This window comes from Magnolia sinica, chromosome 13, assembly GCF_029962835.1.
Source record: "Magnolia sinica isolate HGM2019 chromosome 13, MsV1, whole genome shotgun sequence".
In the NCBI taxonomy this organism is placed as follows: Eukaryota; Viridiplantae; Streptophyta; class Magnoliopsida; order Magnoliales; family Magnoliaceae; genus Magnolia; species Magnolia sinica.
This window is the reverse complement of record NC_080585.1, coordinates 3,730,226-3,801,937: the sequence shown is the minus strand read 5'-3', so window position 1 is coordinate 3,801,937 and position 71,712 is coordinate 3,730,226. Positions and strand designations below refer to the sequence as shown.

Here is a 71,712-nt window from a genome sequence, read left to right as displayed (position 1 = left end):
TATGCATGGTCATCTAGAGTGGGGCCAACAATCCAACGATTTGGATCACTGAACCATGGCTCCACTTGTACAAAATTAAAACCCCAGCATACGACAGAAACTAGAAAGTTTCGAATTGAGCATTTAATGCCATCTAAAGTCACGGTCCCAAGTACCCATCGTAAAAACAGAAGAAAAAAAAACAAAACAAAAAAAAAAAGGTTTTAAGGCTAAGCAAGTAAAGTTCCCTTAAATAAGTAGTAGATTTTTTATAATTATAGTAGGGAATAAACTCTTTGATTGTAAACAGATGTAATATACTATTCGAAAGTGCTTGATTGTAATTAACCTATGCAATAGTCTATTACATTGTGCTTATTGGAGTTTTGTGCTCTCATTGCTCCCTGGCCTGGATAAATGACGGTTGCGTCAGGTTGGCAGTCGGTGTCATATGCCAAAACTTTCAACTTGAATCCGAACAATATGACATTCAAACTCATGCTAGGGTTTTCCATGTAAGTAACACACTGCATCAGAACCCGGGTGCAAGGAGAAATGGGGAACAGTTGGCAAGCGCATCCCCCCAAAGCGACACACCGCAACAACACCAAGTGTCGTGAGAAGTGGGCAAGAATTCCCACGTGAGCAAATAAAGAAGCTAGTCCAAGAGAATAGGATTTGTCTTGCCATATGGAATATAGGAATGCTGACAAATAAGAGTATATAGTAGATACGATGAAACAGATGAGAGTTAACATAGCCTGTGTTCAAGAGACCAAGTGGAAATGGGCCAAAACTAGAGAAATTGATGGACATAAGATTTGGTATACATGAAAGGACACTAACAGAAATGAGGTAGGGATAGTGGTAGATAAAGATTTAAAGGATAAAGTTGTTGATATTAAGAGAGTGAGTGATAAGATTTTATTAATAAAAACTATATTACAAGAGGAAATAATCAATGTTATTACCACATATGCACCGCAATAAGGGTTAGAGGATAGAATCAAGAGAATTCTAGGAAGATATGGATGGACAAATGCAAGAAATTCTGAACATAGGAGAATTCTACGAGGATAGAATCAATGTTATTAGTACATATTTGTAAGAGGAGACTTAAATGGTCATGTAGGAAAAGAAAGTAGAGGATATGAGAGGGTACATAGAGGATATGATTTTGGGAGAAGAAATGAGATGGGGGAAGCTATCCTTAATTTCACTATGGCATACAATATAGCTCAAACACATACTTTAAGAAGAGATATGAACATTTAATAACTTTCAAAAGTGAATCATAAACAAGCCAAATAGATTTCCTTCTACTTAGGAAGACAACAACAATCAATATGTATGGACTGCAACGTGATACCTAGATTTAGTTTAACCACGCAACATAGTTTGATGGTTATGGACATTTACATTAAGAGATGGAACAAAATAAATGAAATTAATAGGTATCCCAAAAATATGTGGTGGAATTTAAAAGAAGAGAAAACAACATTATTTAGAAAATAAATTGATAGAAGAAGGAAAGTAGAATGTCAAGGAAGAGGTAAACGTTATATGGAATAAGATGGTTGGGTGCATTACAAAAGTGGCAAAACATGTTTAGAAGTATCTAGAGGGAAAAGTCAATCATATAAGGAAACTTGGTGGTGGAATAACAATGTACAAAAAAGTTATTAACGAGAAACGTGCATGTTTCAAGGCCTGGTAAAAGAAATAATGAAAGTCTTGAATAATATGGAACATAGTATCCCAAATCAGTTACATAATGGTCATTACGTAACAGTAATGGCCATAATCGTTATGCATTATAGGGCCGAAACGGCCGTTAAAAAAATTAATAAATAAATAAATTGAGTCGAAACGGCTCCATAATGGACCGTAACAGTCCAGAAACAGTTTTTTCAAAAAAAAAAAAAAAAAAAAAAGCCATAATGGCCGATACGGGGGCTATAACGGGCCCGTATTGTAACAGTAACAGCAATGGCTGTTACAAACACCGTTACCCTTATGGAACATCTTGACATAGAAATGCCAAAATGATTGCTATGAAAGTAGTAAATACCTTCAAACTTACAAAAATTGTGAGAGAGGAAGAGTAGGAACCTAGATCATATTTAGATGTATTAAAAGATATGACCAGAAGGTACCAGTCAAGGACAATGAGATCAATGAAAAGTGAAAAAGCTATTTTCAAAACTTGTTAAATGACTATCACTCTTAGAGCATAGAAATGGAAGGAACCATAATCAAATAATGCCGGAGTCCATAGATACTTTCGTAGGATTGGGACATTTGAAGTTAAAAGAGGCTTTGAGAAAAATGAACACAAGAAAGGCCCTTGGACCAGATTGTATACCAAAGAGGTTTGGCAGCACATGGAAGATACTGGGTTATTTTGATTGACAAAGTTGTTGAACAAAATTATACGATCGAAGCAAATTACAAAAGAATGGAAGAAAATATCGTGGTACCTATTTACAAGAATAAATGAGACAGATAGAACCGCACTAACTATCATGGTATTAAATTTATGAGCCATACAATGAAACTTTGGGAAAGAATGTTGAGAAAAGACAAAGGCATAAGACGAATGTATCAAAAAATCAGTTTATTTCATGCCGGGGAGGTCTACCATTGAAGTTATTTTCCCACTTGGATAATTGAAGGATAAATACAAGAAGAGAAACGATCTTCACATTGCTTTTTCTTTTTCTTTTTTTTGCTTAGAGAAAGCTTACGATAGGATCCTTACAAAGCTAATCTAGTACGTGTTGGGAGAGGAGTTTCAAGAGGATATATTGACATGATTAGGGATATGTATAAGGAAGCAATAACAAATGAGAGAACCACTAGTGGAGAGATAATTAAGTTCCCAATCACTATAGGCTTGCACCAGGGGTCGGCATTGAACTCATACATTTTCGCATTGGCTATGGACAAGTGAACAAGGCATTTGCAAGAAGAGATCCCATGATGTATGTTGTTTGCAAATGAAATAGTTTTAATTGACAAGACAAGGAATGGCATAACACAGAGCTAGATTTATGAAGGGGTGCTTTAGAATGTAAAGGATTTAAAATTCGTTACACTAAAACAGAGTGGTGCAATTTTAGTAACAATAGGAGTGGGAACAAGGAATTAGTAAAGATTACTGATCAAGAAGTTTCCCAAATAACCACTCTCAATATCTTGGGTTGATCATTCATGAATAAGGAGACTTAAGAAGGATGTTGCCCATAAAATTCAAACTGGGTGGAAGAAATGGAGATGTGCCTCTAGACTTTTATGTGATTTTCGTGTACCACTCAAACTAAAAGGGAAATTTTATAAGATGGCTATAAGACCAATCATGCTTTATGGAACAGAATGTTGGGCAGTTAAGGAACAACATGTCCTTAGGATGAGTGTGGGTAAAATAAGAATGCTAAGATGGATGAGTTGCAACATAAAGATAGAATTAGAAATGAATGCATTTAAGGGAATTTAAGAGTAGCACCAATTGGTAACAAAATGAGGGAAAGTAGACTTAGATGGTTTAGTCATGTGCAACAAAAACCAAGGATTGAGTTGGTGAGGAGTGAGTTTGTACAAGTTGAAGGCTCTAAATGGGCAAATACAAGGCCTAAAAGGACGTGGGTGGAGGTAGTAAGAAAATACTCGATGACCTATGGTCTAACTAAACTTATGGCCTTCAATAGAGTTGAATGGCAGAAAAGGATTCATGTAGCCAACCCAATTAGTTGGGATTGGGGTTAGATGATGATGATGACGACGATGATGATGATGATGATGAAATTAGTGGGGAATAATCCTTAGAAAACTTGATTTGGTAAGCTGAAGTAGCATAGTGGTAGTCCCGATAAGAGACCAAATGACAGGGAGGAGATTGAGATGGTTCGGTCATGTGCAATGAATACCGAAGTCAGTGGCTCAGGGGAGTTGGGCACATTGATTAGCATTGAAGGGCCTGAAAAGAGGATGAGAGGGGGGGGAAAAAAAGTACGACTAGGCTTGGGGTGGTGAGAAGGGAGATAAAGACTTGTTCATTTGCTGAGGGTAGGTCCTTAGATGGGATTGATTGAGGAAACAGGATTCATAAAGCTGACAGAATAGCTAAGGCAAGGCTATAATGATGACAATGCGAGGGAATGATTATTGTAAAAATTGTGCTTCGCATGATGGGTGTTTCCTAAATGCTTACAAGCCCATAAAATTGTCCATGATTCCCTGCAAAATTTTTTTTATAAAGTTTCAGCATCATGAGAAATTGAAGACTTATGTAGGATTCATTTCACCCAACAGATGGAGCAAAGTTGATGGCCCATCATTGCCCATAGGTTAAGGCACCTTCAAAGTCCTATGTTGAGAATCACAAATAGTGCCTGGTGCTCATTTTTTCCTTCAACTTGTTTCAAGGGTTTACTCCCAATAGACATTGTGAACTGATTGGGTGCCTTGAGCTATTTCTATATACAAACACCTTGATCATACATACAATATAGACAACAGTACTCATGTTGAGTTACCCGTGAAGCAACACCGAGCTGCATAGTATTTTCTCATGCACCTTCATGGCATGTGGTTATCCATTACACTGTGCATGGTATTGAATCTAGCATGCAAGTCTAGAGTTTCATCTATTCACATACAGGTTACTAAGTGATCCTCTTAACTTTTTTTTTTAAGGATGAGGGCATCCAATCAAAAAACTCATGTGTTTGTATGAGAAGAGATATTATTGCAGTCAGACGTTCATCTTAAATTGAGTTCAGCAAATACAAAACGTACCCAGACTTGCTAAGGGGGTGTTTGAATTTTCAATTCATGGCATGAATACTCGAAAATAGATAATGATAATTTACCTTTGTAATTAGAGGCAGCATTCCCAACGTGACATTGACAGGCATGTATTTTGTCTCTAAACCTGAGGCGGAAAACGAAAAAACTGTGGGGGCCACCATGATGTATGTGACTTATCCACACCGTCCACCCTTCCGCAAGCTCATTTTTGGGCATGAGCCGAAAAATGAGACAGATCCAAAGCTCAAGTGAACCACACCAGTGGAAACAGTGGGATTTGAACGCCTACCATTGAAACTTCTTGGGGGCCCTAGAAACTTTGGATCAAGCTGATATTTGTGTTTTCCCTTTATCCATGTCTCTGTGACCTAATGAACAAGTTAGATGATAAATAAACATCAATGTGGGCCCTAAGAAGGAAACAACTTGCAACGGTGGAAGTCTTTAGGACCACTGTTTCCTGTGGTGTGGCCCACTTGAGCTTCGTATCTGCCTCATTTTTTTGGCACATGCCCTAAAATGTTCTTGTAAAATGGATGGACAGCATGGATAAGTCACATGCAACATGGTAGGGCCCACAAATTTAAGTCAGCCCTTTCCAGACTGATTTTCGAGGCGGAAATCCTCACTAATATCCAAATCTTGGCAAACACTTAAAAAGTAATGATGATTTATTTCCTTGTATTTACATGGGAATTTTAAAAAGCAAAGTGGAAGTACGAGAGTGACAAAGTCATTTCAGGGAAAACTTAAAGACGATAAGCAGGGAGGCATGGCAAGAATTGATAAGGTTGGTCGGTAAACAGAACTGTTATAATGGATAACAAGCGACTGCACACTCCAGTGAGATATTGCTCTGAAATGAGTTCCTTCCACAGTAGGGAAGCTTTAGGTTCATTGAACAACAAAACAAATTCACCTTACCTATGGCAGCTTGATCTTCTTGACCTCTTCATCACAATCAAGTGAAGCTTATATTCTGTTGCACATAACTCGTTTGGCTACATGTAAACTCAGTTCCTTGTACAAATTCTCCCACATTCACCTGATGTTACAACTGAGCTAAAGATTGAACAAGTTTCTGTTACCCACATCTCATATCCAAACACGCATGTTATCTATGATTGATTGATCAAAATATACAATGCCCACCTTATTTGTTTTCTACTAGATCTCATGCTGCATCACGTTGCACATAACTCGTTTGGCTACATGTAAACTCAGTTCCTTGTACAAATTCTCCCACATTCACCTGATGTTACAACTGAGCTAAAGATTGAACAAGTTTCTGTTACCCACATCTCATATCCAAACACACATGTTATCTATGATTGATTGATCAAAACATACAATGCCCACCTTATTTGTTTTCTACTAGATCTCATGCTGCATCACGTTAGCTACTCGCTGTACAAGAAAGAGACCCAAATTTGGCCATAACATGGTTGCTTTCGACCAAGATGTTTGCCAAAAGTATATCTATTTATTGTAAGTTTCCTAAAGAAAAGCGACTGTTAAGATGAATACGTAAGGATTTCAGCTTGCTCCAAGGCTTTCAACTCATTCTAAAGTTTAAAAGCCTCTTGTATATTCATTGTCATGGCTTTAGAAGTTCAACTCCATCATTCTTTTCAATCAGTTAAGACTTCTGACAAGCTCATAGACCTTCAATAAATTAAAAATTCAAAACAAAAAAAAAAACCTCGTCACCTTCATTATTCATTGTGCAGACAAGAGAACATTTCTTTGAAGCATTGACACTATTCAGTTGGATATCAGATGCCAATACCTGATTCTGCTTTTGTTGGCCTGTACAGTAATCTCTATATACAATGCATCCTCTTTGGACCCAATTGGCTTATTGACTGATGATCAGTTGATTATGGAAGAAATTTTGCATTACTTCAACTCGTTAGATTGCAAATTTGCATCCTATATCAAGCTGCACTAGATTGTAAAACTACACAATTTACTCAAATGGATAAAAAGATAACAGTTAAAGATTCAAATCAATACCTAAGGCTGTGAATGTTCAGTTTAATCAAAGATGAGATGACACAAAATTAGTGAAGTTTCCTGACATTCATGACAACAGCATGTCCCTTGAACTGCAGTTACACTTCCTCATTGTCTGATGTGAAAGTAAGGAAACTTCAATATGATACCAAACCCTCAATATCTTTTTTCTTCTATGATTCTTTAGTAGTTCTCAAATCCTCAAATATACAAGGAGCAAAACTACAATCTAGTTCTTCGACTATATTACACCAATATCTGCAATTTAATTCGATAGTGCATCCAAATGCACCCTAAAAAATAGAATCTTTTTTTTCTAAATGTAATTGGTCAGTTTCTTTCACTCAAGGCACACTGATCTAGCAACCCTAACCATTCAATTGGAGGACCAAAAGAAAGTAGTTGGTTATAAAAATTCGAGGATGGTTCCTTCAACCATCCTTTTTTTTTTCCTTTTAATCTGTCAAATCCTGGGGCTAAAACACCCCAATGTGTGTGAACTTTGGGATATGGCACATCCAAGGTAGGGGCTACATGATGATCCGGTTCGGATTCTTGTTCATCTTCGCCACGAGTATGAAAAGTAGCTTAAGCCCATTTTGTGTAGAAAATTCTGGCCGAGCAAAATGTTGGTTGGTCACACCATAAAAATCACATGGTGCAAAAACCAGGGTGGTAAACTATTTAGGCAGGCTACATCATTGAAATAAATGGACAAGAAACGGCCTGAATAAATGCCCATTTGTGGACTATCGAAGGGGCGGATTGGTATGATTTTTTCCCCAAATGGCCTTTTCAGCCTGATTAAGGTGAGGGGCCGCCCGGCACATTGCCACCCCTACATTACTGAGCAAGGCATTCACTCAGGCAGAGCAGACAAAAAATCATCCGGCGGATCCAAACATAAAATACGGTTTTTTTTTTTATGTTTTTTTCTTTTTTTGGAGATACGGATATAAAGTGTATATCATCGACCAATTGATGAATTCAAGAATCCGATATCTGAATAGAAAATCGTACGTACCGATGAATGCAAGAATCCCAAGAGGGAAAACAGAAACCCTAGCTGATTCTGTCAATCCAAATACATTGCCATCTGGACGCTCTTTTCCTTGAATCCGCACTTCTCGTAGAATCCCTTGTTCTCGACGTCGCAATCCAGAATCACCTTATAGCATCCCATCGACCGGGCATGGTCCAACAGGAACCGCACGATCTTCTGCCCTAGATGCTTCCCCCGGGCCCCGGAATCGACAACGACGTCTTCGATGTGGCCCACCTTGCCACAATTCCTTATGAATTTCTTCTCCACGAAAACGCTTCCGGTAGCGATGATTCTTCCAGAATGGTCATCCTCGATGACACAGATCACGTGATCGTCGCCGTTGGATTTGAGATCTTGAAACCTGGCGAGGAACTGCTCGTCGGAGATGGGATCGCAGACGGTCAGTTGCCCTAGAAGATCGATGAAGCCCTTGCTTTTGTCTGTGATCTGTAACCTACGGACAGGAAAGCACTCCCCAGCTTCTTCTGCTGCTGGTGCGAGCTTGGTCTCCATGACCGAGATCAGTCCGCTCTCTCTCTCTCCCTCTGTGCTATTACGGAGGGGATTAGTTACTGACAGGTTGAGTAGACTCGCTACTGACGTGACGTCACCAAGTTATGGGGAAACTATATGAGAAGTCCGGAGACTCGGGTACATAATGTACCAACTCTACTGAAACTAACCGAAAGATTCGAACCAATAGTTCAGATTCTGCAAGATAAAGTTAAAGGAGAGACTTGTTCGGATTTGTGGGAAATGAATCCCGATTGAAGTTGAGCGTTGAGAGCCTTAAGTAGATATAGGACACATCAAGTTGACTCGATTAATGAGGCAGCAACGTCTAAAAAAGACCTATGATAGGTCATAAAATAAAAGGTCGCCTAACCGACTATAAAAACAACTCATGTATGGTTGGTTGTAGTATCGGCTATCGGATAAAAGGAAAACATCAACCCTGAACCGACCTAGTTTCGTCCGATAGTTGGTGAAAAGTCTCCTATGTGAGCCAGACGAGATTATGGATCTATTGAGGCTGAATTAAGCAAAGGAGAGATGGTGTAATCTTAAACGTCATCCCAAAAATTTTGTAGAAGGATCCCTAATCCCGAAAATCTCGGAATCGAGAAGTATCCATAAACAAAATATCATCTAAATCAAATTTTCAAGATATTAGGAAAGAATCTCCATATGGTAGAATCCTCCTCCTCTTATAAATAGGAGAGACTTCAAGGATGGAAGGTACGCAAAAAACTCTCTCCCAAACTCCATCAATGCAATAAGACCCAGATTCCTAACCTGACTTTAGCATCGGAGGGTCCCCTGCTCTAGCCAGGGTCTCCTTTGTCTTCTTTCTGTGCAGATACTCAAAGGTATACCAAGAGACGACCAAATATTTGCATCAACATATTGTATCCACACCATCCATCAATTTGGAGATATCATTTTAGGGCATGAGCCAAAGAATAAAGCATATCCAAACCTGTATTGGACCCACCATAGAAAATAGTGGGGTGATTAATGCCAACCGTTGAAGCCTTCCTAATGCCCACTATGATGTTTTTTTTAATCCAACTTGTTCACAAGTTAAAAAAGACATGAAATAAGTAGAAACACAAATATCAGCTTGATCTACAACTTCCATGTCCTTTGGTAGAAGTTTTTAATGGTGGTCGTCAATCTCCCACTGTTTTCTCTCGTGGAGTCTAGTGGAGCTTTGAATTTGACTCGTTCTTTGGTTCTTGCCGTAAAATGATCTATCCAAATGGATGGACGGCGTGGATATAATACACACATCATGCTAGGCCATAGAACTTGGTGACGTCACTTCAATAGCTAGTCTTGCTAGTCAACCTGTAAGTAGCTAATCCGCGTCCGTTACACCAGCGATGTGGCTGGTGTGTTGATGTCACCAAGTTCTGTGGGTCCCATCACAAGTTATGTGTTATATCCCAACCGTCCTTTCATTTGGCGAGCTAGTCTTAATGCTTGAAATGAAAACCAAGACAGATCCAAAGATCAAGTGGACCACACTGCAGACAGATCCAAAGATCAAGTGGACCACACTGCAAAAAGCTATGGGGATTGAACGTCTACCGTTGAAATTCTTTTGGGTTCACAGAAGTTTTGAATCGATATGATATTTATTTTTCCTTCATTCGGGAGATCTTATGAACATGTTGGATGATAAATAAACATCAGTGTGGACCCTAGGAAGGTTTCAAAGGTAGAAAACATTATTCCCACTGTTTCCTGTGGTGTGATCCACCTGAGTTTTATATATGCTTCAATATTAGTATTAACCCCTAAAATAAGCTGGAAAAACAGATGGATGGTGTGGATAAATCACATACATTCAGGGTGGGCCCAAACAGAGTTTACTCAGAGTTATAAAGTATGCAATTCGATTTCATGTCAAAATTTATTTTTATTCACCTCAGCATGGATTTCTCCTAATCTACTTGGAGCCTATTTGTTTAACAAGAAATGCTCCTAGGCTTTCAAAGCACTCTAAGTTTTAATGCTCTTAATTGCATTCGGACAGATAATCCAATCACTTTATCTAGACTAAACCTTGATCCATAGCTCAAGTGGCAGATTGAGTGAAAGATACCTCGTTTCAACACCGAGGATAGTGGGGGTGGCAAATGGTGAAGTGTGAACTGACAGTGGGTGTACTAACAAGCTATTAAAATAAATTTTAAAAAATAAAAAATAAAAAGACTATACATTAGGTATACAAATATCACACTAATCCGACCGTCGTAATTTTCTAATTATTAGCCTCTAATTTTCACAAACATAGGTCTAGAAAACAATTTTTGGATCCCATGATAGGTAGCTTATGATTCTAAAGTATCACTTTTATTAGTAAATCCTAACCATCCCATCCATAGCTAGGAAAAAAGAACGGCTACAAAAATGATAAACAGGGATGGATTGGATCATGCCATCAACCAACGTGATTCTTGCATAGTAACTGTAAATTGTGTTCTAGTTTTAATAGACAGTTCAAACCGATCGATTAGACTAAGTGACAGTTGCAACTAGGATCAATATAACTTATCTCGCATTTCTCTTTATTTAATCATAATTATGAGTTAGAGATTATTTTTTTTGGTAGGAATTAAAAAACATAACTAACAATTTATATAAGCTATAGTCTCTAATACTGATGATGTTTACTAAAATGAGATGAACTTTTTTTTTAAAGTTGCACCCAATTAATGTCATTTGCCATTTTTATACCATTCCAAGATGATCAAGGCATCTGTGACATTTTGGGTTTTCCGTGAGCTGCAACACTCTCCAGTGAAATTAACCAGGAATAAATATGAAATGCAGCTCACATCTTTAGCCTGGTTTGCTTTCTCACAAGTGGGGCCCATGGATCAGCAATCCAGATCATTAGTCTATTGGGTCCCACCATGGGTGGAGATCCCAGTGGTATTTATCTTCTTAATTGTCTATTTGTAGGCCATGAATCAAAATGTTAACGTTGTCCTATCAAGGAAATTTTTTAAGCCTATTCCATCAACAGTGGGACACAATGACCAATGGTCTGGATTACCAGACCATGGACCACACTTCACAAGATTGAAAACCTATGTATACTGCACAAAATGTATGCTCCATATCATATGATTCCTTGGAGTTAATATGACACACACAACTGATGGAGAAGATGGATGATGTGGTTATTCATCTACAACAGATGGATTAGCAATGCATTGCTCTTCTTTATGTCTGAAAATGATTCAGCCTCATGTTCTTACAGTACACTATTACAGACAGAATTGTCTACCACACCTGGTTTACACAACATCAAAAACACCTAAGCCCTTTAGGTCCACTATGTTGCATATGTGAAATGCACTCCATCAATCATGTCTCAGCTATTATGTTCACTGTACATACAAAAGATCAGTCTGATTTTTAAAAAATAGTAAAAATAAAATAAAATAAAATAACTCAGATCGACTATGCTATGGGAAGAGTATCAAAACCTCTAATATCACATGTTGTGGCAAGCCTGAATCTTGAATCAAGCTTATTTCTGTATCTTTTCTTCATCTAGTTATTCATGCATGATGAATGGTTTTGATAAAAGATGAAAACCACATTGGCCCCTCACACAAACATACGAATGGCATCAATCCCCTTGTTCCCTTTGGTGTGGCCTACCTGAATTGGGGATGTGGCTAATTTTTAGCCCCATGATATCAAGGATTGCACCAGGATGGACAGAATGTATTAGACATATGCAAAATGGTAGGCCCCAAAGAGCTTGGGTATTCATGCCGCTCTGTTATAAATTGCAGTGACTAGGTTGATAGTTGCAAATAATTTTACTTTCTGTTCAATACCCTAGTGCAGCATTGGGCAATGAAAGCAGTTACTACAGAGCGGTGATTGGGGCGATGCTGGTGTAGGACATGACCAAGCCTCAGTCATTCGAGACCACGTTGCAATGTGGCTAGAGGAGTTATGTGGCCATACTGATATGGACATTGCCATCATGCTTGCAGGCAGGAATTTGAACCCTATGAGCAGTGCCCACAAGCCTCCCAAGGACACAGATGGAGAATTTCTTAATGTAGACATCCGCCCTCAAGTTCACAAATGTTAGAACTGCCTTCCTCGCACTCTTGACAGATAACTACCAGAATATTAGTAGGAATGCCTCGACTCTGCGAATGAAGAACATTACTCTTGATTCTTGAGGGAACTCGCAGATCCTCATCGAAACCAAGATCACCTTCCCTTTTTAGGGGCCAATTATTGGAGGGATGACAATCTGCTGCTGCTCATTTGCATAGCATGTGTTCGAACGTCATATGTCATTCTAGAATCCTTTGTGATCAGGAATCTCTGTTTATTGGATTTTGTTGATGAGAAGATGAGAATCATCTCACTGCCATATGTAATATGTCCAAAAAATTTCAATGAATTTTGAATCAGAAATGAAGAAGTGAAAAACCAATGTGAGTATGAACTATTGAGGAGTATATCTGATACAGTACAGAGTATGAGAGCCATATGCATTTTACACCCAACATGGATGTAACTGAAATTGAACTGTGTAAGTGGGTCATGCTACAGATAGGCCACAGCCTCAAAATCAATTTTATTGGATGATCCTAACCTCTGACTAATAAGCATTTCCTTTTGAAATTGGACATTTCAATTTTTCACTCTAACCATCTAATGGATGTCTCTAACCAGCTGGTAAGGATCATTACAGTTATGATCTATCCGAAGTGGGGCCTGAAATTTTAACAGTTTAACCTGAAATAATGCCAGGTGCAGATTGGTTACATGCGTGCCTAAGAATCATCAAATTCTTCAGCATCAAAGTCTTCATCATTTCCTATATTGTTGTTTTTCTCGAGAAAATAATGCAAAAGACTTGGAGAAAATAAAAAAGCATACCTAGAACTATCCTTGAATTCAATAGACTCATCTTGGAATTTCAGCATGTGCACTCAATGAAGGAAATTTGCAAGTCTACAAGAAAGGTGATAATTCTGGTATGAGCATAACTGTCTATTACTTCCTTTGGAGAAAAACTGGTATTTAGGTGCCTGAATAAGCCAATGTGAGCTCAAATTTCCAATGAGGTGTTGCTTATTTCACACCTCAAACATGCCACGGAGGAATCGTGGCATGTTTTCATGCAAGAGGTGTTGCTCATTTCACACCTAGAATTGAAATGAGATAATTTCATGCTAAAAGAAATCAATTATGCAATGAATACAATTTCCTTTTCAACCATGTGAGAAATGTCCTGGATTCCCTTTTCTCAGAATCCAGTGGATCAGCTTGCAATCCAAACAGAGCAGAATTCAAATCATATCACTTGTGATTTGATTCACCACAGATATTGTTTTACCCGAGATGGTTACCCATTTGGATAAGAGAAGTCTATGGTAAAAGAAATCAATTCTGCAATGATAACTATTTCCTTTTCCACCATGTAGGTGATCATGGGCACAAGGAGTTCAACAGCTGATCGGATCCTCTTGTCAACATCACCATTGCACAAAATCATCTTTATATGGAAAGATGGGTGTGGGTGCAGCATTACCCTCAATTGGCAGGCTTTGGAAGACTTGTGAGGTGACAAAGGGGGTAACAAACGACATTCAAATGTTTTTAAACTTATATAAGGCTCTAAAAAGGCAAGGGAAAGGCCCAAAAGGACATGGATGGAGAGTTAGAAAGAAAAGACTTGATGACCTGTGGTCTAACTGAAGCTATGGCCATTGATAGAGTGCCATGGCAAAAAATGATTCATGCAGCAAACCCCAATTAGTTGGGATAAGGCGTAGATGATGTCGACGATGATGTTGGTGGTGAAGGATAGGACCATATATAGATATGATTAGTGAAACAAGATCCATAAAACCAACCCCAACTAGATGGGACAAGGTCACAATGATGATGACAACGACGAGGGGCAACGATGAAGAACTCAAAGTGAGACCCTTTAATGGCATTGTTGGGCCTAGTTAGAGTAACCAGCTTATAACCTACAGAATCTAAGGCTGAAATGAACAGACATGATCTGCTACATCAACAATGGTTCAATGATGCTATCCACTTGCAATACAGTACATCAGAAGAGGATATATTGTTCAATGGAAATCCACTGGAAAGGAAAACTTGCAACTCAGAAGAGCGAGGCTACCGGACGTAGAAATAAGGCTTGAATAGACAATGAGGGCTGATGGGCCAATGAGTTCCCAATTGGTACATCAGATGGTCACTAGCCTTTCATAAATGAACCAGTAACCTCGTGAGTTTGACTTAACACTTGCAGTGACTGATTATCTTCCTTATACTGATCTCTTCATGAAGTAGTCCTAAACCTGACTACTTGCAGAACTGAAGATAATAGACACTTCCATTACAGCTTTGCACAATGAGTTGAAGGATCTGCCAAATACTAGGAATGAACATGTTGCAAAATCAACATAGCTTGATTTACATTTCTAGGAGGCCATCAGATGGACAGATTACTGCATTGACAGTTCAGCTCTTGGATCCAATTTACAGTCAACTTCCAGCACAAAAACCTCTATTTCTGGTTCCATTTTTGGAACGAAGATGTCCAACTCATTCAACTTCCAATAAGAAAAGACCACCATCATGAAAACCATAAAAATGAAGAACTCACACTGTCATAAACCAAGATAAGGCAACACCAGAAAAAAAAAAAGCATGAAATCATCTCCATATAATAGGAACTGCTATATGCTCTACTTAAGAAAGATGAAAATTGTGGCTTCCTCATTGCAATAGGGCAGAAGTGTTTACAAAAATGGAGGTCCTTCTCAAGTAACAACCCAGGAATGGCCTATATGTACAAGGTTACCCACAAACCTAATCCTACCCCAAATCGAAAGAAATTGAAAAGAAAACATCAGCAATGTCTCCGACAAAAAATATCTGTCCTTATCAGCAACTTCAGTTAAAAGAAAAATATATCATCAGAAGATGAATCTCATCCATCAACCCCTTGTCCTTGTTCCAACAATCGTCTTATTTTCTTTCTGAAACGAATTGTTTCAATCATCGCATTGACATCAACGTACTCCTCTCTGGCTTCTTCTTTGTGGGCGTCTTTAAAATCCTCTGCAAGTTCTCCCTCACGACCTTTTCGAATTCCTCGATCAAATCCATACATTTCTTCTCAACATCAGTCACTTCCGTGTTATGGACAACCAAGCTCTTGATGGAAGGGGAGATTTCAGGTGGATTTTCGACTGGCTGCGAGGAACTTTTTATGATTGTGGAAGGGCTTGTAGGGAAATCAGAGATGTTGATCAGAAGGTCTTGATCTTGAATGGGTAGTGGCATCTGTTCAGAAATGCTCCGTTCCTGTCTTGAAGGGGTACTGACGAAAGGCACCGGAGAGTAATTTGGGCTTTCTTGGTTTCTCCGGCGAAGCTCCGCAGCTGCTCTGAGGCGAGTCCTTCTCCTTTCCAATGCCTGAAAAATTAAAAGAAATCCAAAATCATTTCCTCCATTGAATGAAATAAATATCAATGGCAACGCCGTTACAATTACAAACACATGTATGTTGGGAGCTAATCAATATTCCAGATAGATCAAAATGGAATCAAAACACATGTATTAAAGGTGTGTTTTAAATACAAACATGTCTTAAAAACACACCTTTAAAAATACAAGGTGTGTTTTTAATACAACCCAAATAGCAAGTGCAATGGATATTCCAGTAGAACAGATGGTTATCGATTTACTCTACATTTTGTCAGGGATGAGGATTCGGCATTCCACCTAATACATTGGGTCTTATCAGCTGTGGATTTGGAGGGGACCCACGGAAATGCAGTGGACCGCAATTTTTCTGCCTTTTCTACCATAAATCGACGTCCAGAATTTTGGGTCTTATCTGAAATGGACAGCAGTTTGAGTCGAAAGGTATCCTCTCCGCCTCATCTGTTCTGTTTTTTTTTTTCGCTTAAACGATTGATGAAAACGAAACCGGAACTAAAAAACAGAAGAAGAAAAAAACGGAAAGAGCAATGAAAAGAGAACTCGATTCAAACATCAAAGAAGACTCGTTATAAGAAATTACAGAAATAGTATTGCAGTTCACATTCAAATGCACCAAAGATGGAGAGAATCGGAAACAAAGAGAGGGGAGAAGACATACATTGACGACGGCCGTGATGTCGCGGAGGGGCGTGCGTGGGTACCAAGACGGCAACGGACTTTTCCTTGGGCGGGTCCGCCGGCGGGCCGATCTTGAACTCTCCGGTGGGATGTTCTCCTTGTCATCTGACAGAGATCGGTGCTGATTCTGGCCACGGACGTTCCTTGATCGCAAGACGACGCCCCGTCGGATCCCAAAACCCACCGCTAAATCTCCTGTTCCCACGGGGCCCGCCCACCGATCTCTCACTTCTGGCATGATCTCCGCCTGAAAATGCAACTGTCATTCGCCGGAAAACATGGTGTTCTTGGATTTTGACCGGAAACGCGACAATTCTGACATGACCCACATTATATAAAAAACACAGACACATGAGAAGGATAGAATGGTCATTTTCTCACCTTGGATTGATCGAAGAGAGCCTATGTCGATCTTCCTTCTTCTTCTTGTAGAATGGCGGAAGAAATGGATTTTCTTCAATGCAGATGCATCTACATTTTATTTTTTTGGGGCAGGTTCAAAATTCGAATTTGAGAGAAGGCGGGCTTACTCACAAGGGTATATTTGGAAGAGAAATAATCACGTACAGCGGCTCTGTATGTGAACTTTTACTTACATCCACTTTTTTCCCGAGAACTTGTCATTTGAGTAGAATATCCGGTACGTTGATAAAGTGGGCCACGACATAAAAGATCACTTGGGATGGAAATCACGGTGGTCTGTTGTTATGATTTATAAAATTCATAATTTCAATCGAAAGCCGATAGTATGTCAATGTACTGGTGTGGCCCATTTATTGATTGAACCAGCCTGAATTTTGTACCAATTGATTTGCAATCAGGACCCATCCTTTTTCACGGATCAGATTTTTTACAAACATGATATTTTGGTGGGGAAGATACGGATGCATTGCAGCCGACATATCTGACAACCTCTCCTGTTGAAAATTGGGCCCAGCTACCTAAAGCCCGTGTTTGACGTGAATAGGGCTGTCAACGGGTTGGGGCGGGGTTGGGTCCTACTCATCTCTGACCCAGGCTGGTAAGGGTTCGGTCCTGCCCATCTTGGTCTCATTTTTTAGGACTTACCCGCACCCAATAGGGTTTGAGAATACATTGGGTCTGTGGACCTTAGTTGAAAGTTAGGTTTGGGCCTGGTCCTGGTCTTATTCACGTCAAACACGGGCTTTAGGTAGCTGGGCCCACTCAAAACGCTGGATTAGGTCACACACATGCAACTTTGACGCATGCATTGTACTAGTGAGCCCTCTTACATGCATGTGAGCCGGCAAACCTCATTCGGTTGGTAAAATAATAATAATTGTTATGAGTACAAATGGATTGATTAGATGCATGAGACAAATGAGTCGAGACTCTTTCGCAATAAGCATTCATAATAGAGAGGCATTGCTATATACACCACTATCCTCAAAAGCCTATAAACACACCCACTATCACGAGTAAAGGTAGTAAAGGTACACAACAAATATCATAATTATCTTAATCCTCAAGTGAAACTAGGTGGTTTCCTGGCCTTAACTGGCGCTGGCAATGTCTTCTCTTACTTTCCGTTAAATTACAAATACTCCATCAAATAGAAGGTGAGCTAGAATTGAACAGAAAACAGCATTAACAACAAAATCAACTAGATTAGATTTTAAACTGGGTTCAAGATGACAGACCCTAACCTGAATCATTTCTCGACAGGTTGGGGAAATTGGACCCCTGCTAAAAGTGGGCTGGATGCACGCCCTACATACAAATAAGGGTGCATACGGGTCAATCTGCCGGTGTGTCAGGTCAAGCTAAATGGGTAGCTGGTCAGGCCAAGGATAGAAACTCTGGCCCGTTTAAATAAATGGGATGGGTTCATATTATAATGGGGCTTTTCCAAAAGACACTACGAAACCTGACCCAGATCTATAACAAACAACTGAAGATACACCTATAGAAATTTACAATTGGCCTATGACGACCATACATGTGGCATATATGTATCGAATCTAAACCTATGGTCCAACGGGCCCAACCCGCTCGTGTGGCAATGATTGGACCAAGATAAGTTAATAGCATCAGCTTGATCTGCCCAACCTGACCCAAGACACATGATGTATGCATGTATATATCTTTTCACTTATTGGGTTGGTTAAGCATACATTTAGTATGATATTCATATTAATAAATATGAGTTGATCGTGCTACCTAAGTTGTTAGTGTTGAGTGTCTATAAAGATAATGTTTTAATCTTAACTATTGATTTAATGATTTTGTTTCTAAATCATAATAACTATGGTCTTATGTAAATATGTCATTGCTATAATAATTAATATGTGGGTATATATTAATTACATATGTATTTAAATTAAAAGGGAGAGATTTTTCCGGTTGCTCTAAGGAACTTAGAGGATAGGCACAATGGCCACCAATTAACGAAGATTTATGTTTCATGAATCTTAATACCCTGTTGTTTCATAATCACCTAATAAATTATAAGACAAACCTATGATTGAAATTCTTATGTGGTTATGACAAACCCATTATTAGAACAACGCAATCAATTTAGGTGCATGCTTATGCAGGATTGTAGACTTTAACTACAATGGAGTATACCAAAGTTTGTATGATGGCATTGGCATTTGAACAATTTTTAACAATGACAATTAAAAGGTAATTCTAAATTATAAATATCTAATTTTAGTTTTCTGTAAAAACCTAATGACATTTAAACAGTGATTATTAGAGCTTAATTAATGAATCTGAACTTTGATTTTTTTTCTTTAAAAAAATATTCCACAATGTTTCTAAAATTCTAATATGAAATCCTGAGTGGCTCTCATTTACAAAGGCAAGTCAAGCTTGGGCTTGATGAAGCTTAAGTGGGTTGGGTAAAGCTATTAGGTAAGTAATCACAGATTCTGTTTAGTCACATAACTATTATAGATTGATATCAGTTTATCCATTTTAGTAAATAAGTTGAGTTTGGGCTGACATTGACTTGACCTTAAACAAGACCCATTGTAACCGAATAATTGGAGGGGTGCATGGCAGGGAGGGTATTTTTAAGTAAATGACTCAGTCAAGCTGTCAGAGCAGGACTTCTTTGGAAAAAAAGAACTTAAATAATTTTATCTTTCTAAAGGAGTCATTTTCTATTTGGAACGCCCTGTCATTTACAACCCCAACTTATTTCGGAAGCTTGAATGTCTCACTAAGCTGAAGTGATTTAGAAAGATTCTTCTTTTTTGATGATGATCGGTCTTTTCACTATACCCAGCCACACCCCGCGTGCAACCCAACTTCATATTCACCCGCCACCCGAGCAGAGAGTCAACTAACCATGCAGTCCTTTCATCTCTTTGCCTGCTCCATGTTGTATAGCCTATCCTAAGTATCATGAGCTGGTTGAATATTAGAATACATGAGATCTGCCCTAGAATTTGGTGTTAAAGTGAGAACAGTGAGAAACTGACCAAACTATGGTGTATCGGTTGCGAATAACAGCACCAGGCAGCTAAGTTGGTATGAATTTCCAGCAGCGCGGCAGGAAATCCTCCTCTATATGATATGATATTCTCATACAAACAAGCATAAGGATAGGAAGGTTGCGAATGAGACCATTCCACCCCTATTTCTTAAAGGCTTCTCCTCATCTAACTAGGAGAATCACTTGGTCACACTCTCCTTAAAGAGCTCTGCCAAAGAGAGCCGAGCTATTCCTTGTTACCAAACTGACAGACTCTGCAACCCTTATCGTATTATATGAGGGGGCTAAGTCAATGCTGAAAAGTCCAACTAAAAAGCCTATTAATAAAACACGCTAGCTATTCACCATCTCACTTATAGATTTGTGGATTTACTAGAGATGAGGTTTGCGACAAGGCACTCAGCGATGCATGCATTGAACAGCTGGATAGGTTTGCGGCAAATCCTGCCACAACTGACCCCAGGTGCCTCAGAATCAGGCTAGCAGCATCACCCGATTCATCTGGGCCAGCCGCACCATCAAAATTAAGTTTACATAAACCTGAGGAAATGAACCCATTTGATGATAGTAATGTTACAATAGAAAATAGACAAGATTTTAATTCCAACTTTGCAGTATGAGCAGATCAGTAGTCACATTAGTACAGTAGTTGCTTCTTTTTATTTGTGATATTGAGATATAATAGTAGGATTGCATAGAGATGCATTGGGATCCAATGTGGATGACAGGAACAAAGATCAACTCTATTACGATTGGCCTTAATTAAGCTTTACCCCTTTTCGGACTGGCCGAATCTAGCTTTCAAATTAACCATGGATCGATTAAGCCCACCTTATAGAACTCTTACCATTTGGTTAGTGATGGTGACTCTCACCCAACCCATGGTATCAAAGTTTTGGTTCGTTGAACTATGGCCCCAACTTATACCAACAAAAACCCCACAGGCTTGGGCATTTTGGAGTACATTGGATAATATCATTCCAATGGAGATAGTGGGTCCATTTCAAGGGGTTCACCGTTAATATATGCCAAAAAGCCGCAGCTATTTAAGATCCAAACTGCTCATTCTGCCTGCCTCACTCTCTAGATGGACGTAGTTTCCTTGCAGAAGCCTTTCTTAATAAGTTTTTGTGCCAGGATGCTAGGTGGGGCCTATTATCTGTATCTATCCATTTTAGGGCATGCTACCAAAAATGAAGGAGAGGACCACACGAGTGGGAAAATTGGGGAAAGAAATGCCTATATTTGAAATTTTCAAGAGCTCCACCTTAATGCTTATATGTCATCCAACCATTTATAAGGTCATTTCTGCTTAGGATGAAGTGAAAACACAAATAAATTAGCATTATACAAAACTTCGGAAGTCATATAAATTAATTATTGAATCTTTATTATTTCCTATCGTGTGACCCACTTGAGTTTTGGGCCCATCTAATTTTTGGTCTCTCATGTGAGCTTACAAAATAGATGAATGAGGTGGATTTCTTGCAAACATCGCCGTAGGCCCGACAAAGCATCCCAGCGTAGAAACCTAGCATTTAGCAGGAGATCCACGTCCTGTCTAGATGGGGACAGAATTTGTGAAGAAGAAATGGACGGTTGGAAGAAATTCATTCCTGTTCTAAATTTAAACTTGCATGGACCAACTAATAGCTAGAATTCTTGGATAAATGGGTCGTGCGGTCCGTGTGCCCCATAAGGAAAGTGTGTTGGTTGCCTAATTCCAAACACATGGCTCCTGGGCAGTTGATTAACACTTTACCTCTCGTGTGTCATATCCATGGATGGCCCACCATCGAAAATCATACCAGTATACTACTGTAGCTATACAAAAAGTGTCCTTCAAATGGATGGCTAAAATTAAAGTCATTAACAATCAACATCAGGAAAAATCAATGGCTAAAATCAATCGTTTGTTGGGCCATCCATCGACTTGGCAGATAAATGGACAACACTAGTGAATTCGATTGCAAACGGTCTCTTTGATGACTGAAAAATCACATAAACTAATGCTTTTTTTTTTTCCATGTAGACACACTAGCGTAACATAAAACGAGAGCGATTCCTGACCCATGATTCAATGTCCGTACAGTCGCTGGTACACGTGTACAACATCCAGCCGTTCCATTGGTCAGGCCCTACATTGATTGTAACGATCGGGTGATCTTAGCCGGTGATCGAAAGACTTCTTCAAGAATTACGAGTGCGTGGTCAGGAAAAAGTCCAGCCAACGGTCAGATCAACACCAACAACTATTTGACCAACGTATCGCCTATCCAATGAAGGACACACCAGATCAACAGTTCAGATGTCCTAAACGTGTGCCACGTGTACGGATGCAGAAGTTAACAAAATGTGATGAGATAATCAGCCCCTTTGCACGTGAAAGTGCTGGTAGGATCGTCGTAGGCGTAGCTGTAGGCGGTAGGGCACGCGGCCTTGAATACGCGAGAGTACGCCGTTGGCTTGCACGTGCCAGGGCCCCCAAATTCGCCCGTGCAACAGTACTCGGGCGAGCCAAAAGCCATGCACGCGCTCTTGCATGCCACCACACGCCCCTCCCGCATCACTTGAAGAGCCGCCGGGCAGCTCCGGTTCAGGTCAGACACGCAGCGGACCTCCTGGCAAGTGCCGGAGCTGCCGGACGGCAGGATCGACACCGGCAGGTTGTAGCCGTCGACGAGGCTGACGTCATAGAAATCCAACGGGCTGTCTAGTGTGAACTCAGCGAGCGTGGAAGGGGGTGCACCACCCGCGCCGGCGCATCTTAAGGAGCCGCCGCAATCACCAGTCACGCACTTGCCGTGGTCGGCTCGGTCAAAGGCGCAGCCGGTTCGGGCCCAGAACCGGCCCGACCACCCTCTCGGTACATTTATATTGACCGTTTGGCCCGGTGCAAGCTGGAAACCGCCGCGTAGCAGGACCCTTTTTCCTGCGCTCGGTTGGATTCCGGGCCAGACCGGGTTTGTGCAGTTGTTGTGGAAAGTGAATTCCCGCGCACGAACACCTGCAAACGGATAAAAGACAGCACAACAGCAAATGAAGATTAGGAGGGTGTTTTTGGAATCCTGAAAAATACGAAGGGTAAAGTGGTAATTACACGAGATAGAGAAAGCCAGGAGGAGGTATAAAAACCAGAAGGCCATGGAGAACTTCTACGTAAGAGCTCGTTTGAGGGTTGGATTTCTGAAATGATGAATGGCGGTGTCTAAATAGGGGAGAGTTCCTGAAACGCCCCTTGGTTTGGGCGAAATAACGGGGCAGAACTTCCAAAGTCGGAAGAAAAAAAAAACCAAAAAAAGAGAAGGCGCGCCAAAAATGCTCGAGTTTTTGGATACTGTAATCGACAAAAAAAAGGCAAAACAGTTGAGCCGATTGGGTGGATAACGAGTCGTTTGGCAATCCGGATTTGGATTCCAAATCCAAAAGATCTCAATTTCCGCGTTTGGCAGCTTCTCTGGATATCAAATCCTGATTTTTAGTCACCCTTGCTTCCTTTCCAAAAGCTGGATTGCAAAATTCAGGGGTTCCAGATGCAATCCAGCCGTTAAAATTTTCAAACTCTTCCCTACGGTGTGGCCCACCTACCTTTTGGAATTTCCTAATTTTTAGAATGTGCATACATCCTAGTCAGAGACGTCTTCTGAATGGATTGGATGTCTTGTGAAGAAGAAGGTGAGCCTCAGAAGTTCTCTGGAACGTTTTTAATGGTTGGGGCCCAACTGTTCCTTATGGTGTGACCATCTGAGCTTTAGATCGGTCTCTTTTCTTTTTTTTTTCCGCTGAGGAAAACATGAGAGCAAGCACATGATGATCGGATTGGATGTCATTTTTACATCACTATGGGCCCTAAAAAAAAATTTTGGATTCTATAAATCAAGCTGCCAAACATAAACAACAGAATCTAAATTTCAAGGATTTAAATCTCCAATCTGGAGTCCTATGCGAGAATCCAAATCCAAGTTTCCAAACAACCCCTCTGATACATTAGAACCCTCTTATAATACAAGTGGCAACGATTTTCATGCATCTGAACCGTCAGTCCTGAGGATCCGGGATGCAGATTGCGTCCTACACCCGCCCGTCTCTAGCCACGAACGTGCATTTATGTGGGTGGACCCACCTTAATTTATCTGTTTATCCACACCGTTCATCCTTACTCTGGGATCATTTTAATGTCTATACACAAATATGACGCAGATCCAACGCTCAGATGGACCACACAACAGATTACTCTTACATTTAATGCAACCCAAGCTTATCATTTGGTGTAAGCGTTTGATCTACCTCATTTTTGTGTAAAATCATAAGAGAAAATATATGTACGGCTTTTATAAACAGATACATCATGGTGGGCCCGCCCACAGAACTGCCCGTTCGTGCCGGGGTGGGGTAGGACGCAATCCGCGTCCGAGGATACCATCATGGATGGCCCACTTTTTAAAAATCTTACTAATAAGATGCGCCTATACATTCAACCAGTAATCTATAAACCGATGGATACAACACGAAGTATCAGTTAAATGGATTGGTATAAAAAGAAAAAAAACACGGTGGACCAACACGCACTCTTGAAGGTTTTTAGTGATGGGTGTCACCATTCCAACTTTTCCTTGTGATGTGGCCCACCTTTATTTTGGATCAGTTTGATTTTTTTTCCGGAAACAAGGAGAAATGAGGGGGTGCACATGATGGAAGGATGGGATGCCATGCACATATCAGAGGACCCCACACATAGCAGTCAAGCTTAAACAACAAAACTTGCAAGAAATACTTTGATACTCTGTCAGAGTGTGATGGATGATACATGGTCACTTATATTTTACTCAGAAATTGCTTATGTGGTATACAGTTAATTCAAATTAAACTGCCAAAATTATTTGTACCAGTTCAGAGGTATTATGGAGAGTACTACCCTTATTTGATCAGAGGACTCTCAGATTAGAGCAGATCTATTGGACGGTTCAATTGAAAGATTTCAACAGACAAATGTGCGAGAATCAGAGATTAGGATTGTGACGCCAACCTGATTTTTGGACTGTTACTCGGAGACAGTAGATTCCACATTTTAGCAGGTTTAATTTGAGTTAATGTTTGCCACGTGTAACATTTCGAAGTGCCTGAGTATCAAGCGTCATACGCAGCCGGAGTATGAAATAACTCCCCCTCGACCCGAATTGGAAACTGCTTCGAGACGGGCCGTCAGGCGGGCCTTATTCAAATTCTGATTTTTTAATGGCCCGAGCCCGGCCCATTGACGCCCCTAATTTCCAGGGACAATTGCCGGGGGAGTTATTGATGCTCTGGCTGCGCATGACACTTGATACCCATGCAGTTAGAAATAGCATACATGGCATAAATAAACTCAAATTAGATTGACTAAAATTTTGAAACACCCGTTTCTATGTTACATTCTGGAAATAAAATGGATTGAACAATTTTAATACCTGATACTTGGATAATTGTTTTTTAATAAGACCTCTGGAATTATTCATTCAACGGTCTAATAAATGCCTATAAATCTCATTCTAAAGTAATTAAGGTTGTACACAAACTGAGTTAGCTCACTTGACTCAACTCGAAAAAGCTTGATTCGACTCGATTTGAAATTGAGTTCGAGCCGAATCGAACTGATTTTTTGAGCTTGAAAATTTTCAAACTGAGTTTGAGCTTCCTCAAGTTTGACTCAACTCAGATCGAACCCCAACTTGAATTGAACTCAGATCGAACCAATTCAGGGACTCAGTTACTTTAATATTGATGTTGCTCACCAAGTGTATGATGAAATGACTCAACCAAGTGTTGGCCATGCCAAGGAATATATGTACGAGACAAATATCTTTTTTTTCTTGATTTTGATGGTTACTCCATGTGTTTGTAAAAATGCCCCACAGGCTTGACCATGGCTTGAACTTGGCTTGAGCTATTGGCCAAACCGAGCCAAGTTGGCCAGTCAAGCTCGATGACCAAGCTGAGCCAAGTTCGAGCTGGGTCAAGTAGTGGCCGAGCCAAGACTAGCTGTGCTAAGCTTGACCAGTGTACACCTCAAGAAGTAATCCAATGGAAGTAACTTTTAGCCTTTGACATATCAAAAACATTGCCTATAATATAGATGGTTTGTTTTCTATAATTGTTTTTCATGGGACACCGATTGCGTGTGTCCTGAGCACTGGAAGTTACTTAGCCTGAAGTCGTCTGGGAAGCACGGATATGACCGTGACAAATCCACTGTGTCCATCAGTTTTTTAAGACTATGATAGAACAAGATTCTAGAAAGAAGACATATCCAAAACTCGTGTGAGCCACACCATGCGTAATAGAGGAGAATGAACGCCCATCATTGGAAACTTTATTAGATCAGAGAAGCTTTGTTCACGATGATATTTGTGCTACAGTTTATATGAATTATGATGACCTTATAAAGGATTTGAATAGCATGTAAATGTCTTTACGGGACAAGCTGCAATAGGCCCTTGATGGGGAGCGGATTAAGCATTACCTGGGTAGCAGGTTAGTGGTTGTTAACCTGACCATATGGAGCCCACGTTAATGAATTTGTTATATATCAATGTTGTCTATCCATTTTTTTTTCATCTCATTCCAGTACTTTGATCCTAAAAATTAAACAAATCCAAATCTCCAATGGCTGTAATGATAGACCATTAAAAACTCATTGTGGGCATCAAAGTTTTGGACCAAGTTGTACTTTGTATTTTCCCTTCATCCAAGTCTCTCTTTTTTATCTTTTTTTTTTTTCTTTTAATCCACAGGTTGGATGGAAAATAAACATTATGGTGGCCCGTAGATGGTCCCTAGGTAGTTTTTAATGGTAAGTGTTGTAGTTCAAATATGAATGAGCATAGGCTACACTTGTAGGCATATGAGTTCTTGCACCAGTAGCAATTAAAGGATCATGGGGTACTAGTTATAACCAGAGACCCTCTGATGCCTAAGTTAGGTGAATCAAATATATTAAAAGCAAGACTCGAGTTAGAATTTTTCTATATCCCTCCTTTAACGACAATTAGTGTATTTATAGGGTGATTAGGCGACTTCTGAGATAATATATCTTGTTGAAATAGTGAAATATGCCGGATCCTCGTATCTTGGCAGAATACGCTGGACATACTAAGAGGGTTTGTATTTGAATGGGGTATATTTCCAAAAGTATCGTCTAGCCCATCTCAATCAGCATGATCTTCGCCTATGATCTCAGGGAATCTCTCATTTCTTGGAATGAGAGGGGATTCTCTCAGGGTATCTCACTTCTTAAGTCAAGGTCAATCAGGTCGGCTCGACAAGCGAGCCATGCTATTGAGCTCTGCCCTTAAGCTTTAGCTCGATGTTGATCCTTTAGGTCGGTTTATCTCTGATCTCACAATTGATGCATCCATGTCTTAAGGAATAAAGTTGGGCAGGGGATGACTCGACTCGGCAAACTCAACTTGTCCAACTTGTTTAGATCTGACTCGATTAGAATCGAGTGGGTGAGTTGATCAAAATCGAGTTGACTTCATCTGATCCAAACTCAAACCAAGTCAAGTTCGAGTCACCCAATAACTCGACTCGACCCAAAATCCAACTCGATTATATATATATATATATATATATATATATATATATATATATATATATATATATATATATATATATATATATATATATATATATATATATATATATATATTTTTTTAATTTTTTAAAATAAAAACTTACATCTAACATTTCATATCTGAGATGTTGTGTAACCGATGGAGAAGTTGTGATTCTGGCGAGTGAATCTAGGTTTTGAGTTGTGATTTTAGGCCGTTGTTACTCGTTGCACCCGACTTGACTTGGTGCTTGTGATTGGGTCCGACTCTGTTTAGATTAGTCCAGGCCAGATCTAGACTTGGATCGAGTAAGGAATGTTGGACTCGGTACTGAGTTGGGTTAAGCTCAAGTCAAGCTCATTTCAAATTCAGATCGAGTCGGGTCAGTCATAACTCAGTCCAACTCAACTCGATGCCCAGCTTTATTAAGGAGTTCTTAGACACCACTTATGATTGGTTGTACGTCTTATACACTCGGTCAGTTAGATTTTTCCCATAACAGTTGGCATTCAATCACCACTATTTCCCGTCATTTAGTCCACATGAGATTTTGATAAGCTTAATTTTTGGAAACACATGCTAAAATGATCTGAAAAAAAATATATGGAAGGCTTGATATACAACACATTCATGATCAAGGTGGGCTCTACGGTCACGGTAACACCCATGCCTAACTATTTGTAGTCTCGGGTCTTTCCGATGAAGCATGGAATGAACAAAATCTGAACACTTTCACGTAGCATTTAAACTAGAAATAGTTTTCGGCTATAGTTTGAAAGAGTTTAAAATAAATAAATAAATAAAAAGAAGAATACATAGAATTCAAAACACGAACAGCTTGACCGCTGGTGTTGGGATGAACTTCAAAACATCTTTCTGGTTTTTTGTTACAACTCGAAATCCTAGCAGACCGCTTCCTAGAAACCAACCTATTTTTAGCCAACACGGTACAAACATGTAGTGAATGGGACTGATCATCTTAGACAAAAACTACAGTGAATTGTGGGTTTTAATGGCTGAATTGTGACCGCTGCTCTAAACGTCCAGTTTGCAGGACACGTATTAGACGGCTACGATAGTTCACCCCATTGAGATTTGGAAAATAGAGTATCCACTGATGGCCCACCAGAATAATAGTTTCGATCACCACATGTTTGTGACATGAACAGTGAGGAGTGTACTAAATAGAATATCAATACAGCGGGCGATGCATACTGTAGTACTGGTGCTCGTTTTTGACAAGAAAGCACCAGCCACAGAGCCACTGCACAAGTGGTATGCATGTACTCAATCCCAACTGTTCAAATAGTGGGACCGACTATAGATTTGTTCATAACAAAAAATTCATAGTAAGTGATCAATATCACCATCCATTTGCAGAGCAACAAGTGGACAGTTAAATACTCAACTCCACAAAATCTACAAAAAAATACCTATGAAGATGTTGGGATCGTTCAATCAATATATGATTTTAGGGGTGTAACCCATTTACAGTGGGCCTCGGTTTCGACAGTTAGGATGCAATATTTGTTTGCCACGTGTACAGTGGCAGTTTGCTTGTATATGTACGGTCGTGGTTCTCAAGTAACTCCCCCGATTTAGCATACAGTCTATGTGGATGGACTGTACACAGACGGTAAAGTCTCTTTATTTAGTTTTTTTTTTTTCCTTCCATGTGCAAATTGGAGCTATTTCCTAGCCATGCAAAAGAGAGTGGGTAGACATGCGTTTACACACCATGTATTCTGGACATTGTATTTTTGCATGGAGAAGGAAAAAATCATGGTTTTTGGTAATGGGCAGTTGGGATCACATCATAGCTATTCTCTTCTTTTATAAATGCTCTGATGGTTAGTGTGAGGAATTTATGAGAGATGAAACTGTGTTTTTCTTTCCAAGGGCAAGTAAGTGTTAGGTATTGAATGGAGGGGGCAATTTGGCTGGGCTGAACAAAGTGGGCCCAAGTCCAACCCAATCCAAGGACCTGAGTCCAGTCCAGCTCAGCCCGTGACCTAGAAACTGGAGTTCGATTGACATTGGTTTCAATCCAAATCTAAGAGCACGCTTCATTTGATGTCGGTACAAGTTTAGTCCCAGCAAGCATGTCTAAGGTTAGGCTCATCTTGCAGACTGAGTGGAGGTACCTCAACACTTGAGGTCTTGGTATCGATCACTAGCGGGGGGTGGCTAACATGGAGTGTGTGTACTGACATGGGTGTGTACTAACAAGCTAACCCAAAAAAAAAAAGAAGGTTAGGGTCATCTCTTGTCTGGCATAATCATGCCATTCTATATAATTTACTTTGAAGTTGTTGTTAAAGCACCTTGATTATTTGACATATCATAGATTGAGCATGTGCGACCTTTGAAAATGTATAATAACATATGTGCTACATGTAAGGTGTCAATGTATTTCAAAAATAATAAAGAAAAATCTTTACAAAAAACGGGATTCATGTGTTGCCTTTGCATGGACCAGTCTGAAAACCTCTACTAGAGCATGTTCGTGGTGTAATATAGTCCGTTCTATTATAATAGGGATAAAGTGGTCTCTGGTTTTTTTTTTTTTTTTGTTTTTTTTTTTTTTGATTGGCGACGTAGAGTGCATTGCGCACTATAGCTCCTTTTAGACATAATTTTGTAATTGATTATCCGTTTTGCACATATAGATGTCACTAGAAAGTTAATTGTACTCTCTACATATAGTTCAATGGCAATGGTACTTAGCTCTGAACAATTTTGCAAAATTTAAGCTTTTAATATAAGTTTTAAATTAAGATCTTTCTATTTTAGTCATTTTAAGGTATCAAGAGTCATGCATATAGTTTTAATTTGATTGCTTTATTCATGTAAGAGAGGGCTATGATTAAACGTCTTTCCTATTTTAAAAAAGTTCACCATTTCTAAAAAGTTATGAATTTATGGTTATGTAAGTCATGTGAATTATTTTATAAACAAACCTTATTCATTATTCTCAATTTTAACTGTGTAGGCGTATAGTTTTTTATAAATTAAAAAATTATCTTAGAAGAAGAAAACAATGACTCTTCCTCTCCCATATGGATTATAATTATTTGGATTGCTAACCCATGGATTTTATATATATTATTGTTGAACAAGTCATGATAATTCTTTCTTAAAGAAAGCATGCAAAATAGTTGATCAGATGAAGTGTGATCAACCTATGGTTCGTAGCTGCAACCGATTCAATACAATCATGGTAAAAAGAAATGGCAATGATCATAAAAAATCACACAATCAATGCTATGGAAAGCTGGATCTTGACATTCTTGGAAAAGAAAGAAGAAACATAAAAAAGGTGTAGAGGGAAGAGAAAGCAAGACCTGAAGACAAACTACTTGTTCAAAGAATGAGGGAGAGAGGAGAGAGCTTTTACACATGTATTTTGTACGTACCAACTAGCCTTCATGTAAAAATATGGCTCATTATTTTCTGATTTTACTAATATCACAACTTTAAAAAGACAAAAAATAAATTAACCGACTATTTTTTAATTTCGCTCAACCAAAGCTTGTTCAATAGCTAAGTATGCAAATTAAATTAGGACTTGCAATAATTCTCAACACTTTCTATCATTATCAAATTTTACTTGCATCTATTATTCCTACAACTTTTTGAAGAGATTAAACTTATACATGCATAGTATTTTTGTAAAAATATTTGTTGCTTAGTCACATATAGACACATTAGCCAACTTTAACTCTATGTTCATGACCTCCACGCAAATAAAGTGAAATGGACCTTTATGTAGCTAGCACTCATAATCAAAATGGAATGGCTGACTTTTTTTTCCATAGTTTTTCGGTAATTGAGTTAAGCAGACACTTTTACATGTAGCTAGCATTATGGCTCGATATTCAACATCAGTAGTAGACAATACAATGGTAGGTTGTTTCTTGCTTATTGCATGCTTCCTAGACTAAGATAAAACAAAAACATGATGTTGAACATATAAATGAGTTCCCTGCCTAATTTGCATCACAATACCTAGCATCTTTTATTAATACACCATATTTGTAAGATATACCTTTATAACAGTCACCTTAACATATCACATTAATATACTCTTCACTTCATTTATATGTAGCTTCCGCTTTTATATAAATTGACTATCGACCCAAACTGAATATGTCAAAATTGGGCAAGTGATTGCTAAGCATATTAGGCTACTAATTATCTCTTGATGAGCACATGCATATATGAATAACTCTCCTTCATCTTTTGGCAACTTGTTATTCACTTTAATTGGTGCCGTGGTCAATTTTCACCATGGCAATTGAAGTTTTGTAATCCAAATTTCTTTTAAAGACTTAAAAATCTTATTTTATTTGTTATACTTAATACCTAAAAAAATACCAAAGGTCTCCTAAATCCTTTATCTCCTCCGTATATGATGATAGATTTATAAATTAAACAACAATGGCGGACAATGCTGCTGTTGTCACTGGATGTCGGAAACAAATGCGAGGATGTACCATAATGGTTAGATATGAGTTTGATTAAACTATGAGTAGAACACATCTCCAACCCTCCTGAACGGATTTTAAATAGATCTGCCATAGTCGAAGCACAACTTACTTTAATACCAACTAAAAACTGTAAATTACAGAATCAATAGGATTGAATAATACATTAAAGATAGCAATCAAGAGTTCTAAACTGAAATTCCTATTTGGATGGGATGCCATATTTGAAATTTATAGCCTTCTGCACCTTACATTCATTAGAGAAGCATCATGATAGAAAATTAGCTTCAGACAAGTGTGGACCTGTGGACCAATCGTGTTTAAATAGTTAGGGAGGGTGAGGAGTTTGAAATGCATGGAAACTCCTCTCCTTGACTCCACACAATTTTTTTCATTTCTAGTCTAATTAAAACATTATACATATAACATAGTTGTAGTGTATTGCCCCTACATGAATTTAGACTCATCACAACTTTAATGTGATTCACCGTATGTTGATCAAGATATCCAACTCTTAGAAAGATACAAACCATTGATCAAATAGGCCTTGCTTCATAAGTGGACACATGTGCGGAGTATGAAGGTTCACTTGGATGGGAGCAGATTATGCCTGGCTCGGGTAACATCTTAGTAGAAATTGACTATCGACCCAAACTGAATATGTCAAAATTGGGCAAGTGATTGCTAAGCATATTAGGCTACTAATTATCTCTTGATGAGCACATGCATATATGAATAACTCTCCTTCATCTTTTGGCAACTTGTTATTCACTTTAATTGGTGCTGTAGTCAATTTTCACCATGGCAATTGAAGTTTTGTAATCCAAATTTCTTTTAAAGACTTAAAAATCTTATTTTATTTGTTATACTTAATACCTACAAAAATACTAAAGGTCTCCTAAATCCTTTATCTCCTCCATGTATAATGATAGATTTATAAATTAAACAACAATGGCGGACAATGCCGCTGTTGTCACTGGATGTCAGAAACAAATGCGAGGATGTACCATAATGGTTAGATATGAGTTTGATTAAACTATGAGTAGAACACATATCCAACCCTTAGGGTTCCTGAACGGATTTTAAATAGATCTGCCATAGTCGAAGCACAACTTACTTTAATACCAACTAAAAACTGTAAATTACAGAATTAAAAGGATTGAATGATACATCAAAGATAGCAATCAAGAGTTCTAAACTGAAATTCCTATTTGGATGGGATGCCATATTTGAAATTTATAGCCTTCTGCACCTTACATTCATTAGAGAAGCATCATGATAGAAAATTAGCTTCAGACAAGTGTGGACCTGTGGACCAATCGTGTTTAAATAGTTAGGGAGGGTGAGGAGTTTGAAAAGTAGTAGACAATACAATAGTTGGTTGTTTCTTGCTTATAGCATGCTTCCTAGACTAAGATAAAACAAAAACATGATGTTGAACATATAAATGAGTTCTCTGCCTAATTTGCATCTCAATAGCCAGCATCTTACACCATATTTGTAAGATACACCTTTATAACAGTCACCTTAACATATCACATTAATATACTCTTCACTTCATTTATATGTAGCTTCCGCTTTTATATAAATTGACTATCGACCCAAACTGAATATGTCAAAATTGGGCAAGTGATTGCTAAGCATATTAGGCTACTAATTATCTCTTGATGAGCACATGCATATATGAATAACTCTCCTTCATCTTTTGACAACTTGTTATTCACTTTAATTGGTGCTGTAGTCAATTTTCAACATAGCAATTGAAGTTTCGTAATCCAAATTTCTTTTAAAGACTAAAAAATCTTATTTGATTTGTTATACTTAATACCTACAAAAATACTAAAGGTCTCCTAAATCCTTAATCTCCTCCATGTATAATGATAGGTTTATAAATTGGACAACAATGGCGGACAATGCCGCTGTTGTCACTGGATGTCAGAAACAAATGCGAGGATGTGCCATAATGGTTAGATATGAGTTTGATTAAACTATGAGTAGAACACATATCCAACCCTTAGGGTTCCTGAACGGATTTTAAATAGATCTGCCATAGCCAAAGCACAACTTACTTTAATACCAACTATAAACTGTAAATTACAGAATTAAAAGGATTGAATGATACATCAAAGATAGCAATCAAGAGTTCTAAACTGAAATTCCTATTTGGATGGGATGCCATATTTGAAAATGGTAGTCTTCTGCACCTTACATTCATTAGAGAAGCATCCTGATAGAAAATTAGCTTCAGACAAGTGTGGACTTGTGGACCAATCATGTTTAAATAGTTATGAAGGGTGAGGAGTTTGAACCGCATGGAAACTCCTCTCCTTGACTCCACACAATTTTTTGCATTTCTAGTCCAATTAGAACATTATTATACATATAACATAGTTGTAGTGTATTGCCCTTACATAAATTTAGACTCATCACAACTTTAATGTGATTCACCGTATGTTGATCAAGATATCCAACTCTTAGAAAGATACAAACCGTTGATCAAATAGGCCTTGCTTCATAAGTGGACACATGTGCGGAGTATGAAGGTTCACTTGGATGGGAGCAGATTATGCCTGGCTCGGGTAACATCTTAGTAGGTGATAAACATTCTAGTGGCCCCCTCGTCCAGGTCTGTGTGACCTACATCAACAGAATGGATGGCAAATAAACATTCTACTGGCCCCAAGAAGTTTTTAACGGTGGGTTTCAATCATCCTATGGGGTGGTCCACCTGAGATTTGGATCCGCTGCATTTTTGGGTTCATGCCCTGAAATGATATGGAGAAACGTATGGACAGCGTGGAATAAGACACATACACCACGGTGGGCCTCACGGTCAGGGATCCACCGACCTCAGTGGATCCGGGGATCCACTCAAGCTGCGTCCTATCATGAGGAAGGCCCGCGCGAGCGGAAAGCATGACCTTAGTAAGCATGAGTTTACGGGCGTTGAAAAAAATAGAGGCGAGTATACAGTGCTAATTTTTTCGTAAAGCATCAGGAGAAAAACTTCCATACTCTGGCATGGCGGGACGATTGATACGCAAGCGCTTAGAAATTGTATACGTGGCATGAAGTTAATTAAAATAAAACTGTCCAAATTACGTGTCCCCTTTTACCTCTATCATGAACAAAAACCACTGTAATTAGATTATCTGACTGTCGATTATGTGGACATTTATCAGACGGTTAGTCCTATTTCGACTTATGAATCAAAGGATAGGATTGCTTAATCATCTTTATTTTGGTGTTATGAATTAAAGACGGTGGAATCGACAATTTAGTCGTTTTGATTTAAGTTAATTTGTGCCATGTGTACAATTTCTGGGCGCCTGTCCATCAATCGTCACTCCCTGCCAGAGTATCAAATAACTCATAAAAAATGAAACCAGCGAAAACGCGGATCGCGATCCGCGTCACTCACACTGAAACAACGCTAAGCCGTTGATACATTTCTCATCGAACGGTCAAAATACACTTCCCCAAACACAATCTTCAAAAAACGGAATTTCCCCCCTCCCTTTATAAATATATCCCTCGAAATCCTTATCCGCCATTCCATATCAAACGCACGAGCTCCTCCATTTCTAAGTTCAAATCAAGGTAGGAAATTTGATCAGATCGAGATCAATGGCTCGCACGAAGCAGACGGCCAGGAAGTCGACGGGAGGGAAGGCGCCACGCAAGCAGCTGGCGACGAAGGCGGCCAGGAAGTCGGCTCCGGCGACCGGAGGAGTTAAGAAGCCGCATAGATTCAGGCCGGGGACGGTGGCGCTGAGGGAGATAAGGAAGTACCAGAAGAGTACGGAGTTGCTGATAAGGAAGCTGCCGTTTCAGAGGCTGGTGAGGGAGATTGCTCAGGATTTCAAGACCGATCTCCGGTTCCAGAGCAGTGCTGTGGCCGCTCTCCAGGAGGCGTCTGAAGCTTACCTGGTGGGTCTTTTTGAGGACACCAATCTCTGCGCCATCCACGCCAAGAGGGTCACCATCATGCCCAAGGACATCCAGCTTGCTCGTCGGATCCGTGGGGAGAGGGCTTAGATCCCTCTCTGTCGTTCGTTTTAGGGTTTCTGCTTTCAGATGCGGATGTAAATGCCTTTCTTGCTTTTTGATGGTTACAAATGGAATCAGAAATGTATGTGTTTGGCTTTTGTTTCTGGGTTAGATTGGAAATAGATTTCGGGTTCTTTGCAATGGGCTTGGTCGATGTGTTCCTCTTTACATGAGTGAGGTTTTCGATCCCATAACCATGAGCTTGATTGCATGGCATCTGGGCCTTGGGCCATCGTGCTAGGGTCCACAGCAAGCATTATTGAGAAGACCTAGACCTGTCTGTTTAATAATTTGGGTTTTTTTTTTTTTTTTCCACCAAGGTTTATCCCATGATTCTAAATTTGGATTGATATGCCACTAGTTATTGAGTCAGGTTCAATGACCCTGACTCAAACATCAGATCCAGTGGTGCAAGTGGGGTGGGCCTACTCAATGATCCACTGGCCTTTTATTGATTTTGATGTTGCATCCTGATTCTAATGTCACACCATTATAGGATTTTTCTCGATTTGAATTGTCCACCATGTGGGCCCCACCTTGGCTGTCAATATTTACTTTAATCAAACATTTCTATCAAATTAATCAAAGTTAAATCGAAAAAAAGTTAAAAAAAAAAGAAGAAGAGCTGACCTGGTTAATCAGTGGAAAATGCTTGACCATTTGCTTTGAATTGTACATCATTTGTATCCTACCCCCATTGAGTGCCCTTGCTTAGAAATCACTTTCATCAGGTAATTTGAGAACTGTTGCATCAACATCTCGAAGAAAATGTATAAATGAGATTATTCATGTTTTAAAATGTCTAATCATCATTTGGACCATCCATGTGCTGCACCTTTGGTAGCCCTCCTGCAGAATAAAATCACTTTGATAGATGATCTGAACCATCTGATGAATGGACAGTAAAGTGGATGGTTCAAATTGCTTGTATTGGGCAGGCTTTTAATCATCGTGTGGGATGAATGGATAGTGAAGTGGACGGTTCACAAGCTTTTAATCATTGTGTGGGCATCTTTGTCTGAAAACAACAAGTCTTACGGAGAAGGCTGGGCCTCAACAGAAACCGTTGTTAAACTTAATGTGGGCCCACCTTGTTCTTTGTTGGGCCTAAAGTTTAGGCCCAGTCTCATTTTTCCCGCGAGCCTTTTCAGGAACGGACATCACTGGCGAACACCAGCGGCCTGTTTTAATCTTAACTATAGCTTGCTGCGACGTGATGATCATCACCGTCAATCTGATTAGCAATGCCATGAGCGTTTGCCTTTTAAAATCAGGTTGGTTGTATGATTCATCCAAATGATCATTTGATTAAAAAAAGATTAGGCATATGGGTTTATGGAAATCCTGACTGTCCAAATCGCTGATTAGCGATGGATGGAGTATACCCCAATAATTTCACTCACAACCATATAATTGCATTTAGGAATAACTTTAAAATAACGGTTTGGATGGTCTGGACGGTGGGATGAGGCATAATTGAGAAGTTATGCCTCGGGGGGAAGTCATACCTTATTTTTCACTGCTGCTGCATGCGGCCCAATTAAATCCCAACATCCAACATTAACCACCTGCTGGATTGAGTGGTGACACCAGAAGCTACTTGGTGCCCGGACTCTGTGTGGGGCTCACCGTGATGTATGTGTTTTATCCACGTTGTCCATCTGCTTTGCTGGCTCATTTTAGTGTATGAGCTCAAAATTGAAGCATGGTCAAAGATTAAGTGCACCACACCATAGGAAAAGGAAATGATGGAGATAACTGGTGTTCACCGTTCAAACCTTCCTAAGGGGCACAGTGATGTTTATTTGTGTCCGACCTTATCGTGAGCCCCAAGAAGTTGTCAACGGTAGGTGTTCAATGACTACTGTTTCTAGTGGTGTGGTCCACTTGAATTTTAGATATCTTCAATTTTGGCTCATGCCCTAAAACCAGCCATCAAAAAGGATGGACGGCGTGGATGAAACACACGTTACGGTGGGTCTCACAAAGTCTGGACACCACGGACCTTAGGTGGTGTTGAGGTCACCGCGAAATCCGTGGAAGCCGATTGCGTCCAACCCCCGCCTAGACGATAATCCGTCCGGGTAGAGTTCTGTGGGTCTCACCTTGATTTAAGAGTTTTATCCAGGCCGTTCATCTATATTTACTGAACATTTAAGGGTCGGAACCCAAAAATTAGGTGCAAACAATGCTTAACTGTACCACAAAGTGGGGGTTGAACGCCCACCATTAAAAACTTCCTGGGAGCTACAGAAGTTTTGGATCAAGCTGATATTTGTGTTTTCACTTCGTCCAGGTATACTTGACCTTATGAATACGTAGATGGTAAAAAAAAATCACGGTGGCACTTTAAAAGGTTTCAACGGTGGATTGTCATTATCACTGCAGCTTCCTTTGGTGTGGTCCACTGTAACTTTCTGCCTATATAATTTTTAGGATCATACTGTGAAATTATCTGAGAAAAGGAATGAACGGTATGGATAAAGTCCTTACATTACGGTGGGCCCCACAGAGCCCTGCCCGGACGGATTATTGTCCGGGCGGGGTAGGACGCAATCCTTCGCGTGCAAAGATTTCCCATGTAAAATGATGATTTTGCCCTTTTTGCAGTGGGTCCGGCTCCAGGCTCCTGCAACCCGCACATGCGACTTTTGGGCCTATTTGGCCGGCTGGATTAGATTGGCTTAGGTGGGATGGAATTGCATATGGTCCTGTGCCAATTCCACTCCATGCTTGGGGAAGATTGTCAAAGCTTGGAAGTAGGCTGGATAGAATCGTCTTGGGTCACGTGCTAATATCACTTAGTGTTAGCAAGTTGTGTAGGTCCCACCATGATGTGTAGGCTATATCCACACCGTCCACCCATTTTTCGAGATCATTTCAGAACATGGCCCAAAAAATCAAGTATATCTAAAGGTCAAGTGGACCCCACCATAGAAAGCAATGGGGATTGAATACTTACCGTTGAAAACTTCTTTGGGGCCACATAAGTTTTGGATCTGCCTCATTTTTAGGCCTATGCCATAAAATGAGGTTACAAAACAAATGAACGGTGTAGATATAACACATGTGTTATTGTCAATAATTTCAAATGATGGTGGGTACATCCTTTCCATGTACCACCGTATTATAAACAAAAAAAAAGGTATTATGCTTATCCCATGGTAACAAGGAACAGTCCTTGCCATGAGTAATAGTGTTGTTTTTTGAATCCCATCCCATCTAAAACCGTGGGATCGGTCCGGCCAAACAGGCCCTTAAAGTTCTTCTCCAATAGCACGCCAAGGCGATACTTTTTTGCATCTATACAATGCCGCAATCGCCCTCCATCTGATCTGCGTTCTCTTATTCTCTCTTTCACTCGTTCTCAACCCATGGATCTCCCAGTGATCGATCTGTCCCCATACCTAGAGATCTCAGCCGTCGATCACGAGCCTCCGAGCCTGGGACCTGAGCTGCAGAGCTTGTGCTCGGAGGTGAGCCGAACCCTAAGGGAAACGGGAGCGCTGCTGGTGAAGGACCCTCGATGCTCTGTCGAAGACAACGATCGGTTCCTCGACATGATGGAGAATTACTTCGAGAAATCGCAAGAGTTCAAACGCCTCCAAGAACGCCCCCATCTCCATTATCAGGTGAAATTACTGATACAGCCTTCTTCGTTCTGGAATTACCAAAAATGCACTTTTGTGAATCGCCATCACAGTTCAGCCATTCCGTTTTTATCGATTTGAAAATGTCCACAATTCGATTAATCCAAACGCGGACTAAGTGGGGTATTTCGATGCTCAGTGAATTTCATATACTGATACCCGCTCATTTTCTCTGAGCTTAGGGCGTGTTTGGGTGCCACTGAGAATGAGTTTCAACGCAATTTTCTCTGGCAGCGGTGTCAGCATCTGTACCAACGGCTGGATTTGAGGTTAAGATTGTGGCCCACTCATGTGTCCATTAGACCTGAAATTTCAGCAGAACCAAGTTTTCGGCAATGCCGAGTTCGATCAATGACTTAGATTTTCAAAAACACGTGGTGTGATAGATGCATGGTTGGGATCATCCCTCACGATGATTTCTCATTGCTTTAATGACGCTTTCCCTTTCTTTCGAAGCAAATCAACAAAATTGTCATTGATCACATATCTGAATTAGTTTGAATTTTTAGTGGATTTTAGGTTGAAAAAACTTCAATCCTTCAATAGATAAGACATTGTCAGTTAAAGAATTCAGGGTCAATGGGCAATAACAGGTTGGTGTGACGCCTGAAGGGGTTGAAGTCCCACGCAGCCTGGTCGATGAGGAAATGCAGGAGAAGATAAAATCAATGCAGAAGGAGTTTCAACCATCCACTCCTATGGGACCAGACCTTAAGTGGAGATACATGTGGAGAGTGGGCCCACGGCCATCAACCACCCGCTTTCAGGTCCTATTTCATTGAGCATGTTACCAGTTTCCAATTGTATTGTTTTGTCTGTATGCGTTTACTGCATTGTCAGTCCTTCACTTTTCTCGTCTGTTTCAATTTAGGAACTGAATTCTGAACCTGTCATACCAGAAGGTTTTCCTCAGTGGAAAGAAACCATGGATTCATGGGGCTACAAAATGATATCTGCAATAGAGGTGAAAGGCTGTTGTGCTTTTCTGCTGCTTTGGTCTTTTTTTAATTACTTGTATGTCTTCTACCTGGCGTATTGTTTCTTGTAAAAGTCATATTCTGGTTGTTGAAATGGTGTCACTGGCTTATAAGTTGTTGTCTGAGTATACTTTCATGTGTAAATTCTCATGCAGGCTGTCGCTGAAATGACAGCAATAGGATTTGGCTTGCCAAAGGATGCATTTACTTCTCTTATGAAACAGGTAACTGTTGATCTTGTAATTCGGCTTCTTTTATACTTGATGTGTTCTTTATCCACCTTATGGGTGTTGTTTGTTTGCACTTTTGAACTGAATCGCAATCATTAATCTAATACTCTAGTTAAATCAAAATAACTGACTTGCAAGTTCTTCTGTTAGCATTTAACATCTGTCATGGTGGTGTGGGTTCCAAATTTCAAGTCTATTACTTAAGTTGGACTTGAAAGGAAAGTAACTCCAATGCAAGGGCTAGTTTTTCATTATGGTAAGATGGAAACATCAATAACTTTCATCATCACCACCTGATGAAACAATGGTCGTAATTCAATTCACTTATGCTTCCAAAAGCAGCCTAGTTATCAGAGGTTGGGTGCACTAACGTTACCTTTCCGTATATTCCTTTTGCCCATTAAGAGCCATGCTTATTAATATAAACATGAAGATAAACACAATGATCGAACAGGTGGTCCACCATTTCCTCATCTCCCATACAAGATAAGCACATATTTGGAATAATCATCGCTCTTTTTCGAAGGTTCTCAACTGCCAAAACCTTCTTTCTACCTACCAGCCAACCAAAGGCTTCTATCTTGGGAGGAACTTGATAATGCCAAACATACTTAGTGAGCACCTCGTCTCTAGCCAATGATTTGTTACTAAGAAAGGCATAGAAGGATCAAACCAAGAAAATGCTTGACTTGTTGATGCAGGACAATTAACCACTTACTCTAAAAGCTTAAACTGTTAGAGTATGGCGAATTAATCCCTTTATCTCATAGCTCAAGCTCCACATCTCATGGGTTAGGACCTTGGCCGAACCCCTCTCGTGGGCCCCAAATTACATGGGCCGCCCACCCCAAGTGTGTCCCCGCATCCTACGGGCTACCCCACTCGAGCCCGATGTGAAACACACATTAATCACCCTCGGTGAGAAGTCTTGAACACGAAACTTCCCTTGTGAGCCCCCAAATCACATGGGTCACTCACCCCGAGTGTGTCCCCGCATTCCACGGGCTACCCCACTCGAGCTCGGTGTAAAAATGCCCCTGCATTAATCACCCCTAGTGAAAAGTCTCGAACACGAGACCTCCCGCTCTAATACCAATTTGATACAGGATAATTAACCACTTGCTCTAAAAGCTCGAACTGTTAGAGTATGGCAAATTAATCCTTTTATCTCATAGCCCAGGCTCTACATCTCATGGGTCAGGACCTCGACTGAACCCCCCTCGTGGGCCCCAAATCACATGGGCCACCCACCCCGAGTGTGTCCCCACATCCCGCAGGCTACCCCACTTGAGCCCGGTGTGAAATGTGCATTAATCACCCCCGGTAAGGAGTCTCGAACATGAGACCTCCTTCGTGAGCCCCAAATCACATGGGTCACCCACCCCGAGTGTGTCCCCGCATCCCACGGGCTACCCCAGCCATAGGAAAAGCAATCAGAAACTACAATTGATGGATCTAGCAAGGTGGAATATCTGAGGGAAGTCTATTTCCAACGGAGAATCTCCTATCCACACATCTTTCCAAAAATGAATTTTCTCATCATACCCAAGAGAAAACCCAACACCTTTACGGATGTCACACCTTTCCACAAAGTGGATGACCTATAATAAGAGGAGTCTACCACCCTACTTCCGAACGCCCATACTTTCTTTTGATGACCTCTTTGCAAAGCATCCCGTCCTCCTTCCCAAACCTCCAAAGCCACTTCCCTAGCAATGCCAAATTTATAGATTTGAGGTCTTTGGTGCCTGCGATGCCTTCTTCATATGACTTGTAGACCTCGTTCCATCCTACGAGGTGAAATTTCTTTTTATCTTCTATCCCATGCCATAAGACGTCGTGCCACAACTTCTCAAGCCTTGACAATGCCGAAGCCGGGCACTTAAACACTAGCATAAAATATAAGGGGAGGTTTGAAAGAACTACATTGATGAGCGTGACACAACCATGAAAAAAGAGATACTGACACTTCCATCTGGCTACGTACTTTTCAAACCTTTCGATCACCTTATCCCAAAGGTGTTTTGGCAGCTTACCAATGCAAAGAGCCAAAAGAGCTACTTGAACGGTTTTGAACCCCCATTTTATTCATCCATAGCAAGCATCACCTGATGGTGATCAGATATTGGCTTCTGGAGGGCGTGCTGAGATATTAAGGGAAAATTTTCGAGCCATTTTGGCGAAACAAGAAATCTATCCAATCTGGACATCACCAGATTCGATTGCCGGTCAGACTAGGTAAACTTACTCCTCGCAATGGAAGATTGGAGAGGTCGTGCAAATCAATTCAATCTGAAAAGGCCCGCATGCCTGCAGTGATCCTCCCTCCATTTGACCTTTCCGCTGAGAAACGAGTGATGTTACACAATTATCTCTAAGAAACAAGGCTGTCTTGTTCCCTGTTGTACTGATTTCACCTTCCTTGGATGATGATAGGTTTTCTAAACACATCAACATCTGAAATAGAATTTTGGAATCCATCTTTGCTGTCCTAAAGAGTTTGGTGCTGATGGTAAATCGTATATACTGGCCGTCACATCCTTTCACCTTTTTCATAGTAATTGTTCACATACACATAATGTGAAGAAGCCACTAAGATGAATAAATGATTGGCTTTAATTTTTTTAATGCATAACTCAAATATTTTTTAATTGATGAGTAAGAAATTTATTGAAAAAAGTAAAGAAGAAAATACAACATGCAACAGGACTGCCAAGAAACACTGTGGCATGACAATTGCATCCAACATAAAACCAGACATGACAAAAAGTAAAGAGGCCCATCTCCTATTGAACAGCCTGACCTGGATTCCTCATGGAATGGCCATCAAAATTTAGCTTGTAACTGTCGGCATGGGGTTTATTCTATCTTTCTTCAGGATTAGCCCTTTTCCACCTGCAAAGAATCACTTCCTCCCAATTAGAAGAAATCAACCATCTTGGGATACCTTTCATCTTAGGACATGCTTTACCCCAGTCTAACAAAACTGAAAAGCTTACTTACAGTTGCACGGACTGGACTAGATTTCCCATTGAAGATCCTACCAATTTCTCTCCAACCACAAACACTAAAGTGGTGCCTATAAAGACAACTTCCACAGAAAATGCCCTATAGGGCCCCACTGATGTCAAGATTCAAACCAGTGATGTTGATCTTGAAATATTTACTCTTCAATGCTATACAATCTCAAAACACCGGAGAATGGCCTTGAATGTACAGGCTTCATGAACAGAACAATCCCAAAAGGCAGATCATCGTAGTGTACATGCGTGACCTTTATGCTTTCACTGCCCACCTCAATCTCTTGAATCAACCCAATGGCAGAAGCTTTAGTGAACAATCTGCGAAGGGAATTGGCAATGATTGTGAAAAGGAGCCAGTGGATCCCTTTGTGGAATTCCTCCCCCTGCATTTAAAAAACCCATTTGGGATCTGTTGATTAAAATAGAAAACCATGATGAAGGAATATAAGCTGTAATCCGTTTTGGCCATCTATCACTGAAACCCATCCTTCCAAGCAAACGGTTGATGGAATTCCAGTTCAACTCCATATCAACTTTGAGGAGAAACTGCCCGGATACCTCCTTGTGAATTTTGATATTCATCCAAAAACTCTCATGCAATAAAAGGAAAATAAAAAATCAATCTTCCTGTAAGGAAAGCACTTTAAGACGAAGAGATAATGCTGCCGAGGATCTTGTGAATACTGCTTGCTGGAACTTTTGCATTGGTTTAATATATGCTGCCCAGCAGACTAATCTGTCTGAAATCAGTTACCCCATTGCTTCCTTCTTAGGAATAAGCAAATCAGTTTGGTGGTCTATGTAGGAAGAAAGGAATGAAAGATGTTTCAACGGTATCTCCAAATCGGTTGAGAGTGTAGTCCAAAGGGTGATTTATTTTATAGTGTATTGGTCTGCTTCTGTGGAGAAGCTTCAATCTTGTAATCTCTCTTTTATGGCCTCTTAGCTGATCCCCCTCCTCAGCGGATCATTGGCCTTATTTTGTTTCTATTCCTTTTTCTTTCAATGAAAATTTCGTTACTTCTCAAAAAAAAAAAAAAAAAAAAACAATGCACCCACCTCTCTAGTCTCTACTAATGATAGCTCTTTCATAGAACTCCTAAAAAATTACCATGTCTTCCTGAATAATGTCCCAGCACTTTGGTAGAACCACATTAAAAAACCACCAGGCCCCAGAGGACAGCTCCCATTTAAGTTGAATACTGCAGCTTGAATCTCCTGGAGCTAAATCTCTCTTCCAGATCCTCAGCGTGCTTCCCAGACAGAGCCTTGAATTGCACACTGCCAATCTTGGATCTAATAGAGAACTCTTTGGAGAAGTCCTGAAAATGGCTGACAATACATCTGCAAATATCCTCTTCCCAAAAAGGGAAGTATCGCCATATCTGATCAGTGAGATACGATTGTTTTGCCTCTGAGGGCCGCCAATCTTGTGGAAGAATCGAGTGTTTTTACCTCCTTCAATCCATCTTTTGTGACTTCTGCTGCCCATGAATTTCTTCCTTACACAGAATTTCCCCCAATTCTTCAAAAAGTGCTTCTCTAGCCCTAGCTTCCAAGGGTACCAAGCCATCCTTTTCCTCTCTATCCAGGTCAGCAGTCTCCACTTTCGGGTTCTCTGTAATGGAATTTAGATCTCCAAAGGAAGCTTTGTTCCAGTCTCCCAGTTTCTCCTCCAGGAGCTTCGGTTTCGTGCTGAATCTCTCAACAGCTCTACCTTCGACTGCAAAAGAATCAGGATACTCCAACAACTTATTTTCGAAACGAAACAGCTTCGGACCCCATGGCTCCAATTTCAACAATAAAGAAATAGGCTTGCTTGATACTTATCTCTAAAATCAACTTCTAGTTTATTTTGCAGGGTCTATGGAGGCTTAATTTTCTCTGCAATTGCACACAGAGTTGGGAGTCTGCAAATCACTGGGTTGAAAACTCGAGGGTTTTTTTTTTCCTCCTTTCCCCGCATACTAGGATTGCTTTTGATGGATAAAATTGAATAAATCTAATGGCAATGTTTTTTCTAGTGTTTGTGCCACAACTAAAAGATAGGAAACGTGCTATGTGCAAGTTTATTATTAGATTGGGCAAAAGTTTATTGTCAATGTATAAGCATATTAACATAAGCCGGGTCTTTCACTAGCATTAGTTTTTCTGTATTCTATCATAAGTAGGAGAGAATGTGACCAATATTGATTGTAGCGGCCGAAAGGCTTGGAGATTACTGCTGCATGGATTCTCTTTGCTCCACTATATTTAAATTGCGGCGACTTGCAAGATTGACTTGCATGTATCAGGTTGCTATCCTCTCGTTATGCACATTGATATGGGCATACCATGTCCATATGATTTATATGGAATGGGTAAATATTTGCAATAGCAAACCATGAAAATGCTCCTGTTACGAGCTTCAACGGAACTGCCACTAGCCGATTCAAGGGGTAGATGAAATATGTGGATCTCCAATCATGATCAAAGTATACACTGCTGTTTTTGGTCTCTTCCGCATTTAATTTAGCTATAGCTTTGCCGATGTTTAACAGAAGGACATCATACATTTTATTACTGACCTGAGGCTCTCAGAAAATGGCCTGATTGTTCAGATATTGAGATGGTATACAACCTGTACCGTAGTTTGAAAACCAGAGAACTCTACTCGACTCTTTATTCAGCTGGGTCAGTTCTACTCGAACCGACTCAATATTTAATAAATTAAATTAAGGTGTTTAGGTTAATTACAGGTGTTCGGCATAGCATGAGTATAAATGGCATATTCTCTCACAAGTGAAGCATGTAGGAACTTGGTAGTGAGGTACAACATTGCCATTGAGGTCATGTGTTCAACTCTCGTATCCCACTATTCCCTTTTTAGTTAAAACAACAACCAAATTGGCGAATGACTTGGTTCAAGTCATGCGGAGTCACATAAAGTTGACAAGCCAACTTGACGAGTCAGTCCCCAGTCTCTCTGGGCAGCGTGTTTCTTATTGACTTGGCTCAAAATCTCGATGAGTCAAGTTGACTTGGCTGAGTTTAGAGCCGATTCGCCAAATTTTAGATCTATGCTTGGTCTTTTCGCTAGCATTCACCTTCACATGTTTTGCCAAGACATTCTTAGGTTTTACTCAAGGTTCAATTACTGCTGTTTTCATTCACGTACAAAAGAAATTGTGAATTTTGATTCTACCAATGAATGGGAACACTTTGCACGGATCTCACTGCAGAAATGATTGATATATGATGGGGGTCCGGCACAGAATTTGTGGGGAATTGAGCTGCCACTATGTTACTTCCATGAAGAATGAGTATTTTCCAGTTCTCTAAGCAAAAAGGGATCACACTTCTTTATATAGCCAGTTCTTGACAATTTTAATGAAGTTATTGTGGTGTATGGCATCGCTCTGAAGAGTGTAATAGTCATTGCTTCTGATAGTACTTGGTCCGATACAAAATGACAATCCATCAATTGAGTTCTCTTAGACACAATAACATCATTTCATCTCATTCCTCTAGTGGATTTCCATTCATAGTGTGCATTTTCTGACGCTGTTTCTTCCTTGAAAAAATACACAGGGACCTCATTTGCTTGCTCCAACAGGTAGTGACCTGCAACGTTATGGCCGTGAGGGCACGGTGTTTGCGGGATATCATTACGACCTTAACTTCCTAACAATCCATGGCAGGAGCAGATTTCCTGGTCTAAACATTTGGTTGAGAAATGGACAAAAAGTAGAAGTGAGTGTTCCTGTTGGATGCCTCCTAATACAAACAGGAAAAGAGGTAAGCTCCACTTGTTATTTCCTATTTGTCACAAGTAACTGCATGAGACTTCAATGCATTGCTGTATCATTGTAATTTGAATGGGCTGGGTTTGGGTTAGGACAATTAAGACCCAAGGTCTGTCCCCGGCCCAAGCTCAGCAGGCTCAAGCCTGAGCCAGAAAAAATTGGTTGGGCCCAGGCCAATTTGGCCCAGCTTGAATCCATATCTCCCACTTGAATTTTCCTAATCCATCTGTTAATCGAGTGTGCCACTGATGCACAAAGAAACATACATTTTAGAGGAATGAAACCAATGGTCTACATGCAAGATAGATGGGTTGCTTAACCGTGGATTAAAATGACATATTTGTATGATATAACATGTGTACATGTAAATTTGGATGGGTCTGGGCCAGGCCAGACCGAGTCTGGGTAAAATGACTTGAGCCCAAGCCTAATGCGACAATTTATCAGGCCATCCATGCGAGGCCCAAGCCTGGCTCACAGGCCAAGCTGGTAGGTCCAAAATCGGGTCAGGCTCATTGCGTCGGGCTGGCTTCCTGGTCCATTCCCACCTTTAGTGCTAAAATGAAACCAAAGAAGCTTATATCAAAATCAATTTAAAAAGGCACAAAATAATCATAAAAATGCATTAATTGTAGATTAATGAAGTTTATTGGTCAATATATATATATATATATATATCTGAATTGTGCCTATCAATGGCTTTGGTATGAATACTTTCAATATCATGATCGTGCAGCTGGAATGGCTCACTGGAGGGGAGTGTTTAGCTGGTATGCATGAGGTTGTAGCGACTAATAGGACAATTGATGCTATAGAATCAGCACGGCAACAAAATCGCAGCCTGTGGAGAGTTTCCTCGACAGTGAGTGAAGTGTATTGATTGCTAAAATATCTAAGTTTTCAATATTGGTACATCTAGAATTTCCATATTGGTTTCTTCCTTGGATCTTTGGCCTGAGTTTTTTCTTCTTCTTTTTCCTTTTTCCTTTTTTTCCTTTTCCTCCTGCGGCGATCAGTTGTTTGCACATATTGCTTCAGATGCTGTGTTGAAGCCCTTGGGCCACTTCGCCAACTCACCACTTGCAAGCAAGTATCCGCCCATTTGTGCGGGAGATTTTGTTGAGCTAGAGCTTGCAGTAATCAATCTGAAAGGGGAGAAGGAGAATTCATGATCTAGAACGGGAGAATAGCAGACTTTGCATTCGTTTGCTTTTGAAAGTCAGTCCTTTGATCTCATGATTATTAAGTTGTGGGAGAGCCCCATTTGAATGAATTTTAAGTGAATGTACTAAAAATATAATGTCCCTTAACTTGATTTCAATTTACGAAAAATGGCTGTTTAAGATGGCCATGTCATAATCTTTTTTACAAGCCTTATTTGTTAAGGTGAATTTCCGAACCATGATTTTTCTTGAAATGGCTTAGTACATCACAGATGGACAGAACATTGGGTCCGGCTCCATGGCTCAGTGGTCGACAGACTCTATTTCAACACTGAGATCATGGGATTGAGTGCCCACGTGGTGTAGGTGGGTGGGTGAGTGTGTAGGGGTGTGACAGAACATTGAATTGGAAAATGCTCGTAGTCATGTGGCTTCGGAACTGGTGAGTTGGGAAGGCCTTGGTTCTGAGTCTTCTGACTTGGTATTATATTGCCGGAAGTCATAAATCATTGCCTAGTTAGCTGTCTTCTATTATTACTTCTTTTGGAAGAGAAACAAGCTTAGACTTATCATTGAGCTGTATCGATGTTCACCCAAGTGGCCCTTGTGCTTGTTTCTTCTAAGAAATGAGTTCGATTTAAATTTCCATCACAGCGGAAATCCTTTTCATATATATTCCAAACAGCATATTTCTTGGACTGCCAGATATTAGTGCCTTACCAAACTCAGCCATTTCAAACTTGAAAGTAGACATTAGGCGATAGTTCTTATTGGAAAGAAAACATTAGGCTATAGTTTTCCTACTTGCATCCGGGACACCTAGACAATCCATCATGGCCATTAGATCCACGGTGCATTGCATTCATTGGCTACGTACAAAATTAACACGGATTGGACAATTCTAACGTTCCCATTAATAGACAATAAAAATGGACAGTCAAGATCATTTATAGAAATAGGTCTAATTGTCAATTTGAATCATTCATTTATTGGGCCCCATTATGGATTTCCTTGCTTCTAAATGATCTCCCATCCCCCAAAAAATAAAAGGTCTATAAAGACCCAACTTACATGCAGATCAGATTCTAAAACTCGCTGAGTTGACGTGCAACTCGGCTGAATCAACTCTAAATCTTGCCAATTCGGGAAGACTCATCAAGTTGACTCAACCACTCGGTGGAATCGACACAACCTGCATAAAATGTGAAGAGGGGAGAAAGGGAATCGAACTGCAGTCCTTAGCTGTAGACAGATCTGTTCATATTAAATGTATGTTGCCATTACTAATATTTTTAAATTATAATTCAAGTTTGGTAGAATTTTCAAGTCCACCTGCCCCAGCTGAACAGTAAGTCAAGTTTTTGGGCTTTCAAATTATTGTCACCATGATTGTTACTTTGACTGCCCATGAAAGTTGTACTGGACCTAATGGACAGCCCTGATCAATTGATTGGGCTGTCCAAGTCTCCTGATGCAATTCATGATATTCGAATTGAAAAAATGGTTTAAAGTACGTGGTGCAATTCATGATATTCGAATTGAATAACGGTTTAAAGTATGAAGCGCAACACATTCCTTGCATATTCTCTATGGACAAATCAGCTCAAAAACAGTGATAGCATCAAATCTGCATGATTTGGTTAAGAGAGTTAGGAAAGAAATGCATAGAAGTATGAGGTTTCTCCTATATATACATTTCCTACATGCTACCCAGCTTAATTACAGCATAACTGATAGTAAAGGAACTTCAATTCAGCCATGAAGGGTGGTGCTATGAAAGCTGCAATTTGGCTGGTCGTCCTGGTTTTTATGGCTAGCATGGTGCAGCACGGGGTGGGTCAGGGGTGCCCCAGGACCTTCTTCGGTGCCCTTGTTCAGATGATACCATGCAGGCCGTCAGTTGCTCCATTCATCCCCATACCGCCTAGCGAGCCCTGCTGCAATGCACTGAGAATGCTCGGGCAACCTTGCCTCTGTGTGCTTGTGAATGGCCCACCCATATCTGGCGTTGACCGCAATATGGCCATGCAACTCCCGGCCAAATGCAGTGTTAATTTTGAGCCATGTATTCATCCAACAGAAAATTTTCTTCAACTTCTTAACTAGGAACTATTGAGTGGAGTGAGAGCAAGGCCCAAGCCACTCATCAGGCAGGTCCCATTTCTACACGGCCAAAAAGCAAGCCAGTGTTCTCATTATGTGGGCTAGATGTATAAGAGAAATGGATGGCTGAAACAAATTTGCCACTGTCCATAATAAACATGCACATGTGGTATACCTGATGAGCGGAACAACTTGAATTTTGTCTCAAACATGGCCATGCAGCAGCCATGATCGATTGTCCTATATTTCACACACTGGAGCCACGTTGATACATGTGTTGCAAAGCCCTCCATCTATCTATTGAATAAACTGACCAATGTGTAACTGACTATTTTTGTGTGCAGGTGATATTGGGGGTGGAGTATGAATTACCAAAGCATGCTTAGTCATAAGAGAAATAAAGTGCTACGTTGCTTCAGAAAATGAAAAAAGAATTAGGCAAGCTTACAAATGTAATATGTTTATCTAATTATAAATAATGACTCTGCTCAGGAGCATTTGTAATTTTGTTAAGTTATTAGTATTTATTTTATTAAAATACTTTTTAGTGACTATCAAATGGCCTATTTGATCTAACTATTTCATTTCAGTTTTCCAAACCATTCACAGATGTAGCAATAGAAAATATAGTCAACAATAGAGATTTTCTAATTCATCATCCATCCAAACCAAGTCCCACCAAATCTAGATCAATAGAATATGGGCCCCCGGTTGTAATGTTGCAGAATATCTAAATTTCCAACATTTCAGGTTGAAGTTGGTAGTCCATTTTCCAAATTAAACTGAGCTGATATTTGTGTTTTCCCTTCATCCTGGTCAGAGTGACGTTAAGAACAGGTTGAATGGCAGATGAACATCAGTAGACCCTATGAAGGTTTCAACCATGAGCATCATTATCCCATGTTTCGTAAGGTGTGGTCCACACGAGCTTTTGGATCTGCATCTCCACTGTCCATCTGTTGTATTAGCTCACTTTTAGGGCCAATGCTTGCCACATTGTCTAGTTGGTAGGATCATAAACCCCAAACGTCAAGTAACCATCATGTGAAAACCATATGAATTCATAAGCCTTCAATGGGCAGTTAATTGATCTGTTTGATGCACCATGGCCTACAAAATAACTATATAAGTCTAAATTCTTTTTAATGATCCCATTATAATGGCAATGGCCATACTACCAAACAAGTTGGATGTCATTACCCAAACTAGTGGGTCCCACCTACAACACTCATATAATATGTCATTGGGACTTGGATAATATAACACCTTGTCTATACAAGTGACTCATCATTCACCAATCTAAACAATTAATATAAATTCACATTAAAATAAACATTTCATCTCAAAAAATAATTGCTACAAATGAACAGCCAACAAAAGACCAAATACAAACAGCAAGGATCTTTTAAAACAGGGCACCCTTAGTACATAGGCCATCAAAGCTTCAGTGGATTCTCAGAGGTGTGTAGACCCTATCATGATGTATGTGACTACATCCACGCTGTCCATCTGCATTGAAAACTCATTTTAGGAGACTGCATGTAGTCTCCTCATATAGGTCTTTGTGACCTTATCAACAGGTTAGATGGCAAATAAACATTCCCATAGACTCCATGAAGTTTTTAATGGCAGAGATTCAATCACAATTGTTTCCTATGGTGCGGTCCACCTAAGGTTCAGGCATGCTTCATTTTTGTGACCATGCCCTAAAATGAGCTTTGAAAATGGTTGGACAATGACCTCCACCGTTGAAACATTCATACTGTGATCTTTTAGTTGCCATCCAACCCGCTCAAAAGGTCACATAAACCTAGGTGAAGGGAAAACATAAAGATCAGCTTAATCCAAAACTTCTGTGGACCCCAGGAGGTTTTCAGCAGTAGGCATGGTACATGGTCCACTCCAGCCTTCAACTGCCAACGCTTTGGACTCATGACCTAATATGATTTTTCAAAATGGATGGACGGCTTAAAGAAAACACATATATCACAGTGGGCCCCACAGAACCCAATCCGCACCCCAGATAGCTCTACGTACAACCCAGATGTACCCAGCCAATGCAACACGGCTATCTAATCAGATACAAAGATTGTAGCCGTCCAGATGTGAAGCAAAAGTAAAACGCAACATACCAAACCGATTGCAAAGAAGTAGAAAATTCCAACTCTTATCTAACGCAGAAACAAAAACCAAGCACATACATTTCCCATTCCAATTGCAATCATCTAAAAAGCAAGAAAGGCATTTACATCCGCATCTGAAAACAGAAACCGAAAAAGAAAACCCTAAAACATACGGTGGAGATAGAGAGAGATCTAAGCCCTCTCACCACGGATCCGACGAGCGAGCTGGATGTCCTTGGGCATGATGGTAACCCTCTTGGCATGGATAGCGCAGAGATTGGTGTCCTCGAAAAGACCCACCAGATAAGCTTCAGACGCTTCCTGGAGAGCAGCCACAGCACTGCTCTGGAACCGGAGATCGGTCTTGAAGTCCTGAGCAATTTCCCTCACCAGCCTCTGGAACGGCAGCTTCCTTATCAGCAGCTCCGTGCTCTTCTGGTACTTCCTAATCTCCCTCAGCGCCACCGTCCCAGGCCTGAACCTGTGCGGCTTCTTCACCCCTCCCGTCGCCGGGGCGGATTTCCTGGCCGCCTTGGTCGCCAGCTGCTTGCGCGGCGCCTTCCCTCCCGTCGATTTCCTAGCAGTCTGCTTCGTGCGGGCCATTGATCTTGATCTGATCTACAACCTTGATTTGAATTTAGAAATGGAGGATGAGCTCGTGGGCTTGATGTGGAATGGAGGAATGGGATTTCGAGGGTTGCATTTAAAGGCGGGTTTGGAAGCGGGAGTCCGACTCCCCAGAAACTTTGAGATTTTTTTAACTTCTTTTCGCGGAGTGTATTGTGACCGTTCGATATAGGAGGATATCAACGGTTTAGAATTGCTAGGAGGGAGCGACGCGGATTTTGATCCGCGCTACTCTCGGTTTGATTTTTTGGAGGACGCGCCTCTCGCAAGTTCGGAGTTCAAATTTGAGCGTTTTCTCGGGATATTGTCGGAAAATCTCGTCAAAAATAAAAATATTTCAAATATATTTAACTTAATAAATCTATTTAAAAATTTAAACGTATGTTTCGCTAAAACATCACGATAAAAAACGAAAATTTAAAATCTGGCAAATTTTTAAAATATCGCGATATCGCTTTGTGTTTTTTTCGTCATTGTATCGCGATATATGTCCCACTGGTCACGACAGAGAGGATCAAAGGCCGTAGGTCTCGAGTTCCATGGCCACTTACCACCCGGATAACTGACACGTGTGCGATCCGACGGTTAGTAAAAGGCTTTGCGGGGTTGCTAAGACGTGGGGTCCTCATTGTATCAAAACCCTCGAATCGAAGGGTTATACGAGCTTCCCGTGCACATGTGCATAAAGCTTAGCTGCCTATTATTCAAAGGCCGTGCTCATCATAAATGCAAGGCTTAAGTGGGACCTGTGGTTTTGATGATCCAATCCGTTAAAAAGATGGGCCCTGGTCCCATCCTTAAGTCAAATTGTGGATCTGTTCAATTCTGATATCTTGATTTGTGGATATTTGTTTGTTGAATTGGAGCGCGGATCAGGTGAGACCCCGGACTCAACCAAGAGGGTGTGGCCCTTACCGTGTGGCACATTGATGCATGTACTCTGTATCCACGCCATCCATTTTCGAGATCATTTTAGCTTCATTTTTGGAATAATGTCCAAAAATGATCAGGGAAAAAAAGATGGACGGCATGGATAAAAATACATGCATCAAGGTGGGCCCCACAATAAGGGCCACACCGTCTTGGGTGAGGCTGGGTCTCACCTAATCTACTCCAGTTGAACTGGGGTTATCACCAATGACTCTGCCTGTAATCATGATGCAGAGCAAGTCATGGACACTTTCATGGCCAAGATGGACCAAAGAAGGCCCAATCCAACGTGGAAGTGAACAGTACCGTCATAACAATAAAACAAATGCATCTCATAAATTGAATGATTTACGCCACGTATCCTGTATGATTTCAGATAGGAGAAGCTACTTTAGCCAATCAACCCCACTGTACTGGGTTATCCTGGAATTGCAAGATTTTGGATCGCCTGTCCAATTTTATTTTATTTTTGTTTTTATTATTTATAGTAAATTTTAATTCAATCATAACTTTTGGCCCATTTTATCGAACACTTACTATTTTTGGTATTTCGATTCACGTATAATATTATAGTGCAATATAAAACTGTCCTGTTACGGTATTCGCGACACTATAGCAAGTTAGCATGGGAATTGTGATTACTCCTCATAGTGTTTGGGTAAGAATGAACTTGTACACGTCAACATTTTGAATTTTCACACTCAATGTTTGGGAGTGGAGTCCTGGTCTTGCCGCACTCAAGAACACAAACGTCATCACAGTCATCCTTTCAATCTTTTGCATCTCTCTGGCTTCATAGATGAAAAAATCCACCTTCTCTTTAACTAGTTTTCTGGTAAAAAAATAGGATTAAATAGAAAAAACCCATTGGAAATCGATTTTGATTTGATTCAATGCAACAGAGCGAGGAGGGAATCATCTTCAATACACAGACGATTCAGCACATGGAGCTTATGATTCTCGGCGTGTTGAAATGGCGGACGCGATCGGTGACGCCTTTCACATTCCTCCTATTATTCCTCTCGTTTTTCAAACAGAACGACCCTCCATTGAAGAAGGCTTTAAAAGCTAGGGCTACAGAGATCGTTTTCAAAGCTCAGAACGATAGAAAAGTCAGATCTTTTCCTCTTTCCTAGCTTTTTCTTGAATAAAATTGAATTGGATTTCTCTAATCTTCGATTGTGATTTCAGAAGTCAAGATCTTAGAGTATAAACCGTTTGTAATCGCCGCTTCAGCACTACTCCCTGCTTCCCACGAGCTTTTCCCCCTGCAATTTCCTTGTTTTCAAAAGGTGATTTCTTCCTGTGTATATATAAATAAAGTAAGACAAAACCCAGGAAAAAAAATTGCAGCTTTTATCTAAATTTCTCCAATTTTTATATTTTTATTTTTGCTTGGGTTTGTAGGAGAAGCTGTTGGATTGCTACAATCTAATGCAAGGTGTGGTAATGGATGGTTACGAATCGATCTTATTGGATGAGGTATGGAGTTTGGACATGCCAGTCAATGTCCTTGACCGTCATTCCCTGAGCTTGGAAAGCGAGAAAACCAGCCGCATCAGCATTGGATGCGCTGTTACGAGATCAAAAGCATGGACGAAGAAGAGAAAGATAATGCGCTATTACGAGAAAATCAATCTTTTGGATTTTTTTCATCAAGCCAAAAAGATGCAAGAGATTGGAATTCAACGAGGAAGGAGGGAACAGATTTGTGATGACGTCGAAGGAAAGTGCAGTTGAGACAGATCTTGCAGATCCTGAGCTTGTGGAGGGCAAGATTACATCTCTCTGATACAGCGGTGCAATGAAAGCACTGCACCGCAGCCTGCATTGTCATCTAATTGCGGAGACGCGTGGACGACCCAAAATGGTTCGGGCGACATACTCGGCTGCCAGCAAACCACGTGTTGATGTTTGGATTCAAACCTCATTAAATATATATTTTATTAAAATATACGGTACTCTAATACCTGGGCCCAAAATCCAAACACACCCTAAAGTCTAGTGATGACAGTTTATAAGTAATAAGTTTAATATTTATAGTAAGTCATTTTTAAGGGAGTTTGAGTTCAAAACTTTTTTCTAGGTTTGATATTATTATTTAAAGTATTATAAATTCATTTTTATAATCAATCAATTTATTTATAATTTTAGTAAAATTTATTTTTTTTAATTCGCTTGTGAATTCGAGGAAGACGATGATTGACCTCATCAGTCACCATATCCTTCCATACGTCAAATCAACTGTCGATGCTTAAATCAATATAATATTTTTAGATGATCTTTTAAATTAGGGTCCATAATTTGGACAGTTCAGTTTGAGTTAAGCTTAAGGCATGTATCCATAATCAACCATCACACTTTACTATCCACATTTTCAAGTTTGAATTACGTTCTCCGCTGAGCTTCCCTTGCATGGTTCATAGAGATTTTAAAAAATTGGTGGACAGTTAAAACAAATTGCATGCTGTATATTCTACTTTAGTCTCTTTAATTTTAAATTAGATAAGAGTATCCTTTTACAATTTTGGCTTTTGTTTGCCACTCTCTCTTTCTTTTCTTGCCAGTTCGTACCATTTGCAAACAAACATACATAATGCATCTACAACTTTTTTGTGTGAATGTCGTGTTTTTGCCAACTTCATAGGTAGAAATTCTTGTGAATTCACTTATCCCTCTAAAAGTGCTACTTATATTTATAACTATCTCCTTATGCATGTTGTTAATTATATTAATATATTCACTTGAGAGTCTGTTCTTTCTCAATAGGATTAACTCTTTAAGGACCTATCATAAGCTTTTTCTAAGTTATTAATAGCTTATTTAGATTGAGGATTATTGCAATAGTATAATAGAGAAATCTCATCTTTATGATTTTACCATTATCAAAATAAACATAGCAATTATTGGTCAAATGTAAATATTTTGAAACTATAGGTAAAAAAATTTGCAATCATTGTATTTTTAAATAATTATAATAAAAAAATGAATCAAAATATACACATTAGTGAATACATTTGATGATTTGATATTAAATTAAGGAAAATGGGTTATCGTTATGATTTTATCATTAGTAAACTAAACATAACCATCCTTAGTCAAGTTCAAATATTTTCTAGAGATGAATTAATGAATTTATAAGCATTTACTTTTTCATTACATTACCGGAATAAATCTCAATCCAAAAAGAGCCTAAACACCATGTGGAGATCTTTCGTCTTCCCTGTCTTTTCATTGATTATCTAGCTAGGAAAATAGAAAATAGTCTTAATGGTTGACCTTTCTAGCTTGAATTCAAATTGATTTTTGATACATTAGTTTGACTTGTGATACAATCATTTTAATATTTCCTCAATCAACCAACTTATAAGTTCAATCCTATGATAAGTAGTATATGTTTGCATGTCCCCCTTAATTCTTGAAAATAAATATAAAAGTTTAACTCTCCAGCTTTAATTGAGTTCATGGTTCCTCCGGTTCACATGTTCTCAAAATTTTCTTCATTCCAATAGTTTCAGAAATATACTCTCATATTTTCATTGGCCTTATTGTCCACCGTACCTTCTAGCCATCATTTTTAATGCATCTAACGTGATTGTTGTCCTATCCTTCCTTTCTCTCACTTTCACGAGTCTGATACATCTCTCTCACTTGTTATCAATTTATTATACAAATCATTATACACCTCAAGTCTAAGCTCATTTACTATCTTTTTTTAAAATAATTCTTTAAGATTAATTTAATTTTTAAATTTCCTATTAAATATAAAGTAAACGGGTCATTATTATCATTTTCAAGCATTTATTTAAACAAAAATTATAACTCATAAATCATAAGTCAAATACACTTGTAAAGAAAATAAGTAGAAAATAAATTGTAATCATTACATTTTTACCATGACTGCGAGGTGAAACAAACATTATCGCAAAATCTTCATCAAAATCAATTTTAAGTAATGTCATCACACAATTATCAAAATAAATAATCATTATCCATTTACAAGGAAATCATGTACGCATATCACAGTGGGGCCCACACAACTCATGTAAATAATCATTCCCATGAGGTAGACTGCATAGAACCGCTTCCCACATATATATATATATATATATATATATATAGAGAGAGAGAGAGAGAGAGAGAGAGAGAGAGAGAGAGAGAGAGAGAGAGAGAGAGAGAGAGAGAGAGAGAGGAGTCATTGGATACTCTTGAATGGTATAACAATTTCCATGTCTACCTCTCTTGAATGGTATGACAATTTCCATGTCTACCTCAATCCAAACCATTCAAATCGTGGGTCCATCTTTAGATGTGGCCTAGCTCCAACTTCAAGTATTTGGACTTGTGTCCTGACTTGCATATCAAGCCCCACATATTGAGGGTAGAGAGAGAGAGAGAGGAGTTAATGGGTACGCTTCACTTGAACGGTTAGATTTTGGATCCACATCATGTATGATGGGTTCTCAAAGTTCGTACAGTAAGAACTGGTGCGCAAGTGAGCATTTCATATATATATATATATATATATATATATATATATATATATATATATATATATATATATATATATATATATTGTCTCTCTGTTGTTGCCAGTACACCCACCGCCTACTCACGCTAGACTAAACACGTCGCGTACTGAGTAAACTCTGTTGGGCTGACTGTGAATGGATGTGGTCTATCTACTCCGTCTATCCGTTTTTCAAGTGCATTTTAGGACAAGGGATGAGAGTGGAAACGCTTCATTGGCATAGGTATATGGCTTGTATATCTATAAAGAAATAAAAATTGTGAATACACAATATCCAAACCCTGCTCGTATACTATCCTGACACGGCGTAGGCCCAAGACTGCCTTACAACGACTATTCAATGAGGCAGTGACGCAAACACCCTACCAAAATTAAAATAAAAAGAATTTACAATTTCCAGGCATGAATGTCACATATTAAAAAATGCCTTTGAGCTTTTAGACACAGCCCGAACACAAGCCAACTCATTTACCTTGAATTTCAGGCCTAACCTGGTCCTTAGGCTTGGTACGCTAGGCCAAGCTCATCTCCTACGGGCCAACCTGAGCCGTTGATATGCCTATATTCTGCCAGAGGTTCGTAGAGTATCATTCATGATATTATTTACTATAAGTGGGCCCCTGTTTAGGTGATCTAAACTTTTCATAGTATAAGACCACCATGGGTGGCCTGTGCACAAAAAACTCCCAAGATGGGAAGATCCTAACCCTTAAATATGTCTTGATCAAATAGAAGGTCAATAATTCAATTCAACCAAAAATGAGGTAGCCCTAATTGACATTTCAACACCCACAAAAATTAGGGTTGATAGCGCCACAATTGGATTGAGTTATACTGGACTAATGTTGTCTAGGTCCAAGATGAACTAAAGGCCTTCTACGCAACCCTTGGGACCTTACAAAGCCCATTTTCACTTTTCATTATTGGACTTTGGGACCATTAGGCAGCCCTAGGTCCAGGCCCAGAGAAATTACCTACTAGGCTTGGATAGTTACAACTAAAGCCTGAACCATGGGTACACCAGCATCTGACAAACTCGTCCCAAATCATGATATAATTAGGCCAGGCCCGAGCCAAGCCAATCCATTTGTAACTCTGTATCTCATGTTCCAATTTCCAAGGTGGGCTTGTTCAGTGGTGGGCCTAAAGACTACAATTTCTGCTGGTCACGAGGACTCGTAAACACGACCATAAAACCAGCAACTAGGAAATTTAAGTGCATCATAGAGGCTGTGAAGGTGAATTAGCAGTAACCGCGATAAAAATGTGTCACATCTGTTAGGTTGTATTGCGACATATGTTGTGTGTGCCAACGTACATCCTTAATCACCTCACATGTGTGATTGTGGGCTACCATACATCTTCAAATACCCTACATGTGCTACCCATGCTACCTTATATTTTCAAACAAAACACATACATTATAATATAATTACAAAGTTTCCACTTCACACATTTGCGACAAGTATTAAATAATTCTCATTTATCTTAGGTGCTTGACAAACAACATTATATATGTGACCCAATTATAATATGACACTAGTAAATAAGACTAGGATGATCCTAGACAAGCTATTAGAGAATAGGGCTCTCAATGAGCTTGGTTGGCCCATATTGCTTTCATGCCGGGCTTATCAAGAATAATAGGCCCAATGGTTGGGTCAAGGCCTAAAATTAAGCCCATTTTGGGGTATCACTGAGCTCAGGCTCATTTAAAAGCCCCTCAACTTGATCCATTTAAGGTTTTAAGGACATTTTTTGTGTATATAATGCATAATGGAGCCTTATTTTTTTATATATATAAATATAGAGAGAGAGAGAGAGAAAGAAATTTTTAGCTGCGCACCAGTTCGTACGTCATTACGTGCGAACCTTGCTATCAACCGTCAGATAAGGTAGATGGTCTGGATGAAGGCACTCTTATGCGTGAGTTCGAAAGAGTGAGTTTCCATCTCTGGCACGCTTCTTGTCCTTATTCTCTAACTCTCCGAAGGAAGTGGTGGAAGCCTTTCACATGAAGTTCTTTTGCTGGAATGCTAAGTGGGTCTCATCAAGATGTTAGTGATAAATCCACATCATTCATATAGTTTTTAAAATAATTTTATGGTATGAACCCAAAATTGAGGTAGATCAAAATCTCAAGTGGGCCACACAATGTTGATTGAACTCTCATCATTAAAAGCTTCAAGGGGCTACCAAAGTTTTGGATCAAGCTGATATTTGTTTTTTCCCATCATCTAAGTTTGTATGACCTAATCTACAGATTGGATGTCAAAAAAACATCATGGTAGGCCCTAAAAAAAATTTAATGGTGAGAATCATTATCATCGCTGCTTCCTATGGTGTGGTCCACTTGAGATTTGGATCCGCCTCAATTTTGAGATAATGCCCTGAAATGATAAGGAAGAATGGATGGACGGTGTGGATAAAACCCATACATCACGGTGTAGACACCTCACCCAAACTAGCAATTTGATAAAATATGAATGATCCTTAGGAACTAAACCTAAAAGCCCACATCTCCAAACCTCAACCAAACATAGGTTACCCAAAAAACCCAAAAACCAAAAGCCCAGAAAGCCCAAAAGTCAGAGTCAACAGGAGTCGGGCAATAATCGGACTACTGTCGGCGGTAATCCGATTACCGCTCTCTCTTGAAAAATGTGCCCTCTAAGCACACAACTGTCCCCAATCTCAAAGTCAACTCTTCCATGCAATTGACCCTAAAACCCACCTTATTTACCATCTTATCAAGCTCAAGGTCCTATAAGGAAATGCCATGTGGCATTATCTTTCCCTCAACCAATCACAAGCCTCCATGTCATCATTCACCCTCCAAGGTTCTTAGAATTATCAAGATGTCATCCTAAAAGGCTATAAATAACCCTCATTTCTCTTCATTCAAAACCAACAACAAGGATCCAACAACTAACAAAGACTTATTAAAAGGAGAGAAAGAGTGCGAGAGTAAGTGAGTGAGAGTGAGAGGGAGTGCTTAAGTTCTCAAGCTCCCATATCTTTTTAGCCCCCTCTAGTCTCCTTCAGCCATCTCTTAGCCTTACAATTGTACTTGGGTTAAACATTTCCAAACATGGTGCATCTAAACATCCAAACTATTTCAAGTGCAAGTGAAAGATCATGTAATCATCATTAGCATTTAGACTCCATCAATCGCATCATTACTTTCTTTCTCAACCCCCTACTTTTCTAAGTTGTCATCGAATGTATGCTCTATGACTTGTCAGAACATTAGATCCTGTCACATCAGAAACTCATAGTACCATAGTCCTCTTTTTAATGATATTTTAATATCATCACATCTGTTTAAAAACTCCTTTAAACATTCTTTGGACGAATGCTCTGCGGCTTGTTGGAATTTTGGACCTTGCCGCATCAGAAATTCAAGTCTATCTAGTTTTAGACCATACATTCAATCTTATCGTCCTATCCTTTAAGATTATTTTACCACACGAAGTAGAAACCGTACATTCGTACGGGCAGAGAAGATGTCTAACATCTTCTCTCTTTGTAATCGAGGTCCTCTACTCAGAATCCCAAACCGCAGATCAGGAGTCAATTTAAAACACGAGAGTCCCCATATTCTCTGACTTTACATATTCTGCAGGTTCTAATCGACTGCGGGATTTCAAGTTAAGTGGCTAGTGGCGACTCCAAGACTATTATATTAACAATCCAAATCAGCCCAATCTCCACCATAAACCCCCAATCTGCGTGGGTGCCGATTCCCAATGTTCACACATGTGACCACTCAAAGCTCCTGCCCATTCATAGTTGGAGACGGGCGGTGGTAGGACGCGATCCACACCAATTTTGTGAGAAGTTACTAGATGTAGATTAGCTACTGACAGTTGAGCAGTGTGACTGGATATTAAACTGATGTTATCAAGTTCTATGGGATCCATCATGATGTATGTGTTACATCACACCGTCCATCCATTTGGAGAGATTATTTCAGGGCATAAAGCAAAGAATTAGGCAGATCCAAAGTTGTAATGGGCCCCATCACATAAAACAGTGGAGAGAGTGACGCCCACTATTGGAAGCTTCCTAAGGTTCACCATTATGTTTATTTGAGATCCAAAATGTTCATAAGTTAACGCGTACATGAAAGAAGGGAAAACATAAATATCAGCTTGATCAAAGAAAATCAAGGAATTGAAGCTCAGGTGCCTGAAAAGTGTCCAGGATGCAAGATCATAGGGTTCCCACCATCCGATCGAAACTCCATACGTGGCCGAGGATCATAAATGAACCGTACACGCAAATTTTAGTCATTGGATCCCTCTGCAAGTGGCCCAACGCTCAGCCCATAAACCATTGATTTTGGGCTCACCTGAGATCATATGCCAGAAATTTGGTCTCAACGCCTTAAATTATGAGAAGAACCAAATGGACGGAGCGGATTTATTACATGCATCAGGGTGGGACCCATTTTTGTGAGAGAGAGTACACACTGGATGTGTACTGGCGCATATACGCAGTTTTGACTGCGTTTGACCCGCACCCACTCGACTTCACAAGCAAAGAAGGAAACAGGCTCTGTTTTTGCCTTCACGCGCAGCCGACCACGGGAAGTAGCAGTGGGCCACCGTCATCATGTATTTAGATGATCCACACCGGTCATTCAATCCAGACTGGAAGCTTGACCGTCGGCTCGTTGACGGACTTCCAGATGACAGCAGTGACTGGGTTTTTACTGTCTAAACGGTAGACAAATGGTGATAAGTTAGATCTTGCAGTCCACACCGAAATCGAGCCAATTTGGTCACTCCTGGACGGTTTCTCATTGTACATCCAATGGACGGAGTGGATCTCCTCACTGACGCTGACCATGGGCCCCACCAGTAGCTCAGCGCAGGTCCTGCGCAGGCAGAGAGTCCAAGCAGCGCCCGGACGCTGCCGCTCACCGTGGCCCCTTTTGTGATGTCAATCACGACCGGATCAATGATCCAGACCATTCAGTGTCAGAATCAACAAATGTGTTGATTTCACGCTGCAAAATCAAATCAAACGGAGGGTGTTTTGCTGCGAAAAACAGATTGCGCGTCCGGTTTCTGCTGCGAAAAATTTTCGCATGGAGTGCGGAAACTCCAGCCACCGCCTCTAGCACTCCAGCAGGGTCTTTGCTGCCTATAAAGAGAGAGAAAGGAGGCAGCGGGAGGGAGGATTCGAGGAGAAGAAAGGAAGAAAGGAAGAAAGGAAGAGACGGGAAGACGTGTTTTTCTGTAGTGGACGTCAGGGAGCGTCTTTTTGCAGGGACCCACGTCAGGAAGGTGAGTGAGGAAGTCAGGCAGCCGTGGAGACAAGGAGCTCGTCTGTGGTTGCTGCACATCAGGGAGAGAAAGAGGAGACAGGGAGCTCAGTTTTGATTTGTGCCCGGTTTTGTTCTTCTTCGGTTTCTTCTTCTTCTTTTTCTTTTTGTTGTTCTTGTTTTTATTTGGATTTTTGCCCATTCATGTATGGCTAATCGACTTAGCTAGTGCTTAGGTGTGAAGCTTTGGCGTGATGGGAGATTCTACTTTGTGCCTTTAAATTTTATAAACGAACTTGATTTAGTGATGATTATAAGGAATATTTTTCTTAGTCTTTAATGTTCTGTTGTGACTAATGGGTTTGCGATGGCTCTCAATATTTCTTTCCCCTTTTTATGTTTATGAAGTCGGGAAGCCCCTTGTTCACCATCGTCTCCCGGGCATGGTTGGATGATCGCACCCTTTCTAACTTTCATGTACTTTTGATTGGTTGGTAATTAGTTTAATCCTATTATTTGCTTTGTCTCCTGGGCATGGTTAGATGATGGAATCCATTCTAATTCATAAACCTTTCATCTCTTGAAAACCAGATCAAGTAAGTTCAGTTTGATCTCCCTGATCCCTACAAGTGGATCCTCTGAATCCCTAGTTTCCCTTCTCTGAATTCCTTAAGTTTTAGATAATTATTCCATAATTATTTCTTAAAATCTCTTTGGTTTAAATCACATCTTAGTCTAGTTCTAGTTCTACTTGGTTTCAGATAACGTACAGGTATCAGTCCATGTGGATTCGACCTCGATCTTGGAGAGATTATTTCAGGGCATAAAGCAAAGAATTAGGCAGATCCAAAGTTGTAATGGGCCCCATCACATAAAACAGTGGAGAGAGTGACGCCCACTATTGGAAGCTTCCTAAGGTTCACCATTATGTTTATTTGAGATCCAAAATGTTCATAAGTTAACGCGTACATGAAAGAAGGGAAAACATAAATATCAGCTTGATCAAAAACTTTTGTGGCCCTTGGAAGTTTTTAACGGTGGGCGTCACTCTGGACGTCACTCTCCCCACTGTTGTCTGTGGTGGGTCTATTAAAACTTTGTACATGGCTCATTTCTTGGGTCATGACCTAAAATGATCTCTCTAAATGAATGGACGGTGTGGATACAAAATATGCACTATGGTGGGGCCCACAGAACCCGGTGACATCTCTTCAGTAGCAAGTCCGGCTGCTCAACCTATCCATAGCTAATCCGCTTTCGAAGTCACCCGCTGGAAGGACGCAGATTTCTGACGAAAGCCTTTCGCACGAAGTTTCTGCATTGGAAACTTAAGTGGGGCCCAACATGATGTTAGATACGAGGGCCATACAAAGTATGTTTGAAAATTGTTTGATTAAATAAATAGTAGACCTAGCCTCATATCAAATAACGGCTCATGGTAAAATCAAATCTTACACGTGCTGTATAGCGAAACCCGTGATTAATGACCTGTCATTCAATAACATACTTCCCACCACACTGTAGCTGTATTAGCAATAACTAATGCCCAGTCCTCGTCATAGTATATATCCAATCAGAACCTGCCACATCAGGTTAGGTCACAATTTGCTTAGAAACTGTCCGCATGTCCCACCCCATGGGACCACGTGCCAAGATGGTGGGATGATTTCAACCGCCCATATTCAGACTGCTGTAATTAAACAAAGATCAAATAATCAAGATTCATTGATGATCCTGATCTTCGATTCGTGGAGTTGAATCAAGCATTTTGCATTTTCCTTTTCAGTGTTCTGCATTCATCACATATAGTGATGGTGACACTCATCCGTGCAAGTTTCTTGCAATGACCCTTCTGCCACAGTTTCGATAATTGGACCATCTCAACATGTGGGCCCAGCGGGGAAATACATAGGGGCGATAAAAAAACAAACACGTCACTTACCACATTTTGAATATTTACGTCGCCGCATCTCCAAGAGCTAAATTACAAACGTCTGTAGATGCCGATGTGCTATATGCATGCCAGATCCACACGGTTAAGTAGATGGCCCAACGGTCATTGTATCTTAGGCGAAAATCCGTCAGACTCCCAGGCATGGACAATGAAATGGACCCTTGCAATATGATAACCAACGGTTTATATTCAATGTACATGCGTCACTCAATTCCTGAGTGGACCGGATTGATTTGTACCCTAGGACGCGTAAGATGAGGTAGCTCTCTGATGGACATCCAGGATCCTGCACATATAGGCCTCGTTGACTCGTGTGAGGGCGTCCGTGTTGTGCGCTTCCAAACGTGCAGCTGAATATTGCCACTTTAAACGTCCAATAAATTTCCACTGATCGGATAGCCAGAGGATCAAATATTCCATATTTCTGGTCCATGATAAATATAGGCCTGACATATTGGACAGTTTAAATTGAATTGTTTTTATTTTACATAATGCAACTTTATAAGCGCCTGCTTATCACCCATCACTCTCTGCCAGAGCATTAAAATCTTTCTATAAAGTTAAAAAAGAGGAGAAAAGTAGCTTTTCCAGCATGTGAAGGTTGACAAGCCCCATCGGGTAATTGGAGTGGTTGGTTAAGCACGAAAAATAATTAAAATACGAAAAGGTAGAGTACCGAATCTTTTAAATATTCTATACGATTCTCTAGTGGAATTCCAATTAGGTAAGGAATAAAGCAAACAGCCATAGGGAATAGGTTAGATGTCATTTATCAAAATACCCCCATCTCTCTAGGGTCTACCTGGAGAGGTAGTAGGTATTATGAGGACTCTTCTAGACTTCGCATTTGCCTTTTTTTTTTTTTTTTTTTAGTGACCTAGATCATTTATTGGATGAGGCTTCTCTTGCCTGTGATGAGTAAAAAAATCTCTTAGATTTAATATTTAAACCCATTGATTAGAAAAAGGGATGGTGACGGTTCATATTGGAAATAACGGGACGGAGGCATTTATTTAGGGGTCATTTGGATGTTTGCAAAGTTTTAAGTTGTAAACATTTTATATTTAAAAGGAGTTTTAAGTATAAGTTGTTTATATACTACTTTAATTGATTTTTAAGTAATAATTTATTTATAGGTAAACAAATTATATACTTAGCTACCTTATTAAGTGTTTACAATTTATAAAATTGGTATTCACATCATAGAGTTTGGGATGGTAAATCTCATCAAAATTGACGGATCACATAAAGAAGATTTGATTTTTTTTAGGCTCTAGGAGAACATCAAAGCATGCACGTTGGATGGCTTAGCCGTCCTTTATCCATCATCATGGCCCTAAATGCAATCTAAAAGTTTTTAATAATGGATGTCTTATCCTTTCCTCTTAAGTGGTTCATTTAATAATTAATTATATTATTTTAAAAAAAATCATAAAATGTCATTAAGAGAAGCACGTGATCAATAAATTAGATGTGCCAAACACATTATGGTGTGCTCCACCTGCTATAAGTATGTATAAACCATTTTGTTCTATTATATAGTGTCTTTTCAGTGGTAAAGAATTTATTTATAATATATATATATATATATATTTATTTATTTATTTATTTTACGCATGCATACACACCCCCACACACTCACACTTGTGGAATTTCACCACTTATGATACTCAAACCCTTGACCGGGTGTTGAAACTCCTGAGAGCCTACCACCCCAGCAAGACTAAGGATCCAATTTATTTATAATTTAAAATATGATATTTTACTTGATTTCAAATTACAACTAAAAGCCATAATATGTTTATATGCAAATACAACCAATGTGACAACCTCTACCATCATCCAATTACCTGTAATTCATTTACAACTTCAAAATTTTTCCGGCATTCAAACGATCCTTTATGTTTCCCCCACACAAGGTGAGACTCTACATATAAACCATTTTGGATCATCGGAAGATGCCTTAGATCCGTAAGCATATGTCCTAATGTATCTTATTATGTTGACATATATGGTAGTTAATCACTTATTTTAAAAAAAGTAAAGAAAACTTTAAAATTTCCATAATAATTATTAAACTTTTAAAGTGGATTTAAAATATAATATTATAATTATCTAACAAGTAATAAGATAATTTTCACTCATCATCCAAACAATCATCATCTTAAAATAAACTAATTAACCTAGTTATACATGCTTCTAATAAGTTAAAAGACTTTCGTAGCTGTGCAGGCTACTAACTTAGTACATCAATTCTTATGCGTGCATTTACAATTTATACACGTGGCATACTAGTACTTCACAGTAAAAAGAAGGAATAATAGTCCCACTTCATATGGTCATAGGGCACTGTTGGGAGTGCTGGAAATAGTTGGAAACTTATTTCAATTTTCACAGATTCCTAGATTTTCACTGCTTATTTCTGAAAAGAAAGCTGCAGAATCCAAAGTATTCAATTCATGACACTTTTCCAAAAACATACTGGCCAATCTTCCAACAATTACACATGGGAGCACATCTAATCGGAAAAATGCTGATCGAGTGTCCATTTACTCAGAGTTTATGATATTTCAATCATTTGATTTTGGGGTCTGACCTGTCTCTAGGGGGTCCCACGAGTTAGGTAGTTTAATCAAGCTACAAGTATTACAAGTGTACAATTTCAAGTATGTCATTTTAGAGCATGACATATCCCCTCTTCTTAACTGCGCAGAACAAGCGGATGGTCTTTTTGAGAATTTTGCTGTGTCTTCTGAACTTTATTTGGTCCCCACATTCTTTAAAAAGATTCACTACTTTAGAGAAAGGCTAGGACCGCTTTTGTTGGCGAGCAGTTGGATTCTTCTCTGTCATTTCACCTCCTTTCAGCAAAATCAATACAGTTACCGTGTAGTGTTTTCCAACCAACTTAATTGCCCTGATTGTTTTGTTAAATTACCAAAAAAGCCAAACATTTATCATGGTATGAATAATAAGTAAAGGGAATGATCAAATACTCAACGCATTTCAATTTAATTTGTGGAGCCTACTTTAATGTGTGAAGAATCCAAACCGTGCATTAGGTGATACACATCCTGCTCATTATATAACTCAAAACCTAGGCTGGTCCAAAACTTAGGTGAACTACAGCACAAGTAGCAATGTAAAATCATACCTAAAACCTGTGATTTCATGGGGTGGTGACCCGAATAGCTGAATGGTGTGATTTTCACGGTGTGGCTTCATCTTGGTGGCGCAGGTTATTAAGTATGTGTACTATACATAACATGTGGGGCTTGGGACATGATCAAGAGGTTTCTATGATGGCATCCCCTTTTCTGGTCCTTCCATCTGTTTCATGTGTGGTTTGATATATATATGCATGCACACACTTTGAAAATGCATGAGCCCAATTTCCAGGGTGATTCAAAACTCTAGCGGGCCATAGTAAAAAGAAATGCAAATTAAGGGAGGAAACTGTTTCCTTTTGCCATGACCCACTAGAGTTTTATATTGTGTTAAAAGTTGGGCTAATGAGGTTTTAAGGTATGCCACATCACGCCGACAATTCAAATTTTGTCCCTAATACATGTGTGCAAAGGTACTCACGTAAGGTGCGCGTGTGCAAGTGAGCATTCCTATACACACGATACATACCATTGTTGTAAATGGTATGACCAGGTTGTGGGAACTTCCAATGAGGTTGAGTGGATATTTGTCAAACATCAACACTGTGCATTTGATGGGTCTCCTTCGGTTTATATGATATACCAAAAAAAATAGTTGTACTTGGAATTTATGTGAGCCATACCATCTAAAGCCATAAGAAGATGTGCCTAAACATATAAAAGCACTTGGTGGGGGTTACCAGAGTTTTTGATGTGGCTGAAACTTGATCCGACCCCTTAACATACATAATGGATGAGCTGCATTTGTGAACCACATCTGGATGGGCCCAATAAATGATTATGAATTTTTTAATGAGGGAGTAAGTTCTCTCAACCATTGTATGTGGTGTGGCACACTCAAGTCATGGATTGACTTGATTTTTAAGCCCATGGCTCACTATAGAATAGTGCATCTAACTGATGGGGTAGATGTTCCACACACATCACAGTAGGGCCCACACAACTTGACCTCGTGAGAAGTTCCCACGAGGCGAACCTCGTGGTACCATCTCCTTTTTATATCTAAGTGTAACACATGGGGTTACCCCTGATGGACGGTTTGGTTGATATAGAAACATCACGGAAGACTCCATGAGGACGCCATTATTATTATAATTAAGGAGCTGAGTAAATACCTTATGGGGGTGGCTAACAGTGCAGTGTGCATTGACAGTCGGTGTGTACTAACAAGCTAATCTAAAAGAAAGAAAAAAAGAATAAAAATAAAAATAAAAATGTAGATTGTAGTGGTAGACTCGCAGGAGTTTCAACACCCGGTCAAGGGTTTGAGTATTCATAGGTGGTGAAAACTACTAGGGTGTGAGTGTGTGTGCGTGTGTAAATTTTTTTTTTTAAAATAATAGTAAAATAATGTAATCTCCTCTTAGATGGTGCTGGCGGGAGTCCTGCATTCTCATCGTGAGTCCCAGGCCTGAACAATGGAAGAAGACTGTGTCAGGTTGATAGTACGAGCCTATAACTTTTATCATAAATCCAGACAATATGGCAGTTTACATTATAATCCATCACTTTTATAATCAATCCAAACAACAATACGACATTTTACGGTACGAATTCATAACTTTCATAATCGATCCAGACAACATGACATTTCAAACTCGCGTTGGGGCTTGTCTAATATAAAGTGAGATGGGAATGTGTTACTTCCTCTGCGATGCTGGCAAACGTATACGAGATCCAATCCATCCATCAGGGTGATAAAGATCCTCTTGACCAAGAGTCTGATCTACTCACTACTCAGGTGGGCCACAGTTTATGAAACAAATGCACGGTCAAAGAAAGCCTGACCCGGGTTTTCTAAACCGTCCAAATTTCTCTAACATTTTTGTGCACCTAATGAATGGTGTAGATTGACTTTGTGGGGGTGAGAACATCTACTCTGGTAGGACGCACCTGATGGGTAGGTTGGATGCTGCACGTGACCGTCATGCTGGCACGTGTGGAAGCCTGTAAATGATATGACATGCACAAGCGTGTGGGCTTCGCACACCTAACAGTTAGAATGAATTAATCACAGTTAGATAACATATATTAAG

At 39.7% G+C, this 71,712-nt stretch overlaps 7 protein-coding genes, 1 long non-coding RNA gene and 1 pseudogene across 11 annotated transcripts in view; 4 read left to right on the top strand and 5 right to left on the bottom strand.

Annotated features, from left to right (window-relative positions):
- Window positions 1-8,417, bottom strand: part of LOC131222475 (glucosamine 6-phosphate N-acetyltransferase) — a 9,829-nt gene extending 1,412 nt beyond the window's left edge. For 2 of the 4 annotated variants that reach the window (XM_058217543.1, XM_058217545.1), the window contains exon 1: window positions 7,829-8,417. In XM_058217543.1, the coding sequence (XP_058073526.1) occupies window positions 7,880-8,362 (483 nt within the window). In that variant the 5' untranslated portion in view covers window positions 8,363-8,417 and the 3' untranslated portion in view covers window positions 7,829-7,879. Of the gene's footprint in view, window positions 1-4,850; window positions 5,157-6,586; window positions 6,731-7,828 lie in introns of those variants that run through there. The other 2 variants (XM_058217544.1, XM_058217542.1) reach the window with 2 other exon arrangements.
- A 6,692-nt stretch (window positions 8,418-15,109) lies between these two features.
- On the bottom strand, window positions 15,110-17,064 carry LOC131222474 (protein POLYCHOME-like). Its single transcript, XM_058217541.1, has 3 exons — window positions 16,931-17,064; window positions 16,530-16,796; window positions 15,110-15,841 (listed from the first exon to the last, which is right to left on the bottom strand). The coding sequence occupies exons 2-3, from the start codon at window positions 16,785-16,787 to the stop codon at window positions 15,422-15,424; spliced, it is 678 nt and encodes a 225-aa protein (XP_058073524.1). The 5' UTR covers window positions 16,788-16,796; window positions 16,931-17,064; the 3' UTR covers window positions 15,110-15,421.
- A 4,990-nt stretch (window positions 17,065-22,054) lies between these two features.
- LOC131224010 (thaumatin-like protein) lies at window positions 22,055-23,203 on the bottom strand. Its single transcript, XM_058219596.1, has 2 exons — window positions 23,113-23,203; window positions 22,055-23,019 (listed from the first exon to the last, which is right to left on the bottom strand). The coding sequence occupies exons 1-2, from the start codon at window positions 23,156-23,158 to the stop codon at window positions 22,358-22,360; spliced, it is 708 nt and encodes a 235-aa protein (XP_058075579.1). The 5' UTR covers window positions 23,159-23,203; the 3' UTR covers window positions 22,055-22,357.
- A 12,434-nt stretch (window positions 23,204-35,637) lies between these two features.
- On the top strand, window positions 35,638-36,239 carry LOC131222473 (histone H3.2). The gene has a single exon (XM_058217540.1). It carries the CDS (start codon window positions 35,719-35,721, stop codon window positions 36,127-36,129), a length of 411 nt encoding a protein of 136 aa, XP_058073523.1. The 5' UTR covers window positions 35,638-35,718; the 3' UTR covers window positions 36,130-36,239.
- Window positions 36,240-39,426: 3,187 nt separating this feature from the next.
- LOC131222472 (uncharacterized) lies at window positions 39,427-49,177 on the top strand. The gene is made up of 7 exons (XM_058217539.1): window positions 39,427-39,773; window positions 40,385-40,558; window positions 40,663-40,755; window positions 40,924-40,992; window positions 47,592-47,798; window positions 48,543-48,668; window positions 48,823-49,177. The coding sequence occupies exons 1-7, from the start codon at window positions 39,516-39,518 to the stop codon at window positions 48,976-48,978; spliced, it is 1,083 nt and encodes a 360-aa protein (XP_058073522.1). The 5' UTR covers window positions 39,427-39,515; the 3' UTR covers window positions 48,979-49,177.
- Window positions 49,178-50,306: 1,129 nt separating this feature from the next.
- LOC131222469 (protein M7) lies at window positions 50,307-51,625 on the top strand. The gene is made up of 2 exons (XM_058217538.1): window positions 50,307-51,034; window positions 51,417-51,625. Exons 1-2 carry the CDS (start codon window positions 50,728-50,730, stop codon window positions 51,437-51,439), a joined length of 330 nt encoding a protein of 109 aa, XP_058073521.1. The 5' UTR covers window positions 50,307-50,727; the 3' UTR covers window positions 51,440-51,625.
- On the bottom strand, window positions 50,485-51,409 carry LOC131222471 (uncharacterized). The gene is made up of 2 exons (XR_009160059.1): window positions 51,248-51,409; window positions 50,485-51,198 (listed from the first exon to the last, which is right to left on the bottom strand). It is a non-coding gene; the product is annotated as an uncharacterized LOC131222471 (long non-coding RNA).
- Window positions 51,626-53,257: 1,632 nt separating the features above from the next.
- Window positions 53,258-53,893, bottom strand: LOC131222468 (histone H3.2). The gene has a single exon (XM_058217537.1). The coding sequence runs from the start codon at window positions 53,796-53,798 to the stop codon at window positions 53,388-53,390; it is 411 nt and encodes a 136-aa protein (XP_058073520.1). The 5' UTR covers window positions 53,799-53,893; the 3' UTR covers window positions 53,258-53,387.
- Window positions 53,894-55,377: 1,484 nt separating this feature from the next.
- Window positions 55,378-56,492, top strand: LOC131223970 (putative cyclin-D6-1; annotated as a pseudogene).
- The last annotated feature ends 15,220 nt before the right edge of the window (window positions 56,493-71,712 follow it).

Excerpts from the sequence above, each read along its gene's own strand:
- LOC131222474 (XM_058217541.1), bottom strand. The coding sequence starts at position 16,787 with ATGCCAGAAGTGAGAGATCGGTGGGCGGGCCCCGTGGGAACAGGAGAT. Across the intron at positions 15,842-16,529 it reads ACATCACGGCCGTCGTCAAT|GCATTGGAAAGGAGAAGGAC; the intron begins GTATGTCTTCTC and ends TTAATTTTTCAG.
- LOC131224010 (XM_058219596.1), bottom strand. The coding sequence starts at position 23,158 with ATGGCCTTCTGGTTTTTATACCTCCTCCTGGCTTTCTCTATCTCGT. Across the intron at positions 23,020-23,112 it reads CCTGGCTTTCTCTATCTCGT|GTGTTCGTGCGCGGGAATTC; the intron begins GTAATTACCACT and ends ATCCGTTTGCAG.
- LOC131222473 (XM_058217540.1), top strand. The coding sequence starts at position 35,719 with ATGGCTCGCACGAAGCAGACGGCCAGGAAGTCGACGGGAGGGAAGGCG.
- LOC131222472 (XM_058217539.1), top strand. The coding sequence starts at position 39,516 with ATGGATCTCCCAGTGATCGATCTGTCCCCATACCTAGAGATCTCAGCC. Across the intron at positions 40,559-40,662 it reads CATCAACCACCCGCTTTCAG|GAACTGAATTCTGAACCTGT; the intron begins GTCCTATTTCAT and ends GTTTCAATTTAG. Across the intron at positions 47,799-48,542 it reads TAATACAAACAGGAAAAGAG|CTGGAATGGCTCACTGGAGG; the intron begins GTAAGCTCCACT and ends ATGATCGTGCAG.
- LOC131222469 (XM_058217538.1), top strand. The coding sequence starts at position 50,728 with ATGAAGGGTGGTGCTATGAAAGCTGCAATTTGGCTGGTCGTCCTGGTT. Across the intron at positions 51,035-51,416 it reads CAGTGTTAATTTTGAGCCAT|GTGATATTGGGGGTGGAGTA; the intron begins GTATTCATCCAA and ends TTTTGTGTGCAG.
- LOC131222468 (XM_058217537.1), bottom strand. The coding sequence starts at position 53,798 with ATGGCCCGCACGAAGCAGACTGCTAGGAAATCGACGGGAGGGAAGGCG.